The sequence below is a fragment of the Triticum aestivum genome, chromosome 7D, assembly GCF_018294505.1.
Source record: "Triticum aestivum cultivar Chinese Spring chromosome 7D, IWGSC CS RefSeq v2.1, whole genome shotgun sequence".
NCBI lineage: Eukaryota > Viridiplantae > Streptophyta > Magnoliopsida > Poales > Poaceae > Triticum > Triticum aestivum.
This window is the reverse complement of record NC_057814.1, coordinates 618,636,777-618,708,036: the sequence shown is the minus strand read 5'-3', so window position 1 is coordinate 618,708,036 and position 71,260 is coordinate 618,636,777. Positions and strand designations below refer to the sequence as shown.

At 45.4% G+C, this 71,260-nt stretch overlaps 4 protein-coding genes and 1 non-coding gene across 13 annotated transcripts; 3 read left to right on the top strand and 2 right to left on the bottom strand.

Moving 5' to 3' along the window:
- Positions 1-3,515: 3,515 nt before the first annotated feature.
- Positions 3,516-6,009, top strand: LOC123164363 (F-box/FBD/LRR-repeat protein At1g13570). Of its 7 annotated transcripts, none has more exons than XM_044581798.1 (5): positions 3,517-3,675; positions 3,788-3,889; positions 4,249-5,148; positions 5,242-5,403; positions 5,506-6,009. In XM_044581798.1, the coding sequence occupies exons 1-5, from the start codon at positions 3,619-3,621 to the stop codon at positions 5,800-5,802; spliced, it is 1,518 nt and encodes a 505-aa protein (XP_044437733.1). In that variant the 5' UTR covers positions 3,517-3,618; the 3' UTR covers positions 5,803-6,009. The 7 variants fall into 7 exon arrangements, with proteins under 7 accessions (XP_044437737.1, XP_044437735.1, XP_044437733.1 ...); XM_044581796.1 differs by having other exon boundaries at positions 5,494-6,009; XM_044581797.1 differs by having other exon boundaries at positions 3,518-3,675; positions 3,791-3,889; positions 5,494-6,009.
- Positions 6,010-8,242: 2,233 nt separating this feature from the next.
- LOC123168954 (thaumatin-like protein 1b) lies at positions 8,243-9,528 on the bottom strand. The gene is made up of 3 exons (XM_044586815.1): positions 9,471-9,528; positions 8,608-9,298; positions 8,243-8,303 (listed from the first exon to the last, which is right to left on the bottom strand). The coding sequence occupies exons 1-3, from the start codon at positions 9,526-9,528 to the stop codon at positions 8,243-8,245; spliced, it is 810 nt and encodes a 269-aa protein (XP_044442750.1).
- A 16,666-nt stretch (positions 9,529-26,194) lies between these two features.
- TRNAI-AAU (transfer RNA isoleucine (anticodon AAU)) lies at positions 26,195-26,272 on the top strand. Its single transcript has one exon. It is a non-coding gene; the product is annotated as a tRNA-Ile (tRNA).
- A 10,602-nt stretch (positions 26,273-36,874) lies between these two features.
- LOC123171441 (thaumatin-like protein 1b) lies at positions 36,875-39,499 on the top strand. The gene is made up of 4 exons (XM_044588944.1): positions 36,875-36,932; positions 37,254-38,080; positions 38,685-38,871; positions 39,471-39,499. The coding sequence occupies exons 1-4, from the start codon at positions 36,875-36,877 to the stop codon at positions 39,497-39,499; spliced, it is 1,101 nt and encodes a 366-aa protein (XP_044444879.1).
- LOC123166736 (F-box/FBD/LRR-repeat protein At2g04230) lies at positions 39,333-41,926 on the bottom strand. Of its 3 annotated transcripts, none has more exons than XM_044584532.1 (5): positions 41,752-41,926; positions 41,532-41,630; positions 40,220-41,137; positions 39,964-40,125; positions 39,333-39,873 (listed from the first exon to the last, which is right to left on the bottom strand). In XM_044584532.1, the coding sequence occupies exons 1-5, from the start codon at positions 41,806-41,808 to the stop codon at positions 39,517-39,519; spliced, it is 1,593 nt and encodes a 530-aa protein (XP_044440467.1). In that variant the 5' UTR covers positions 41,809-41,926; the 3' UTR covers positions 39,333-39,516. The 3 variants fall into 3 exon arrangements, with proteins under 3 accessions (XP_044440467.1, XP_044440469.1, XP_044440468.1); XM_044584534.1 differs by having other exon boundaries at positions 39,333-39,861; XM_044584533.1 differs by having other exon boundaries at positions 41,532-41,627; positions 41,752-41,904.
- Positions 41,927-71,260: the final 29,334 nt, after the last annotated feature.

Sequence of the window (71,260 nt, the reverse complement as noted above, 5' to 3'; positions counted from 1 at the left end):
GGGTTCCGTTGATGCAAGTATCGTATGAAGTGGAATCTGCATGCGGCTCCAACGCCGCCGAATTGGTAGCCCCCGTGATGGGGTTGAGTTTCCCATCTTCGGACGACTTGATCTGCTCCGGATCTAAGGCCAGAGTTGTTACAGGAGCTATCTCCTGGATGCGGCCCGATGACAGGTTTAAGCCATGTTCGTCAGGGCGAAGGGGAGCGGTTGCCGCGGTCTCGAATCCGTCGAAAATCAAGTCTCCACGGATGTCCGCGATGTAGTTCAGGCTTCCGAATCTGACCTGATGGCCAGGGGCGTAGCTATCGATCTGCTCCAGATGGCCGAGCGAGTTGGCCCGCAGTACGAAGCCGCCGAATACAAAGATCTGTCCGGGGAGGAAGGTTTCTCCCTAGACCACGTCATTGCTGACGATTGAAGGGGCCATCAAACCTTTCGTCGACAGCACAGTGGAACTCTCAATGAAAGTACCAATGTCGGTGTCAAAATCGGCGGATCTCGGGTAGGGGGTCCCGAACTGTGCGTCTAGAATCGATGGTAACAGGAGACGGGGGACACGATGTTTACCTAGGTTCGGGCCCTCTCTATGGAGGTAATACCCTACTTCCTGCATGATTGATCTTGATGAATATGGGTGTTACAAGAGTTGATCCACCACGAGATCGTAATGGCTAAACCCTAGAAGTCTAGGCTATGAGTATATGGTAATGAATCTGCCCTATCCGGACTATGCTCTCCGGTTTATATAGACACCGGAGAGATCTAGGGTTACATGGAGTCGGTTACATAAGAAGGAATCTTCATAATTGGTCGCCAAGCTTGCCTTCCACGCCAAGGAGAGTCCAATCCGGACACGGGTATAGTCTTCGGTCTTCGTGTCTTCACAGCCCATCAGTCCGGCCTAATGAGTAACAGGCCGGACGCCCGAGGACCCCTTAGTCCAGGACTCCCTCAACGTCCAAATTGATCATAGAATAGCGTATAGCAGGAGTGCCAAGCATGTGTCTGAAGTGGTCAAGAGCTATATAGGCCATGCCTTCATGATCAGAGACTATCAAAGAATCCAGAGTCGGCGTCTTCTTGGTTAATCCATGTGATCCTTGATTTGGGGCAGCCGGGGAATTATCGGATGGAGATTGCGATTTGGGGCAGAAACTATTTGTCGTGGGATAATAATGTATGTTACTCACGAACTTCATGACCACCTCGAACGAGGAGGACAAGTAGTATGGTTTTTAGTAGTTCGTATGTAAATCATGCCGTTTCATACTTTTGTATGTAAATGCAAATCGTGATATGACTACTATGGTTGTGGGAGCTGCATGACCGGTCATTGTCTGCGGACATATCCGGCCGTGTCCGTAGACGTTTGGTAACTCAAATCAGCTATGTGTGATTCTCTCTTAGAAAGCCTGATTGTAGATGCCCTTAGGCCAACTCTAAGTGATCCTCTATAAAATAGAGGAGGATCCGGCCGAGCAAAGCTTGGTGGAGAATTTTTACTCCACCAACTTTTGGTCAAACCTAGGCCGAACTCTTATATTTAAAAGAGTAAAAACCAAATTTGCATAAGTTCAACCTGCATTTGATTTAAACAACCGAAATTCGACACATAATCATCCGCCCTGTCTTGATATTCCACTGGACATGAGCTTTTAAACCTAAACATAAGCTTAAACTTAAAACTAAACATGAAATTAAACTAAACTAATCTTCATCATGACCCTTGTAGAGGGCGAGCCAATCCGCCTGTGGCATCTCACCGGACATGGGGTCCGACCTTGTGTCGTCGTCGCCGTAGTAGGGGAAGATGCGCTGCCATTCTTCCACGTCGAAGTCCTCCTCGTCGCCGCTGCCGCTGCCGCCGCTGTGCGCCTCGTCGTCAGAGAGGATCATGACCTCCCGTTCGACCGCATGCTCCGTGAAGATCTTTCATTCCACCTCCACGAGCTCAGGGTACTAGCGGCGGAGGTCTGCCATGTACTCCTCGTCGGCGCCCTCCGCCGCGATGCTTCCCCTCGCCTCCTGGTTTTCCTTGGCCGCCTTCGCACTCACCACCCCTAGCGGTAGCGGCTTGAGCTTGACGGGCGCCTTCCCCCAAGGGAAGTTGAGGCGCGTCGTGGAGCCGTGCAGCCAGACCTGCCACCGGTCGTACCCGAGGACGACGAGTTCGGTGGTGTGGAAGGATCCAAGCTAATGGCGCTTGTAGGTGTCGCGGTCCGTGATCTCCGCCGCCTACATCCCCAACCCCACTGTCGGACACCCAAGTACTTCCTCTACGGCTGCCGCGGTGCGGGGAGTTCGGGGAAGCCAGCGAGGCGGTCCGAGGAGGCTGCATACTCGTGGCGTCGGCGGCTTGAAGAAGCGTCGTTTGAGGATGCGCGACTCTCATGGCGGCGTGGATTCGCGCTGCGGATCGGCCGCGGGACTGCCGGCCACGGGGTCCGGCCATTGGGAGGAGGGGAGTGGCGGGGAATGGCAGGGGAGGGGCTGGGAGGAAGGGCCGCCTGCGGCGGGATGGGGGAGGAGGAGAGGCAGAGGAGGTGGAAAGAAGTGTGGAGATTTCTTTACTTCATTGCCGAGCGGTGGAGTAAATATTGGCTAGGCATAAGCGGGATAAATTATCCTCATCCGGGAATGACCGTCGGTGGATAAATTAGCGCCATCTACTAGAGATGCTCTAAAACAGATCCTATAAATCGCCTCGTCCCGCAAAATAACCATTGTTTTACATGACCAGGACAAAAATCGTCCTAACCAGGTCCTGTAAAACGGCTCGTCCCGTAAATATTTTTACGGGGACCTGTATATTTTCCCCCCATCCGCCATATTTCTAGGATTCCTCCATCTTTTTACAGGACCTGGTAGGAGTGAAATTTCAGCCCCAACCGCTTTCGTTCTGCACTTCCGCTGCCACTAAGCTCGCCGCCGCCTCAACGTTGCTCCTTCCTCAGCGTGCGTCGCCATGGAGCAGGCAGAGCCTCCCACATCCGACCCCGAGGTCGACCCATCAGAATCGTGGGCATCTCCAAGGCGGAGAGCGTTGTTTGGCACAACATTGACAACGTCATCAAGGATGTGGTAGCGTGGGGAGACGAGGTCGTCCGGAGGGTGGATGAGGCGGTCAGGTTCCTTGGCCGCACCACCACCAAAGCCGCCGCCCACGGCCGGTTGCGGCGGTTTCCCCGTTGTGCGCCGTGTACGAGATGGAGGCGGAGGCGATGCGCTTCGAGGGCCTGCTCGACGGGTCGCTGCTCAGCCTCCAGGATCTCTTCGAGGCGGTCCTGCCCAAGCACGCCACACCTGCGGACGATGCCAGCGCCATGGACAACACAGACGAGTATGAACCCAATTGTAATTTACATTTCGTTTTCAGGGTGTTTTGTGTTATCTTTTAGGTATCTGATTATAAATTTAACTACAAACAAATGGGCTCTACATCTGACATGAAAGATTTTTACGGAATCTATTCGACCGGAACAAACGTTATACTATAAAAATATGAAAAAAATGTTTTGCGGTATCATGTAAACCGATCTGCATTCCTCTTCTTCTTGTGTATAAAAGAAAAGTCGAAGTGAAGTGAGCTCCTCTGGTCGGAGAGGAGCAGCAGAGATGGCCGGAGCCGGGGAAGACGACGCAGCTCCTCCTCCCCCTTCTCCAGATCGACAGGTGATCATCCTCTCCCCAATCCTCTCTCCAAGGTTTTCCCGGTGGATGGATCGATCTGCGGAGTGCCCTCCCTTTCTCTATTAACCTAGGGTTCCTCCCTCCCTCCCTGCAGCAGCCCATGGAAGAGGCGGCGGCGGCGGCCAAGCGGAGCCGGTCGGAGAACCACCATGGCCTCGCCGACGGGCCGTCCTTCCGGATGGAGGACCTTCCGGCGGTAATTTCCATTCCATTATTACTTCCTCAATTCCCCCCCTTAGACGGACCACGGATCTGGAACTCTGGGACAAAAAAGACTCTTGTTTTGCGGGATTTGCTGCTGTGGGCTTCAACTCTTGTTCACTTCATGTTTTTTCTTGCGTAATTGGTGAAACTATAGTGAAAAAAACTGCAGCTTGCATCTGCTCAGATTTCTTGTTCAGATGTCTGAACCGTCATTTTTAGTTACAGTTAAACTAAACCCCTCTACAGCAAAAGGGTTGCACTCTGCATCTGCTCGTATTTCTCCTTCAAAATACAGGCAGTTATAAAATGCAACCCCTTTAAAAATTTGCGTCCTCTCGTGTCGTGTCACAGGAGGTTCAGCCGGTTATAATCTCACTGCTCCCACTGAAAGAGGCCGTGAGGACGAGCATTGTTTCAAGAAGTTGGACAACGCTCTGGAGATTCCACTGCGACCTATGTTTTGATGTGGATTCTAACACCGATGACAATTCCGCTCATCAGGTCAATGGCACTGGCACCAATGACCAATCCACTAATCGGTATAATACCAAAATAACACGGGCAAAGTTCATGGAGACTGTAAATTCCGTTATTCAACGGCATAGTGGGATAGGAATCAATAAGTTCAGTATCAGCTGTGACCTGCACAAAGAGGACTCTCATCATCTTGACAAGTGGATTCGGTTTGCCGCTTCATCAAAGGCAAAAATAATAGATTTTCATCGGAAGATATCTGATTACCGAGTTGAAGAAGCTCCCCACTTTCCTCTTGAGGCCTTAGATGCTCAAGGTAGCTCATTTGTGCAGTCCTTGTCTCTCGCCAGTGTTTCTATAAAGCCACGCTCAGGAATATGCCGCTTTACAATACTCAGAAGGCTTGTTTTGAGCTCTGTTCAGATATTTGGAGATTTTCCAGGCTTGCTTGCAAAATGTTCAAGACTTGAGGACTTAGAGATCAAATGGTGTTCTGGTGTGGATGACTTAATCGTACCACACACACTCGATAAACTTCAACATTTGCTGATTGCCGGAATGGACGTCCAGATGGTTGAGTTTCATGCTACTGATCTTGCTCACTTTGAGTACAAAGGCCGAGTAACCCCTATAGTGCTTCATGGTTGCTTAAAACTAGAGAAGGCAACAATTGCGTTTGAGGCCTCTAATGTACTGCCCCATGCATTCAATGTAATTCCAAGCATTTCCCCAGTGAAGATATTAATTGTGCGAGCTTTTATATCAAAATATGGACAGGTTACCTGCTGTTTTATCTTTTAGCTTACCTCATAATTCTTCAAACTTGGTGTTACTGTCTGTGTCATCTTATTTATTCATGTCATGTTTCAGTCCCTGGAGCTGCCATTAAGACCACAGGGCATGTTTATGCATCTGAGGCATATGACTTGTAAAATTATCGTCCTTGCTAGAGATGTAAATGACTATAATGGAGTTCTTCAACTGGCCCATTGGTTGGACAGTGCACCGCGACTGGAGACATTGGACTTGCATGTGAGTACCATTTTATTTGTTGCAAAGACTAAATATATGAACCTTCAAGAAAGAGCTGTATTTGGATTAATTTGACCAAATGATTGCAAGCTTCCAATGCAGATGTCCTATCTGAGGTCCGGTGCTTTCGTAAGTGCCGAGGTGGCGGGAGTGGAAGCTCCCTGTATGCGTCGCCATGATCATCTCAAGACGGTCTTCATGAGTGGGTTTCAGTGTTACAAGTCTCAGATTGAGCTGGCGTGCTGTATCCTGGGAAATGCTTCTGTTCTTGAGCAGCTGACAGTAGAAGCAATATGGGGTGATGATGATTACAGGCGGATCTGTGAATGGGCAGAGGTAACCTCGAAGCGCTTTGGTAAGGTGATCACTGTCTTAGATGCCCCCCTTAACAGTGAGTAAACCAATCCTTTTCGCATGTACACGCTGTCAATTAATCTCGTGTAGTCTGCAGTATGCAGCATTCAGTGTAGCTGGGAGAATGCCCCTCTAGACTGTACTGACTGTTTTGGTGTCTACAAATGGAATCTGTAGGGCTTTTGCCCCTCTTAATAAAAAACAAGTAATCTCTGGTTCATCGTAGCAAAAAAAATCTTGTTCTGCCTTTTATGTGTCTCGAGTGCATATGCTCTCCTTTTTTTGTTCGTCCTCATTATGCCTTGTTTCAACCTGTAAGAGGGTTATTTGTCCTGGTATTACTGCAGCTACTGAAAGAACTCTGAGTGGTGAAAACTGAAACAAACTTAATTGCATCTCTATTTGTTCATGTACACATTTGCCAGCTCCTGAAAGAGGAAGTAAGACTCTCTAGGTTTGCGCGCTTCGGTTGAAAAGTGTAATATCTCTTCAAAATACCGAGCGTCTAAACAAAATTTGCCATATGGCATATTACTGCTCGGGTGGCATCTGAGAGAACACACTACGAAACCATGCCACTGCCCGGTCGAGGAGGAACCTGAAGCGTTCTTCGCGGTGCGGGTTGGCATTGCAACGAATATGCGGTTTGTTTGGGCGAATGCCATCCGAGCCTGGGGCTGTCCTCCAGCAATTTTTGCTGAATGTTTGGGATCACCTGGTTCACCTCGTCGTCATCGCTTGAAAGATGGCCGTGAGGAGGGGAAGGAGGGTGACGGCATGCCTGGTTGTCGCTGGATCTGCGCCCCCAGACGAGAACACCATTGGTGGGTAGGCGGCACTGGTCGGTGGCGATGCCTCGTTCCCACTGGGTCTCGGGCTGCTGGTCACGACAAGACAACAGTATCTGTATTAGCTCATGAATGATGCACATGCGTGTATGTCGTAGTGAAATTGCTGTAGCTAAATGAACTGTTTTTGCAAGCCCAAGGGAAGCTACTGGCGCTATTATGTTCAGTTGAGGCACCAAAATCACAGTATCTATAACTTGTAAACTGACAACACGCATACACTGCGACCAATTTAAGCAGGGAGCATCTCAATGAGAGTACCTATCCCACCTCCAAAAAAAGAAAAACTGCCCAAAACTCAACTTTGCTGCTTGGGTTGCCTATCCCCGTATCAATCCCTATCTACAACAGTAAAACTGAACCACTTCCCAGCTCTCGCACGCCTGAAAACAGTTTGGTGCCCCAAATCACCCAAAGTCCCAAACATGTGAAACTATGCAAAATGACTGTTATGCACGGAATAGTTTAGTTGCTAAATAATTAAATGAAGTTTATCTACAAGAAGTTAATCACATCTGCATTGGGATTTTAGTTACTATACATCCTTTCATGAACCTAGCATTGTATTTAAGCATTTGTGCACTAAAAAATGCCTTGCATGGAGAGTTGGGACCCATAGGTTTGTCGCATAATACAATAGTTCATTTCAAAAAAAAATCTGAAAAAAAATACAGATATAGATGAAGGCATAATGCACATATAATTTCAGGACGAAATACGTTGAAACGAGGGCTGCGCAAAAAAAAAATCTAGAGCTTTTTAACACATGATACTATTCACCCTCTCAGATCATGAATTTGTCTTTTTTGTACATGTCGCATTTCAGCGTATTTCATCTTGAAATTTTACACACATACACCTTACATCCTTCTTTATTTGTATAATTTTTTCCAGAAAACGTACTTCATCCTGAAATTTAATACACATACACCTTACATCCTTCTTTATTTGTAGAATTTTTTCAGATTTTTTTGAAACCGGAAATTTTGAATTTTGATTTTTTCAAAAAATCTGCCTCCATGGAGGCCGAGATAAAAAACGCCTCTCCCATTTAAGGGAAATTGCTTTTGGAGGCCGAGCTCCATGGAGGCCACAAATGAAAAATTAAAAATTCATATTTTTACACATAAATTTTTTTCGAAAAAAATACAGATATAGATGAAGGCATAATGCACAAGTGTGTCAATTTTCAGGACGAAGCACGTTGAAATGAGGGTTGTGCAAAAAAAAATCTAGGGCTTTTAAACACATGATACTATTCACCCTCTCAGGCCATGAATTTTTCTTTTTTGTACAGGTCAACGTATTTCATCTTGAAAATTTACACACATACACCTCACATCCTTGTTTACTTGTATAATATTTTTCAATTTTTTTTGAATTTTTCAAAAATCCGGCCCCTATGGAGATAAAACGCCTGTCCCATTTAACAGAAATTTCTTTTGGAGGCCGAGCTCCATGGAAGACTCCAAATACAAAATTACAAAATCATGAAAATTCATATTTTTACATTTCAAAAAATTCCGAAAAATACAGATCTAGATGAAGGCATAATGCACAAGTGTCAATTTTCAGGACGAAATACATTTAAACGAGGGCCGCGCAAAAAAAAAAAGCTTTTTAACAAATGATACTATTCACCCTCCCAGACCATGAATTTGTCTTTTTTGTGCAGGTCGCATTTCAGCGTATTTCATCCTGAAATTTTACACACATACACCTCACATCCTTGTTTACTTATATAAAATTTTCACATTTTTTTCAAACTGAAAATTTCGAATTTCAAAATTTTCAAAAATTCGACCTCCATGTAGGCCAAGATCCAAAACGCCTCTCCCTTAATTTAAGCTTAATATAATATAATTCGTTCATATGCCGCAAGTCCACGACGACAAGCCGTGCATGATGCATGCTACGCTGTCCACATGCACACGTCCAGAAAAAGAAGCGATCGAAATGTGCCAAATGGCCACGACGTGCCGAGCACGTCCAACGAGCGTACCTCGACCCGCCGGCGGGGCAGAACACGACGCCGTAGCCGGCACTGCCGCCGGCGCACGTGAACGTGGACGTCGCGTCGTCGTAGGCGTAGCTGTAGGCGCGCGGGCACGCGGCCTTGAACAGCCGCGAGTAGCCCGTGGGCGCGCACGCCGCCGGCGTCCCGTGCGCGCCGTTGCAGCAGTACGCCTCCGTCCCGAACGCCTCGCACGCGCTCCGGCACGCCACCGTCGCGCCGGCCACGATGACGCGCAGCTCCGGCGGGCACTGCGCGTTCAGATCGGTGGGGCAGTCTGTGGTCGGGCAGCTCCCGTTTGCCGGCGCGACCAGCACCGGCAGGTTGAAGCCGTCGACGAGGCTCACGTCGTAGAAGTCGTCGCCTCCGATGGAAGCGAGCGTGAACTCGGCCAGCGTGGCCGGCGGAGCGGCGCCGCGGCCGGAGCACTCGACTGTGCCAGAGCCGCAGTCACCGGTAGCACAGGCGAAGCCGGCGCCAGAGGAGGAGCTCTGCACGCAGAGCGTGCGGCCCCACATGCGGCCGGACCAGCCATCGGCGACGGCCACGGCACGGGACTCGCCCGGGGAGAGCGCGAAGCCGGTGGTGGACGGCGGCGCCACGCCGGCGTTGGAGAGGATGCCCGGCCACACAGTATAGGCGCAGTTGTTCTTCACTGTGAACGTCGAAGGCCTTGCTCCTGCTGGCCATTAAGTACAAAATTCATACATTGGTGATTGGTCCATTGATCAGATACAAGCTTAACTAATGGTAACTGGAAATTTAACACAAAAATTAAGAAGTGCATTAACGAACTTATTAAGTGGCACAAGAACACAAATAAAGAGTGATTAATGTTAACTACAGTGTACCTTTGAGGAAGCCGAAGCAGAGCAGAGAGAGCAGAGGGAGAAGAAGTGCTCCTCCCATGGAGCCGGAGGAAGAGAGGGAGAGCAGAATGGATCAAAACTTGAGCGAGATGATGACACAAAAATTAATGATGACACAAAAATTAACAATTCTTAACATGTTCATGCATCATGCATGTGATGCGATCATCTAATTGCTGATTACCTGGCCTATTGCTGTCAGGAGCTACTAAACTAAGGGATGGAGGAAGCTAAGAAACATGCAAGAAAGGTTCATTCGATCTCCAAAGTTGATTTTCTGTATAAACTATTAAGAGACGCGACATAAAATGTGGTTTGCATATTGCAAGTTAGGTGAGCCCACTAGTAGAAAAAGGGCCTATTGTCCCGGTTCGTGAGGGCCTTCTGTCCCGGTTTATGAACCGGGACTAAAAGGTCGTTACTAATGCCTTTGGCCTTTAGTTCCGGTTCTTACACGACCCGGGACAGAAGGTCCTCCACGTGGCCGCTGCGGCCAGCCCAGGACGGGGGGCATCCACGCGTCAGCATCTGGCTGGAGCTGAGGTTTTTTTTTGAAAGGGGCTGATTTAGGGGTTTTGGGGGTTAATTTAGGTTGTTATTAGGTAGCTATTAGAGAGAAGTGTCCTCTCTTATATCTCCGTGCTTGGTTTACCAAGGCTACGTACTGCTATGCCTAAACATGGCTTAGATTGAAGTGAAGGCAACATGTGGTGCATGTCGAAAGTAATACTAATCCTAACTTGATCAAGTTTGGATTGTACTACTTTCGACATGCACCACATGCATGTTGCCTTCACTTCACTTCAATCCATGTTCATTTCACCCGCTGATATATAATAACTCTTCATGCGCGCATCATGCATCATCATATATAATAACAAGTCCTACTAATCATCATCATACAACTTCTACTCGTTATTAATAACAAGTCATACGATCATCATCCTCATAGTCATCGAACCAACCCTACTTAATTGTTCTTAGCACATGATCATCAGTATTAGGTAGGACCGAAATACCCTCTTTAAGGTAAAATAGCATAAAACAATATAGACCCTGACTCTCCATTATGGAGAATGGAGATCATCATGTCTCCAATTCTTGCGCTTCGCTTCCTTCTGCTTCCAAGAACCTCCTTGCGACTGTCCATACATTTTTTTCCATTCTTTGATTTGCATGTCTTCACTTCTTTTAGAAATCCGGTATGGACAGTTGAGATTCGTAGGATGACCTGGTTGTATGTTCAAAACATCAAGCCTACCATTCTGATACATCAAATGAGGCACACAATCCTCTGGGATTATCTGTTGAAAAACATAGTAATAACTTCATAGTTAGCAATGATGTACTAGTTTTAGAAGTATGCAAAATATGCACGGATGTCATAATAGTAAGAAATCTTACCAGGGTATCTCCATAGTAGTTACCGTAGTTCAACACGTGCACTAGTGGCACGTATTGACCATAATGTGGAGGAGTTTTACAATAGATATTGTAATTTTCAAGATCAGTACAAAATCCGACCAGATGAGTTTTCTCCTTATAAGTTAACTCAGAGACATCGGTGTAGTAGGTTCTGTCTACCATGTTCCGCACATTGTTTGAACAATCAAAATAAGATGTCAATGAAAATAAGCTGTCAACTATTTTGAAATGAACAATATAAATTAGCTATTAACTATTGAGAAACTCACATAGCGGTAGAATTGGAGGCGTATCAACAAGGAACCAAATGTCCATATTGTCTTGCTCGATGTCAGGATCACTAAGATCCATGGTGACAAGCATACCCTCATCAAAACCATACATCTTGCAAAATGCTTTTCAATTTTTGCAACCAAAATGGGTTACCCTCTCAGAGTTATACAGATTTACTTCAAAATCTATATCATGATGGGTCCTTAGGTGAATTTTCTTTGTTTCCATACTTTCATGGTCTTCAAAACTCATCCTCTCCAAGACGTAGCGTCTTGCATGGCATGGGATAAGCTAGCCGAATTGTAAAAGATGAAAAATACACGTTGAAATAGTTGAAGTCGTGCTTAATTACGAAAAAATAACACTTGTCGTCGTTGCGTACCGTCTCAACATCGAAGGTCTCCTCCAGCTTAATACTGAAGCGCCGATCTTCGTCCAGGTGAGGCCTGTCGCACTGACCTCGGTCGTCGTGGCACTAGTCGCACTCCCCCAGGAGACTTTCGTCGTCCGAGTACGACATTTCCTATGTTCATAATTCAAATATTAAACGTCTACAATTAAATATATGTACTAAAAAACCTAAGTTAGATCATTATTATTCATCACGGGTTGACTATCGGTTTGTCAAGTCTTTTCTTGAAAACTCTCAGCTCACGTGGTGTATACATTCGACCGTTGGTGATGGTCGCTCCTCCATTTGTCCCCGAGTGCATTACACCAAAATGTCTAGCACACGGGAACAAAGGAGAAGCGACCCCCACGACAACAGTCGGGATTCTTCGTCCTCTCATATATATATGGTGGAACTCTCCCTCACTGATTCCTCTCTGAAATTTGCGACCGTCGGTGATGGTAGCTCCTCCTTTCGTTCTCGAGTGCATTACACCAAATTGTCTAGCACACGGGAACGAAGGAGAAGCTACCCCCACGACAACAGTCGGGATTCTTCGTCCTCTCATATATGGTGGAGACTCGACAGACTTACAGTCAACCCGAAATATCCTTTAATTATCTTTCTAAAAGAGGATTTGGCTGGTCTCACCTCGATGTCGGAGGGGGCGGTGACGGGGACGACGGCGGGGATGATGGAGGGGCCGGGGGCTCCTAGATTTCTGTGAAAACAAAAACCCTATAAGCTATCAACTAATCATAGTGCTCTCCAATTTTAGCATTCAAAGTAGGAGTAGTTTTCCACTTTGAGCATTCAATAAGCAAAATCAAATCACAAAATAAAGTAGTATTCAAATTAGGATGCATTCAATTATAAGCAAAACTACATCATCTCCATGTGTTCGTACATCGTCGAATATTATCACTAATACACCTCGAATACTATCATACATATAGCATCGCTAGTACAGCTAGAACAGTAGCGCCCGACGGGTATCGGCGCGGGCGGTGGACATCCGAAGGGACGGAACCATCACAGGATCATAGCTCCATGAGATCCCTGAAGAACCTGCCAGGTATTGTCGAACCTGCCCTCCAACGCAACCATGTAGCGACGGACGTGCTGGTCCTCCTCGCTGACACGGTGACGTACCACCTCCGTGGTGTCCGGAAGCCTCGGCACCGTCACTGGCCCACGCGACCGCCACAAAATAAGGATCGGGTCAACGATGGGCTGGCTCCTCACCAACCTACGCCCACCGGAAGGTAGCACCTCCCAAAACCAGCCCGGCGGAGCCCAGTGCCGGACATGGCCCCTCTGATCAAGCCGGCCTCCTCCGCCGAGTGGACGACAAGGATGCGGGATAGGCATCGTCGACGTCGATGCGGGAATAATTGCTTTAACTAAAAAAACAAACTAGTTCTATTAATTTCCTTGCTAAAAATAAACTAGTTTTGTTAAATCAACTAGTTGAACTACTAATTAAGCACTTACTATAAATAAAATAAAGTAGTTTTATTAATTAATCAACTAGTTCAACTACTAAGCACTTACTATAAATAAATAAAATAAAGTAGTTCTTACTAAAAATAAACTACTTCTATATATAGTAAAATTTAATAAAATAGTTTTATTAATTAATCAACTAGTTCAACTACTAAGCACTTACTATAAATATATAAAATAAAGTAGTTCTTACTAAAAAATAAACTACTTCTATATATAGTAAAATTTAATAAAATAGTTTTATTAAATCAACTAGTTCAACTACTAAGCAGTAACCTAAAATCGTTATCTACTAATAATTAACCTCAATAAAAAATTAATACATATATGAAAAAAACGTATATAAACAAAAAAATTCTATGAACATTATATTCATACATACATAGCCACATCCATTCATCATATAGCTACCACATATATATATATATATATATATGCATTATATATATGAAAAAATACAATGAACAAAAAAATAATACAAATTATATAAAAAAAATAAACAGAGCCGTGGCGACGGCGTAGGCGGCGGAGGGCGACGGCGTGGGTGGCGGAGGGCGACGGCGACCGCGGCGGGCCGGGGACGGAGGGCGACGGCGATGGTGACGTACGGGCGACACGGCTCGGGGGCGCGCGGCGGAGGGCGACGGCGACAGCGGCAGGGGGCGGAGGACGACGGCGACGGCGGCAGGGGGCGGAGGACGACGGCGACGGGCGACGGCGTGGGCTCGGGGGCACGGGCGACGGCGGCGGGGCAGCCTTGTTGGAAATATGCCCTAGAGGCAATAATAAATGGTTATTATTATATTTCTTTGTTCATGATAATAGTCTATTATTCATGCTATAATTGTATTGTCCGGAAATCGTAATACATGTGTGAATACATAGACCACAACCTGTCCCTAGTAAGCCTCTAGTTGACTAGCTCGTTGATCAACAGATAGTCATGGTTTCCTGACTATGGACATTGGATGTCATTGATAACGGGATCACATCATTAGGAGAATGATGTGATGGACAAGACCCAACTTAAGCATAGCATAAAAGATCGTGTAGTTTCGTTTGCTAGAGCTTTTCCAATGTCAAGTATCTTTTCCTTAGACCATGAGATCGTGCAACTCCCGGATACCGTAGGAGTGCTTTGGGTGTGCCAAACGTCACAACGTAACTGGGTGACTATAAAGGTGCATTACGGGTATCTCCGAAAGTGTCTGTTGGGTTGGCACGGATCGAGACTGGGATTTGTCACTCCGTGTGACGGAGAGGTATCTCTGGGCCCACTCGGTAATGCATCATCATAATGAGCTCAATGTGACTAAGGCGTTAGTCACGGGATCATGCATTGCGGTACGAGTAAAGAGACTTGCCGGTAACGATATTGAACAAGGTATTGGGATACCGACGATCGAATCTTGGGCAAGTAACATACCGATTGACAAAGGGAATTGCATACGGATTGATTGAATCCTCGACACCGTGGTTCATCCGATGAGATCATCGTGGAGCATGTGGGAGCCAACATGGGTATCCAGATCCCGCTGTTGGTTATTGACCGGAGAGGCGTCTCGGTCATGTCTGCATGTCTCCCGAACCCGTAGGGTCTACACACTTAAGGTCCGGTGACGCTAGGGTTGTAGAGATATATGTATGCGGAAACCCGAAAGTTGTTCGGAGTCCCGGATGAGATCCCGGACGTCACGATAGGTTCCGGAATGGTCCGGAGGTGAAGAATTATATATAGGAAGTCAAGTTTCGGCCACCGGGAAAGTTTCGGGGGTTACCGGTATTGTACCGGGACCACCGGAAGGGTCCCGGGGGTCCACCGGGTGGGGCCACCTGTCCCGGAGGGCCCCGTGGGCTGAAGTGGGAAGGGAACCAGCCCCTAGTGGGCTGGGGCGCCCCCCTTGGGCCTCCCCCCATGCGCCTAGGGTTGGGAACCCTAAGGGGGGGGAGTTCCCCCTTGCCTTGGGGGGCAAGGCAACCCCTTCCCCCCTTGTGGCCGTCGCCCCCCCTTGAGATCCCATCTCTTGGGGCTGGCGCACCCCCCCAGGGGCCTATATAAAGGGGGGGAGGGAGGGCAGCAACCTACAGCCTTCGGCGCCTCCCTCCTCCCCTGCAACACCTCTCTCTCTCTCGCAGAAGCTCGGTGAAGCCCTGCCGGAGACCCGCTACATCCACCACCACGCCGTCGTGCTGCTGGATCTCCATCAACCTCTCCTTCCCCCTTGCTGGATCAAGAAGGAGGAGACGTCGCTGCACCGTACGTGTGTTGAACGCGGAGGTGCCGTCCGTTCGGCACTCGGTCATCGGTGATTTGGATCACGGCGAGTACGACTCCGTCATCCACGTTCATTGGAACGCTTCCGCTCGCGATCTACAAGGGTATGTAGATCCACTCCTTTCCCCTCGTTCCTAGTAGACTCCATAGATGCATCTTGGTGAGAGTAGGAAAATTTTAAATTATGCTACGATTCCCAACAGTGGCATCATGAGCCAGGTCTATGCGTAGTTACTATGCACGAGTAGAACACAAAGAAGTTGTGGGCGTTGAGTTTGCCAATTCTTCTTGCCGCTACTAGTCTTTTCTTGTTTCGGCGGCATTGTAGGATGAAGCGGCCCGGACCGACCTTACACGTACTCTTACGTGAGACAGGTTCCACCGACTGACATGCACTAGATGCATAAGGTGGCTAGCGGGTGTCTGTCTCTCCTACTTTAGTCGGAACGGATTCGATGAAAAGGGTCCTTATGAAGGGTAAATAGAAATTGGCAAATCACGTTGTGGTCATACGTAGGTAAGAAACGTTCTTGCTAGAAACCTACAAACCACGTAAAAACTTGCAACAACAATTAGAGGACGTCTAACTTGTTTTTGCAGCAAGTGCTATGTGATGTGATATGGCCAGAAGATGTGATGAATGATATATGTGATGTATGAGATTGATCATATTCTTGTAATAGGAATCACGACTTGCATGTCGATGATTATGACAACCGGCAGGAGCCATAGGAGTTGTCTTTATTATTTTGTATGACCTGCGTGTCATTGAATAACGCCATGTAAATTACTTTACTTTGTTGCTAAACGCGTTAGCCATAGAAGTAGAAGTAATCGTTGGCGTGACGACTTCATGAAGACACAATGATGGAGATCATGATGATGGAGATCATGGTGTCATGCCGGTGACGAAGATGATCATGGTGCCCCGAAGATGGAGATCAAAGGAGCATGATGATATTGGCCATATCATGTCACTATTTGATTGCATGTGATGTTTATCATGTTTTTGCATCTTATTTGCTTAGAACGACGGTAGCAAGTAGGATGATCCCTTATAATAATTTCAAGAAAGTGTTCACCCTAACTGTGCACCGTTGCGAAGGTTCGTCGTTTCGAAGCACCACGTGATGATCGGGTGTGATAGATTCTTACGTTCGAATACAACGGGTGTTGACGAGCCTAGCATGTACAGACATGGCCTCGGAACACACGCAATACACTTAGGTTGACTTGACGAGCCTAGCATGTACAGACATGGCCTCGGAACACGGAGGACCGAAAGGTCGAGCATGAGTCGTATAGAAGATACGATCAACATGGAGATGTTCACCGATCTTGACTAGTCCGTCTCACGTGATGATCGGACACGGCCTAGTTGAACTCGGATCATGTTTCACTTAGATGACTAGAGGGATGTCTATCTGAGTGGGAGTTCATTAAATAATTTGATTAGATGAACTCAATTATCATGAACTTAGTCTAAAATCTTTACACTATGTCTTGTAGATCAAATGGCCAACGTTGTCCTCAATTTCAACGCGTTCCTAGAGAAAACCAAGCTGAAAGATGATGGCAGCAATTATACGGACTGGGTCCGGAACCTGAGGCTCATCCTCATAGTAGCCAAGAAAGATTATGTCTTAGAAGCACCGCTAGGTGATGCACCAATCCCACAGAACCAAGACGTTATGAACGCTTGGCAATCACGTGCTGATGATTACTCCCTCGTTCAGTGCGGCATGCTTTACAGCTTAGAACCGGGTCTCCAAAAGCGTTTTGAGAAACATGGAGCATATGAGATGTTCGAGGAGCTGAAACTGGTTTTTCAAGCTCATGCCCGGGTCGAGAGATATGATGTCTCCGACAAGTTCTTCAGCTGTAAAATGGAGGAGAACAGTTCTGTTAGTGAGCACATACTCAGAATGTCTGGGTTGCACAACCGCTTGTCTCAGCTGGGAGTTAATCTCCCGGATGACGCGGTCATTGACAGAATCCTCCAGTCGCTTCCACCAAGCTACAAGAGCTTTGTGATGAACTACAATATGCAGGGGATGGAAAAGACCATTCCCGAGGTATATTCAATGCTGAAATCAGCGGAAGGGGAGATCAGAAAAGAACATCAAGTGTTGATGGTGAATAAAACCACTAAGTTCAAGAAGGGCAAGGGTAAGAAGAACTTCAAGAAGGACGGCAAGGGAGTTGCCGCGCCCGGTAAACCAGTTACTGGGAAGAAGTCAAAGAATGGACCCAAGCCCGGGACTGAGTGCTTTTATTGCAAGGGAAGTGGTCACTGGAAGCGGAACTGCCCCAAATATTTAGCGGACAAGAAGAAGGCCGGCAACACCCAAGGTATATGTGATATACAAGTAATTGATGTGTACCTTACCAGTACTCGTAGTAGCTCCTGGGTATTTGATACCGGTGCGGTTGCTCATATTTGTAACTCAAAACAGGAACTACGGAATAAACGGAGACTGGCAAAGGACGAGGTGACGATGCGCGTCGGGAATGGTTCCAAGGTCGATGTGATCGCCGTCGGCACGCTACCTCTGCATCTACCCACGGGATTAGTTTTAAACCTCAATAATTGTTATTTAGTGCCAGCTTTGAGCATGAACATTGTGTCTGGATCTCGTTTAATTCGAGATGGCTACTCATTTAAATCCGAGAATAATGGTTGTTCTATTTATTTGAGAGAGATGTTTTATGGTCATGCCCCGCTGGTCAATGGTTTATTTTTGATGAATCTCGAACGTGATGTTACACATGTTCATAGTGTGAATACCAAAAGATGTAAAGTTGATAACGATAGTCCCACATACTTGTGGCACTGCCGCCTTGGTCACATTGGTGTCAAGCGCATGAAGAAGCTCCATGCAGATGGACTTTTGGAGTCTCTTGATTACGAATCATTTGACACGTGCGAACCATGCCTCATGGGTAAGATGACCAAGACTCCGTTCTCCGGAACAATGGAGCGAGCAACCAACTTATTGGAAATCATACATACCGATGTGTGTGGTCCAATGAGTGTTGAGGCTCGCGGAGGATATCGTTATGTTCTCACTCTCACTGATGATTTAAGTAGATATGGATATGTCTACCTAATGAAACACAAGTCTGAAACCTTTGAAAAGTTCAAGGAATTTCAGAGTGAGGTTGAGAATCAACGTGACAGGAGAATAAAATTCCTACGATCAGATCGTGGTGGAGAATATTTAAGTCACGAGTTTGGTGCACACTTAAGGAAATGTGGAATAGTTTCACAACTCACGCCGCCTGGAACACCTCAGAGAAATGGTGTGTCCGAACGTCGTAATCGCACTCTATTGGATATGGTGCGATCTATGATGTCTCTTACCGATTTACCGCTCTCATTTTGGGGCTATGCTTTAGAGACTGCCGCATTCACTTTAAATAGGGCTCCGTCGAAATCCGTTGAGACGACACCGTATGAATTATGGTTTGGGAAGAAACCTAAGCTGTCGTTTCTAAAAGTTTGGGGATGCGATGCTTATGTCAAGAAACTTCAACCTGAAAAGCTCGAACCCAAATCGGAAAAATGCGTCTTCATAGGATACCCTAAGGAAACTATTGGGTATACCTTCTACCTCAGATCCGAAGGCAAGATCTTCGTTGCCAAGAACGGGTCCTTTCTGGAGAAGGAGTTTCTCTCGAAAGAATTGAGTGGGAGGAAAGTGGAACTTGATGAGGTGATAGTCACCCCTTCCGAACCGGAAAGTAGCGCAGCGCGGGAAAATGTTCCTGTGGTGCCTACACCGACTGGGGAGGAAGTTAATGATGATGATCATGAAGCTTCGGATCAAGTTACTGAACTTCGTAGGTCCACAAGGACACGTTCCGCACCAGAGTGGTACGGCAACCCTGTCCTGGAAATCATGTTGTTAGACAACGGTGAACCTTCGAACTATGAAGAAGCGATGGCGGGCCCGGATTCCGACAAATGGCTAGAAGCCATGAAATCCGAGATAGAATCCATGTATGAAAACAAAGTATGGACTTTGACTGACTTGCCCGATGAGCGGCGAGCCATAGAAAACAAATGGATCTTTAAGAAGAAGACGGACGCGGATGGTAATGTGACCATCTACAAAGCTCGACTTGTCGCTAAGGGTTATCGACAAGTTCAAGGGGTTGACTACGATGAGACTTTCTCACCCGTAGCGAAGCTGAAGTCCGTCCGAATCATGTTAGCAATTGCCGCATACTATGATTATGAGATATGGCAGATGGACGTCAAAACGGCATTCCTTAACGGCTTCCTTAAGGAAGAGTTGTATATGATGCAGCCGGAAGGTTTTGTCGATCCTAAGAATGCTAACAAAGTATGCAAGCTCCAGCGCTCAATCTATGGGCTGGTGCAAGCATCTCGGAGTTGGAACATTCGCTTTGATGAGATGATCAAAGCGTTTGGGTTTACACAGACTTATGGAGAAGCCTGTGTTTACAAGAAAGTGAGTGGGAGCTCTGTAGCATTTCTCATATTATATGTGGATGACATACTATTGATGGGAAATGATATAGAATTCTTGGAAAGTATAAAGGCCTATTTGAATAAGTGTTTTTCAATGAAGGACCTTGGAGAAGCTGCTTATATATTAGGCATCAAGATCTATAGAGATAGATCAAGACGCCTCATTGGTCTTTCACAGAGTACATACCTTGACAAGATATTGAAGAAGTTCAGTATGGATCAGTCCAAGAAGGGGTTCTTGCCTGTATTGCAAGGTGTGCAATTGAGCACGGCTCAATGCCCGACCACGGCAGAAGATATAGAAGAGATGAGTGTCATCCCCTATGCCTCGGCCATAGGGTCTATTATGTATGCCATGCTGTGTACCAGACCTGATGTAAACCTTGCCGTAAGTTTGGTAGGAAGGTACCAAAGTAATCCCGGCAAGGAACACTGGACAGCGGTCAAGAATATCCTGAAGTACCTGAAGAGGACTAAGGATATGTTTCTCGTTTATGGAGGTGACGAAGAGCTCGTCGTAAAGGGTTACGTCGACGCTAGCTTCGACACAGATCTGGATGACTCGAAGTCACAGACCGGATACGTGTATATTTTGAATGGAGGAGCAGTAAGCTGGTGCAGTTGCAAGCAAAGCGTCGTGGCGGGATCTACATGTGAAGCGGAGTACATGGCAGCCTCGGAGGCAGCACAGGAAGCAGTCTGGATGAAGGAGTTCATTACCGACCTAGGGGTGATTCCCAATGCGTCGGGCCCAATGACTCTCTTCTGTGACAACACTGGAGCTATTGCCCTTGCGAAGGAGCCCAGGTTTCACAGGAAGACCAGGCATATCAAGCGTCGCTTCAACTCCATTCGTGAAAGTGTTCAAAATGGAGACATAGATATTTGTAAAGTACATACGGACCTGAATGTAGCAGATCCGTTGACTAAACCTCTCCCTAGGGCAAAACATGATCAACACCAGGACGCAATGGGTGTTCGATTCATCACAATGTAACTAGATTATTGACTCTAGTGCAAGTGGGAGACTGTTGGAAATATGCCCTAGAGGCAATAATAAATGGTTATTATTATATTTCTTTGTTCATGATAATAGTCTATTATTCATGCTATAATTGTATTGTCCGGAAATCGTAATACATGTGTGAATACATAGACCACAACCTGTCCCTAGTAAGCCTCTAGTTGACTAGCTCGTTGATCAACAGATAGTCATGGTTTCCTGACTATGGACATTGGATGTCATTGATAACGGGATCACATCATTAGGAGAATGATGTGATGGACAAGACCCAATCCTAAGCATAGCATAAAAGATCGTGTAGTTTCGTTTGCTAGAGCTTTTCCAATGTCAAGTATCTTTTCCTTAGACCATGAGATCGTGCAACTCCCGGATACCGTAGGAGTGCTTTGGGTGTGCCAAACGTCACAACGTAACTGGGTGACTATAAAGGTGCATTACGGGTATCTCCGAAAGTGTCTGTTGGGTTGGCACGGATCGAGACTGGGATTTGTCACTCCGTGTGACGGAGAGGTATCTCTGGGCCCACTCGGTAATGCATCATCATAATGAGCTCAATGTGACTAAGGCGTTAGTCACGGGATCATGCATTGCGGTACGAGTAAAGAGACTTGCCGGTAACGAGATTGAACAAGGTATTGGGATACCGACGATCGAATCTCGGGCAAGTAACATACCGATTGACAAAGGGAATTGCATACGGATTGATTGAATCCTCGACACCGTGGTTCATCCGATGAGATCATCGTGGAACATGTGGGAGCCAACATGGGTATCCAGATCCCGCTGTTGGTTATTGACCGGAGAGGCGTCTCGGTCATGTCTGCATGTCTCCCGAACCCGTAGGGTCTACACACTTAAGGTCCGGTGACGCTAGGGTTGTAGAGATATATGTATGCGGAAACCCGAAAGTTGTTCGGAGTCCCGGATGAGATCCCGGACGTCACGAGAGGTTCCGGAATGGTCCGGAGGTGAAGAATTATATATAGGAAGTCAAGTTTCGGCCACCGGGAAAGTTTCGGGGGTTACCGGTATTGTACCGGGACCACCGGAAGGGTCCCGGGGGTCCACCGGGTGGGGCCACCTGTCCCGGAGGGCCCCGTGGGCTGAAAGTGGAAGGGAACCAGCCCCTAGTGGGCTGGGGCGCCCCCCTTGGGCCTCCCCCCATGCGCCTAGGGTTGGGAACCCTAGGGGGGGAGTTCCCCCTTGCCTTGGGGGGCAAGGCAACCCCTTCCCCCCTTGGCCGCCGCCCCCCCTTGAGATCCCATCTCTTGGGGCTGGCGCACCCCCCAGGGGCCTATATAAAGGGGGGGAGGGAGGGCAGCAACCTACAGCCTTGGGCGCCTCCCTCCTCCCCTGCAACACCTCTCTCTCTCTCGCAGAAGCTCGGCGAAGCCCTGCCGGAGACCCGCTACATCCACCACCACGCCGTCGTGCTGTTGGATCTCCATCAACCTCTCCTTCCCCCTTGCTGGATCAAGAAGGAGGAGACGTCGCTGCACCGTACGTGTGTTGAACGCGGAGGTGCCGTCCGTTCGGCACTCGGTCATCGGTGATTTGGATCACGGCGAGTACGACTCCGTCATCCACGTTCATTGGAACGCTTCCGCTCGCGATCTACAAGGGTATGTAGATCCACTCCTTTCCCCTCGTTGCTAGTAGACTCCATAGATGCATCTTGGTGAGCGTAGGAAAATTTTAAATTATGCTACGATTCCCAACAAGCCTGGCGGTGTAGATCGAGCTCGCGGCGTCGTCGGGCGGGGGGAAACTGGCGATGGAAATCTGAAAATTTCCTAAGTGCTGGCTTATATAGCAAAAGCTTTGGTCCTGGTTCGACGCACAAACCGGGACCAATGCCACCTTTAGTCCCGGTTGGTGGCACCAACCGGGACCAAAGGCCTCTTTTCACCAGCCCAAAGGGCGGGAAGCAGAGGGCTTTGGTCCCGGTTGGTGGCACCAACCGGGACTAAAGGGTGGGCATTGGTTCCGGTTGGTGCCACCAACCGGGACCAAAGGGGAGCATTGGTTCCGGTTGGAGCCACCAACCGGGACTAATGTGCTGGCGCGGTGCGGTGGGAAGTTTAGTCCCACCTCGCTAGCTGAGAGAGCTCAGCACCTGTTTATAAGCTGCGTTGCAGCTCAGGTGCTGAGCTCCTGTCTAATATGCAGGCATTACATGCCTACCCTTGTCACTGCCATGTTGGGCCTATTGGGCCTGCGGGCCTGCATCCTGGCCCATGCGCAGATGGGTTTCTAGTCGTATGCAGGCTGTGTGGCCCATTAGGCGGCATTTTTTTATTTTTTCTAGTATTTTTTTGTTTTTTGAATTATTTATTTTCTTTTGATTTTGCTTTATTTTTTTTATTCTTTTTTGCTTTTAGCTCAGAATAATTATAAACTTTCTGTTACTCCATTAGTTTCCAAATTTGAATAGTTTAAATTTTAATTCTTTACGAAAATACTAGAGGTTTATAAAAGCTTTTTAGTTGATTCCTTTTGCTATTAGAGTTTATAAAAGCATTTCAAATTAACTCTGAAAAGGTTGAAAGTTTGCATGGTATCATCATTTCATCCACATAGCATGTTCAAGAAAGTTGAAAGGGTTACGGTAAAAACTGGATGCACTTCGTGTACAAAACTGACAATCTCTTTCAAAGTATCAGGATTTCATACGGAAACTCGTCTGTTACAAAGGGATTTCTTTTTTAAAACTTATTTGAACTCCTGACTTTTTGTGTGTTCAAAATGCACCATTCAAAGCCACATCATCATTTTTTAATCCTTTCTGACTTCATTTGTTATTTTTCATGCATTACTAATTATTTTGAGCTATAAGACCCTAAAATTGAAAAGCATTTCAAATGCTCTGAAAAGGTTGAAAGTTGGCATGATATCATCATTTCATCCACATAGCATGTGCAAGAAAGTTGAGAGGGTTACGGCAAAAACTGGATGCACTTCGTGTACAAAACTCACAATCTCTTTCAAAGTATCAGGATTTCATACGGAAACTCGTCTGTTACAAAGGGATTTCATTTTTTAAAACTTATTTGAACTCCTGACTTTTTGTGTGTTCAAAATGCACCATTCAAAGCCACATCATCATTTTTCAATCCTTTTTGACTTCATTTGTTATTTTTCCTGGATTTATTAATTATTTTGAGCTATAAGACCCTAAAATTGAAAAGCATTTCAAATGAACTCTGAAAAGGTTGAAAGTTGGCATGGTATCATCATTTCATCCACATAGCATGTTCAAAAAAGTTGAGAGGGTTACGCCAAAAACTGGATGCACTTCGTGTACAAAACGGATAATCTCGTTCAAAGTATCAGGATTTCATACGGAAACTCGTCTGTTACAAAGGGATTTCATTTTTTTAAACTTATTTGAACTCCTGACTTTTTGTGTGTTTAAAATGCACCATTCAAAGCCACATCATCATTTTTCAATCATTTCTGACTTCATTTGTTATTTTTCATGCATTTACTAATTATTTTGAGCTATAAGACCCTAAAATTGAAAAGCATTTCAAATGAACTCTGAAAAGGTTGAAAGTTGGCATGGTATCATCATTTCATCCACATAGCATGTGCAAGAAAGTTGAGAGGGTTACGGCAAAAACTGGACGAACTTCGTGTACAAAACGGACAATCTCTTTCAAAGTATCAGGATTTCATACGGAAACTCGTCTGTTACAAAGGGATTTCATTTTTTAAAATTTATTTGAACTCCTGACTTTTTGTGTGTTCAAAATGCACCATTCAAAGCAGAGACTGATTTTGGATGGTGCATATTCAACACACAAAAAGTCTGTAAAGATCGCCAACCCCAACATAAAAAATGAGTATATATGCGCTTATAGAGAAAATTTAACCTAAATTCATAATAAATTTCTATGAATGTCAGAGAACTCATTCTGAATTTAGGGCCTGCGATGATGGTGGCGATGACGATGTCGTCCGCTAGCTCATAAGCAATTTGGCCCTTTGCGGCGATGTGCTCCGCCAGTGCCGCCGTCATTTGAAAGCCGCCACCGGCTCCACCTCCGCCACAACCTCCATTCCCTCCTCCTCCTCCTCCTCCCGTGATGATGATGATGCTGATGAATCTAACTTTGAAGAGGAGCTCGGGTAATGTTGAATTATGTAAATAGAAAAAACAAGAATAGAAACAAAAAAGGAAAAAGAAAAAGAATGGAAATTAAAAAATTGGAGGGCTTGCACATAGGCTGGCCCAAATGTTGAATAAGTATTAAAAATGTTGAGCAAGTATTTGAACAATGTTGAATAAGTTTCAAAAATGTTGAACGATTATTTAAATTTTTTGAACAAGTATTTAAAAATGTTGAACAAGTATTTGGAAAAATGTTGAACAATTATTTAAATTTTTTTGAATAAGTATTTGAAAAAAATGTTGAACAATTAATTGAAAAGTGTTGAGTAAGTATTTAAAAAATGTTGATCATGTATATAAGAATGTAGAATGGAAAATAAAAAGAAACAAAGAAAAAAATAAAAAGTGAAAACCGAAATAGAAATGAAATAAACCAAACAAAGCATAAAATTTAGAAAAGAAAGAAACAAATGCAAAAGAAAAAAAAGAAAAGGCAAAAAACAAAACAAAACAAAATAGGAAAAAGGAAAAAACTGAGATTTCCCGCACAACTTACTTGAAGTAGGTCGCGCCCTTGTACATATCATGAACTGTGGGTGGGCGAGGTGACTAGTCGTGCTTGCTACGTTCGAAACGACCATGGATCGATCCCTCATGCTCGCCTTTTCCCTTCTAATTTTTCTTAACCTGAGCGCGAAAATGGCTCGGCCTAGTAACGACAAGGATACAAAAACTTTGACGCGAGACTTTCTTACGGGCTTGTTTAAGGCGAGATATAGTTGACGAGTAGCGCCATGCAATAGGGCATGAAATTAACACCGGCGGCCCCGCGCACGTTGCGGCATTCACCGGGCGTACGGCCGTGATCGGACAGGGTATGATCTGCCACGCACGAATAGTTGTGCGTGCAGCCAGCACACTGTTCCCAGAAGCGAACGGACGGACCGACGGGAATACGAAGGGAACAAGCTAGTGACCCGCTCGAGGTCGAGGGTCTGCGGTACGTGCCGAGCTCCTAGGTTAATGCAGAATGTGTGTCGTCGAACAGTGCCCATCAATCCATCATCATTTTCAAATATCGCTCTGACGCTGCGCAGCGTGGTTATTTGCCCTTTGGTAGAATTACCAAAGCTACTACCTACGGGTTTTGATTTTATTTAATTATTATTATTAAGTGTCATTTTATAATGATATTGAATTGGCCTATTAGCTCAGCTGGTTAGAGCGTGGGCCTAATAAGGCCAAGGTCGCAGGTTCCAGACCTGCATGGGCGATCCATTTATATTTTGTTTTTTTTTCCTCGGAACGGAATTTCACGTGATGAAATGTGGAAAAAAAATTCCCAGGGAAAAGGGTAATACTAACAAATAACTGCATAAAAAAACACTCGGTACACAAATGAGAAAAAAACAGATATAAAAACCAATAACTGCATTTTGTTTGGTTGTTTCCATTGGAGGATAGGTTTGGCAAACCCTAAACGGTGCCCTCTGCGCCCATAAATTTGGTGTACGCAAATGGGCGCACACTCGGTACGCCAAGATGAGCCGGCCCATATTGCCTCCCATTTCCGTTTTAAAGTGGTGTAAAAAAAGAACGAGCACCAGGTTTAGACCCTACGACCTCGTCGTGCAATTGAACTACGATAGCCCCACCGATGTGGTTATGAACAAGAACAACCTTCCTATCCCTTTATTATTCCTTCATTTCCTTTTCCTTTTCCTTTTTTATTTTTATTTTTACTTTTCCTATTTATTTTTCATTTTTCTAATTAGATGAGAAAAGTTCAATGAATTTTATGAACGTTTTTTGAAATTCTCCGGCGACGTCAGCCCCAACCCGCATCCGCACCCGAACCAGTCAACCATCGTTCTCCTCTCCGCTTGCGACTACACTGCCACATCTTCCATGGCTCCTGTTCGTTCCCGTCTGAGGCCTCGCCGTTGTCCTCCGCCTTGGTTCGCTCGTTGTGCGCGGTGCGCCGCTGTATGGCATTGTCAACATGGTCAATAATCGAGAGGAATCAGTAGATGACTATACATGAAGAGGATGACAGTAGGGACCCACCAAGTCATGGCAATACGCAAGCAAGTGCCTCGTAATTACAAGCCAAAAAATGCTTCCTCCTAATGGTTTGACATCTGGGTCCCAAGCCATTATCAATGGGTATCAATGGGGCTGTGCGGGGCTGTGGCCCATATAGCCTAGGCTTTTTATGTTTACCACACGACGAGCCCAATTGTTTTTTTTCTTTCTAAAAATGGCATGCTCCGTTCTATTTTTTTTACAGAATACCAAACCAAGACCTACTTGCTTTCCTCAGCCCTGCTGGGCAGGAAATCTTTCAAGCCGACGAGGGATGTATTTGCTTGCCCAGAAAATGGGCTATAAGTAATAAGAAATGGGCTGTAAATTTTAAAAACACAACAAACGGACAATTAGTTTTAATTTTTTTAGGATTTCAAGATTTTAAATTTCCTGATTTTTTCTGGTGAAAATTATGTTGGATTTTATATTAATATAAATTTATTTTTTCAAATTAGTTTGAATGTGACTCGAAATTTCGGAATTAAAAACAGTTCGGACCGCACCGAAATATGCAAAGTTTCGTTGACTTTATTGACCATGGCCAGAATATGGGATGTAGTGCTAACACAAAGAATATGAGCTTAAAAAATCCTTAAGAATTAGCAAATGGGATGTGAATCATTAGGAATAATGGCAGATGAGTTATATGTTGTTTTGCACATATTTGGGGTTGACTTGTAGGCCTACTTAGTTCACGTGTATGCCTTCCTAAAAAATAGGCTGGCGCGTACGCAAGACTCAATCAACTTAGTCGACACACGAGAGCATTGACTGTTGGATGTCCATCTAACGACCGCCATGCTTCTTCAATCTCTGATCTTCCTGCTCTAGTCGTTCAAATCAGTGATGTCTACTACGCAACTTTATTCTTGTAGACTTGTGTTGGGCCTCCAAGCACAGAGTTTTGTAGGACAGTAGCAATTTTCCATTAAGTGGATGACCTAAGATTTATCAATTCGTGGGAGGCAAAAAATGAAGATGGTCTCTCTCAAACAACACTGCAACCAAATAATAAAAGTCTTTTGTGTCACCAACATACCAAATACAATGGTAAATTGTATAGGTGTACTAGTTCGGTGAAAAGATGGTGATACAAGTGTACTAATGACAGTAGATGTTGACATTTGTAAAGTAACAATAAAAAATCCGCAGACCACATCTGAACAAAAATCGGACTGGAGTCCTATACCGGTTAGCATGGATGGTAATTAAAGAGCACACTAAGTACTCTAGTAATATAAGGTCGGTCGTAATGGTAGTATCATAACTAGTATCATGCATGTCAACTAGACAATTTTGATGAGATGTCATAGAATTAAATGAAGAAAGAGAGAGTTGAGTATCATATCATGTACCGTATCATAATAAATGCTATGTTACTATGTGTCATATATGGCAATAAATAAAGTATTATATGATACTCCTGCCGTGTCGATGCATAAGTCATCTTACGAATAATCAAATAATCTCAAAACACTTAGGGGCTAGGGCGGTGCATTAAGTCCCACCTCGTTTCTTGTTTCTTGACATTAATAAAGGAATCAACCAATACGAGACGTGGGGCGTGTATGTTTTTAATGAGCTGAGACTACCTTGCACGTCATGCAGTGGTTAGTTCATTGCATGCAATCTAGCCATCTAGAGGTAATATCACCGGAAGTCATAGAACTTGCACTCGATGTTCAGTTTGGTGCTAGAACTTTGAAAATACGGAATTGCAGTTACTTAACTTGATTCAAGCGTGCACATACGGTTACAAAAATACATAGGTGATTTGTGCAAAAATGCTTCGGCCTAGAGCCCTCACTCACTGACATGTAGGGCCGTACACACTGATATGTCTGCATATGTATTTTGTGACCGTATGTGCACGCTTGAGTCAAGTTGAGTGACTACAATTCCGTATTTTCAAAGTTCTAGCACCAAATTGAACATCGAGCGCAAGTTCTGTGACTCCCGGTGATATTAACTCATCCATCTATACCTATACTAATTCTAGACTCCCTAGAAATTCTCACGTTAATTAGATTTTACGAGTCATTAATATGGTGGGACCGAATTATTACAGTGGAGATTGACTCATAAAATCCTACATAAAAATATATGTTTTTGCTAGCTCAACCTCTCACGCATCTTTCTTTCTTTGCCACGCACCTCTCTCTCATGTGCCCCTTTTAAACTTCCAGGTCTGTCTCTCTTTTATTAATCTATCTAGCTGTCATCTATTAATTAATCTATATCTATATCTATATTAATTAGAGACTCTCGTGAAATTCCCATGTTAATTAGTAATCAGGAGCCGTTTATCTGGTGGGACCGAATTATTATAGTTTAGATCTTACGTTGACTCCATAGAAGTTACTACCACGTTAATTTCAAATTTCCTAGAAATTATGAGAGTCCTCGGATGAAAAGAGACCTAAAGATCAGAACATATGCTCTGTCTATCTAACAAAATCTGTCACGACTCCCTCCTTCCTATACATCCCATCATCTCACGACTCTACCCCTCAAAATAAAAATCTCACGATCCTAAAAAATATTTCGCACGACTCTCTCCTTCCAATATCTCACGAATCTCCTTCCTTCCTCTAGGTCCGCCAAAAAGGAAAATAACTCCCGATCTCACGAGAGTCGAGCCATCTCCGGTGGCGACCATGATCTTGGAAGTCCAACCCTCCCAGGCAGCGACCGTGAGCTCGCATCAAGCCTTCACTTCCCCCTTCATCCCATCGGACTCCTCCCCACGGTTAATCTTGCGCAATTCGATCGGTACATGATCCGTATGTGCCCTTCAGATTCCTCCTCGCAGTTAATATTGTGCAATTCAATCTGTACATGATCAGTATGTTTGTGATGCTGCAACTATGTTTGTGCATTCTGGATGACAACACAACCAATAACTCTCTTAGTCTTACACTATCTTTGTACTATCATGTTGTATCATGCGTGAAATAGGCTATGGGTATTGAAGTTTGTACCATATGTATGGCTATATTTGTTTGCTCAATCCCACCGGAGACGCTGCATGAGGCGCCAACCGTGGACGGGGCATCGTTGTGGCCTTCATCTTCTTTGTGGCCTCCTTGGCGAGGGCCGTCGTCGTCGCCATCGGTTTTCTAGCTCTTTTGGCTCCGGCGGGATGGCGGCGGGTCGTCGCCATCGGTTTTCTAGCTCTTTTGGCTCCGGCGGGATGGCGGCGGGTCGTCGCCGAAGAGGCGGTCGCCACCCCGACAGCCATTGTAGCGATTGGAGCCGGAGCTTGAACCTGGTGGCCTTTTTTGTGCGGCGTAAGGGAGGAAAACCGAATTTATCCTCCCTTGCGTCGGGATAGGGGATCGGTTAGAGCTGGCCTAAGACAAAATTTACGACGGCATAAAATTCAACGTGAACTGATTGTCAATTTGTCATACGGGTGTGATGATAAGGAAGCAAGTGAAACCAGTTAAGCGAACACGGCTGCAAGTTTTGCATGATTTCTCCCGATACCATACTCTACTGGTAGACTGGTGTTGTTTAGGCATAGTATATCTTTATCTTTATCTTTACCTAATAATAAAGGATGGAGGTTTTCATAGTTCTCCATACATCGTTCCTTTATATCCGTTGATTTTGCATTAATTATGAAGATTGACTGCTTAGATTTAAAATAAACGAGAAGAGCACAATCTTTTCCTAAACAAACCGTATCTGTTGCTGTTGGTCCGTTGTCTTCCATCTGTTAAATTGGCCTCTGGCCTGACCCAACTGGGCCTTCCTTCTCTATTAAAATTGGGCTTCACATATCACGTATATGCCCAATTAATCACAGAGAATACGTAGGTATCGGTACCATGCATGCCGGGGTCTACCCGATTTTCTCCAACGCTGCCTTGCTGATTCCGTTCTTCCTTCTCCCTTGCCGATCTCCTTCCTCTTCCTATTTGATCCTACGCGGTCTCCTTTCCTTTCTTTGATCCAATCCTTACCCTCTTTTAATGAGGACGGCACGGTAAAGCCAATCCCCTTGATTTCCTTCTCACAAAAATCTTCCTGCTCGCATGCAACCACGAGAACAGAAACCAATCGGATCGAAGTCCTTAAAATCGGCAAGGTGCAGCCAGCTGTTGGAGGGCAAGCGTAAGCTCCACCTTGCGGGCGCGGGACGAGGCGGTCGACCTGAGGCTTGGCACCGGCGAGTTCAATGAGGAGGACGTAGAGTGGCTCCTGCTGCTAGGCCTCGCATGCCACGGCGCCCGCAGGGGCCGCATCCTTGAGGCCGTCGACCCGAGTCTCGACGTTGGCGATTTGAGGAGGGCGACGCTGCTGCTGTGAGTCCAACGCCAGGGTTGTTTCTTGGCATGAGGCAGACCCATGACGGGAAGCGACCAATGGAAGAAGAAGCCTCCAAGTGTCTGTGCGTGCTACCGGCAATAGGTACTTGAGCTTTGGCCTGAACTGCTTTTGGTATGCCACCCTGATGTCCAGGGCCTCCTTGTGGCGGTGGCCTAATTAAGTTGAGTTATATCATTATTGATCTCAGTACTTGCAAGTGCTACAGAATTCCTGCTATGAGAGGGGTCAACTAAAGTCCCTAAGAAACAGGCACACGTGCCGCATCTAACTTTAAGATCCTAAAGTATACAACGTACGTTAAGAGTCTGCACCCTCCCTCAGGGCCGCTTCCATCGCCTGCTGGTTCTGATGTGTGCTGCAGAATTTGAGCTCAAGATGTCTGGGTTCGACTTGAGGAACGCACGTCGGCGTGGAGGTGCGAGGAAGCAGGTGGTGCCAATGATGGCCGCTCTAAATTTGTAGTGCACTAGGTTGAAACGGCAGGGGTTGGAGGACGGTGCGTTGCCACAGCTCCAAATCGGACTGCAAGCGCCGCATGGAGCACTTGTCCTCTCCCCTGACGTGGTGCCAAGACTAGGTTGAAACGGCCGGGGTTGGAGGACGGCGTGTTGCCACAGCTCCAAATCAAACGCAAGAGCCACATGGAGCCCCTGTTCTCTCCTCTGACGTATGAATAGCTTGTTTTTACTCACCCTGGATCTTTCGTACACATACACTACATGCACGTGTATCGTCCCAATGGTTTTAGTATATTTTTCAGATTGAATCTGCATTCTGTGCAATGTCATCAGTTCATGACGTACAGTGACAATATCTCTTGAATCGATTTAGAGGGTATTTTAATTTTGGAGTAGCAGGCATTTTAGTTCAAAGGAATGAAATTGATGGTACTCATCTAACAAATCCTCTTTTGATATGTCTGGAATAACTTTTAATCTTTTTACAGATAGATTGGCGCAGGACCTCGTGACCAACCAGGAAGCACTGCCAACCTTACACAAGTGCACGTCCCGTTAGTTCAATGTTGATTAATTTTTTTAGATGGAGCGGTACAAATAGTTATATTTTGAGAATTCATTTGCGCATTTTGGGTTCCCTGCGACTCCAGCACCTTTACATCCTTTCATGTACTCTGAAGAGATTCAGCGAGGTCTGTCATGTAAAATGTTATCTAATTAAGCTTACAGAAATTCATATCATTGGCAAGTATTGAATTGTTACTGTAAGAGGAAGTTGTGCAGCTATTATATACTCACAAAGTTAACAGCATGACATAATGTTCTTTGCTATTAGTTGTGTTTGATTTCTTCCAAGATTTGCAACATCTAGACATTAGAATTATGCTATGAAAATGGATGACCCAAATTTGGTTTTAATACATAAGGACAGGTTTGCACAATTGGTCAGCACGTGAAATTTCTGCCTCTGAGTTAGCTAAACCGAACACATATAGAGATCAGGGATGCCATGTGTTCTTGCTGTTGTTTGGTGAACAGGAAAAAAAACCGCAGCTAAACAATACTACTTATTGTTTATTCGAGCTCGGGCCTAATATTGACCAAACTATTACGCTTTGGGCCTGACCCGGGCTTCAAAGTTGAAGATTGAGCATTTTATTCTGGTTGGCCCGAGTAATGCCCAAGTTTAACTTGAACGCACGACATCACCAAAAAGAGGGTGAGGGCCCCTCAGGGGATATGGCGTTGAAGGGCTGCTTAGTTGTGCCCACGTTGCCGTCTAACGGTATGAAAATATGCGGCACTGACGCACATGCTGTTGTGCATTTAGACCATGGAGACATCGTGTTGCCATCAGTGTCCTAATATTTCACGCTGAAAAACCGCGGTTGCCTTAGGGTGTACGTGCATGAAACACAGGTGGATGAGGTACATTTGTGGGTGGGGCTGTGGGGAGCAAGCCATGGCGCCTTCTGTGGATGGGGTTTTGGCGACATGCTGATTATGCTAGGGGCATATGATAATTTTTCTTCCGTTGCAACGCACGGGCATGTGTGCTAGTCTTGGATCATATGGATACAGAAGAAAAATCAGGTGGGTTATATTAATTAGAATCTTGCTGAAGATATGGCGCAGAAAAATCAGAGGTTTGCTTTCAGAGAAGTACTAGCGATCATCACCAAATTTATAATGCATACCGTAGAAAAATAAGTAAAAGTCTTTTTTGTTTTGTTTTTGCGAATGAATTGAAAACGTTAAAGTCAGAGGTGTATTCGTCCTAGAATTGTAGATGCAGAACAAAAACAGGTCCTTGGCCGTGACAAGCAAGTGCAGGGCAGAAAAACGTACGCAGCTTTCACTTGCAGACGACGGGCACCGGGTTCAGATAACCACAAGCACAAAAACAACAAGTTGTTGAAAGTCTACACGGTAATAGAATAGAATGTGTCACATCCAGCATCGGTCGACAATCGTCGCATGGAGGAGCAAGCTTAGCTCAGCTGGGACTTTGGACAAGAATGGAAAATGTATCCTACGTCCAAGTGGGGCCGGCCATCTCCAGCCTCTCCGTCGCCTCTACTAGGTTTGGGCTGCATTCGTGGGCCAAATATGTATATTATACCCTAGTAGTAGTTTTAGGTGAAAATCTTGGGTATTCTAGGGAAGTCCCATGAAGGGCCCCAGAGCCGCCGCTGACCATCGATGTCTACTTTCGCCGCCGCAACTGTGGCTCTTCCAGGCAGTGGCGAAGCCAGGAATATAGTATGAGGAGGGCCAAGTGTAGTAAATCCTTGCTAGGGAGGGCCAGCTTATGTTGCAACCATTGTACATCTATTAGCATGCATATTAGACTTAATACATTAATGTTAGGGGGGGCTAGGGCCCCTGCTGGTCCCCCTGTCTCCGCCACTGCTTCTAGGGCACGTCGCCGGAACCCGGCGGTGTGGGGTGGCGCGGGCGTCTGCGACGATGGCGGCGGGGAGGACGCACTACCAAGTGCTCGGGGTGGGGCCGTGGGGGCGGCGGCCAGCAGGTGGGAGATCAAGGCAGCGTACCGGCTTCTGGCCAGGGAGATGCACCCGGATGCTGCTGGGGACGGCACGGCGGCAACGAAGGCTTCATCCGGCTGCACGCTCGCCGACCCCGACGAGCGCTCGCGCTAGGACCGGGACGTGGTCTGCCGCGCCGCCGCGATGATGATGCGGCCGGCTGGGTCGGCGGGGCGGGCGTTCCGTAGGCGGACCTGGGAGACGGACCAGTGTTGGTAGGACGGCCGGACACACGCGGCAGCTCTGCTCTTTCGGTCCCGGTGTGTGGTCGTCTTGTTCAGAGACACGGTGCGGTGTCGCGGTCGTGCTCGCTCGGAGAAAAACCGCGTCAGCTCCCGCGCGCCGTTCGTTCCGTCTTGGACGGCCCATATCGGGTGACGGGTGTAAACCGCGCACGGCGAGAGACGTTTTTAGAAGATCTCTTGTGCGTCCGATCATAATTACTCAGCAAAATTTCTTTTTTCCTTTTCGAAAAAATATTTTGTTTTTCTGGTTACCCATTACCTTCATTACCAAGATTGAAATATGTAAATCAATTCATTAGTACTCCCAACGTTTCATAATTATTGTCATGATTTTAGTAATTTAAACTAAAACCACCACGACAGTAAACAGAAGAGTAAATTGTACTTATATGCACATTAATGGCCTACATACCAACTCTTTTGGTTCGAGAAGGAATTATTGAGTACTTACTACAATCATCCATGTCGATCATTTTTGAGAGATTGTCACAAGGATAGTTTTGGCAGCGTGAAAAAGGAATATTGCAATTATTATTTTTTGCGATATACTTATAACAAAGAAAGAGTAAGAGGCAACAAAATGTTTAGGAATAAATACTTTGAGAACTTATCATACATACAAGAATTGTGTACGTGCTGAAACCTTTTTTTTTAAAATGTTGTTTTTAGGCTAAACAAGCTTCACTTTATTAATTGATAACAAGGTTTATAGGGATACAATGGGTATCAGGTGCAGTAGCCAAGTATGGTGTCCTTGAGAGAAACCTAGAGCGTATTTAGTGAGGTTCTTTCCTTTGAAGATAAGGGAGCATGGATTCAATTCGGCAGCAGATATGATAATTTCTCGGACGATGCTTGCAGCTTCCCACCAGAAAATCCTCGATGACCTCCTTACAATAAAATGCAACCATAATATGGTTCAGAAATCAATACTTTTCAGAATGATTCGTCATCTTGATCATGTTCAACAATAATATTATCATTCCACCACCTAAGGCCCGCTCAGGTCCATGGAAAGGAAGGAGAGAGCATTGGGCTATTTCTCGCCGTAACTAGTCTCACCTCTGGGCGCGAGGGAGTGGGCCGGTCAGTACAATAGCGCCACTAGCCCAAGTGTCTTTTTCACTTTGCTTTTCTTATCGAGTTTCACTGTTTTTCCGGATTTCTTCACGTTTTTTATTTTCCTTGTTTATTTCTTCAAATTTTTCTTTCTTTATTTTTATTTTTATTTTTATTTTTATTTTTTATTTTTTTCCATATATTTTAAATATACATTTTAAATGTTTTAAATACATATTTCACATTTTTTACTACATGATTAAGATTTTTAAAAATATATGTTTTGATCTCTACCTTTTTTCATATACATCATACCTTTTTGTATGTATTCAAAATATTTTTTAATAAATGTTTAACATTTGTGAAATACATGTTTTTTGTTTTTTCAAATACACATTGAAACATTTTTGTTATGATACGAAACATTTTTTCTTAAAGTTTGTGAACATTCTTTATTTACACAGATAATAAAATTAAATGTCATGATCCTTTTTTAAAGTGAGTGTTTTTTTAAAATGTGAAGTACACTTCTTTGAATGGGGAGAAATATTATTTTGAATTGCACAAGCAATGGTGATATTGTATAAACATTTTTTTTAAATGTCACATACATTGTTTTCAAATGTGAACATTTTTTTACGCTAGGACCTAGGTAACATTGCATTCCACTAGTTCGAGGACCATCGTGAGAGTACAAGGACCGTGACTATAATTATCTCTGCCCCCCTGATTGTTGTTTGGGCCATTTCACTGCAAGAAACAAAATTCTTAGTTGATCCAATCATAGTTTGGGATTGAAAAAACATACTCTGCTTAAATATGAGTCAACTCACCGGCCGAGGCAAAAGATAGAGAGGACTTAATCTAACGAAGAATGGCTCACCTACTTGCAATTTTCAAACCACATTTGATGTCGCATCTCTTAATAGTTTATACCGAAGATCAAGTTTGGAGATCGAATGAACCTTTCTTGAATGTTTCTTAGCTTCCTCCATCCCTTAGTTTAGTAGCTCCTGACAGCAATAGGTCAGCTAATTAGATGATGATCGCATCACATGCATGGACATGTTAAGAATTGTTAATTTTTGTGTCATCGTCTCTCTCAAGTTTTGATCTCTTCTCCTCTCCCTCTCTTCCTCCGGCTCCATGGGACGATCACTTCTTCTCCCTCTGCTCTCTCTGCTCTGCCTCTCCTTCCTCAAAGGTACACTGTAGTTAACATTAATCACTCTTTATCTGTGTTTTGTACAACACTGATAATAAGTTCGTTAGTGTCGTTTTTCTTTCTATTTTTGTGAAATTTTCAGTTTTTTTTAATCAAATAAGGGTTTTCCCCTTCTGATTTTCATTACTGAAAACCAACTGCAAACCAAAAGTATTCAGCCTCACACTACCAAGGTCCCACGCAACGCAGCATAAACCACCTAAACCAAAAGCCAACATGAAATTTTCAGTTACTTCACTAAGCTTGTATCTAATCAATGGGCAATATATATGGATTGTAATGGTAATTAATGGCGAACAGGAGCACGGCCTGCCACGTTCATGGTGACGAACAGCTGCGGCTACACTGTGTGGCCCGGCATCCTCTCCAACGCCGGCGTGGCACCGCCGTCCACCACTGGATTCATGCTCTCCCCGGGCGAGTCCCGCGCCGTGGCCGTAGCCGATGGCTGGTCCGGCCGCATGTGGGGCCGCACACTCTGCGAACAGGGCTCCTCTGGCGCCGGCTTCGCCTGCACTACCGGTGACTGCGGCACGGGCACAGTCGAGTGCTCCGGCCGCGGTGCTGCCCCGCCGGCCACGCTGGCCGAGTTCACGCTCGCTTCCGTCGGAGGCGACGACTTCTACGACGTGAGCCTCGTCGACGGCTTCAACGTGCCGGTGCTGGTCGCGCCGGCGAACGGGAGCTGCCCGACCACAGACTGCCCCGCCGACATGAACGCGCAGTGCCCGCCGGAGCTGCGTGTCGTCGTGGCCGGCGCGGCGGTGGCGTGCCGGAGCGCGTGCGAGGCGTTCGGGACGGAGGCGTACTGCTGCAGCGGCGCGCACGGGACCCCGGCGACGTGCGCGCCCACGGCCTACTCAAGGCTGTTTAAGGCCGCGTGCCCGCGCGCCTACAGCTACGCCTACGACGACGCGACGTCCACGTTCACCTGTGCCGGCGGCAGTGCCGGCTACGGCGTCGTGTTCTGCCCCGCCGGCGGGTCGAGGTACGCTCGTTGGATCATTGTTGTTGGACGTGCTCGGCACGTCGTGGCTATTTGGCATTTCGATCGCTTCTTTTTGTGGACGTGCGCATGTGGACAGCGTAGAATGCATCATGCACAACTTGACACGAATTATATTACGGTTAAATTAACTAGTACTCTATATTATGTCTATACAAATTATATCTGGATGTACTTTAACAAAATTGTATTATATTATGTGATAAACCTCTTTTTTAAGTTATTATGTGATTGTCTAAACCTACGGGCCCCAACTCTCCATGGAAAGCATCTTTATACTTAAATGAGATGCTAAGTGCATGAAAGGAAGTACTCCCTCAGTAAAGAAATATAAGAGCGTTTAAATTGTTATTTTAGCAATTTAAGCTATTATATTTCTTTACGAAGGGAGTAGTAACTAAACTCTCCATGCATAGGTGATTAACTTCTTTTAGCTAAACTTCATTAATTATTTAACAACTAAACTCTCCATGCATAATAGACATTTTGTATAGTTTCACATGTTTGGGTGATTGGGTCACCAAACTGTTTTCGGGCATGGCAGAGCTGGGAAGTGGTTCAGTTTTACTGTCCTAAATAAATAGGGATTCATACTGGACAGGCAATCTATTCGAGCAGCAAAGTTGAGTTTTGGGCAGTTTTCTAAATTTTGGAGGTAGGATAGGGGTACTCTCCTTGAGATGCTCTCTGCTCAAACTGATACTTTTCTCTTGTCCTGGACCCAGTGGGAACCAGGCGTCGCCACCGACAAGTGCCGCCTACCCACCAATGGTGTTCTCGTCTGGGGGCGCAGATCCGGCGACAATCACCCTCCTTCCTCTCCTCATGGCCATCTTTCAAGTGATGTCGATGCAGTGAACAGGGTGATCCCAAACATTCAGCAAAATTTGCTGGAGGACGGGCCCGGGCTCGGTTGGCATTCACCCAAACAAACGGCAGATTCGTCGCGATACCAACCTGCACCGCAAAGAACACTTCAGGTTCCTCCTCGACCGGGCAGTTCCTCCTCGACTGGGCAGTGGCATGGTTTCGGAGTGTGTTCTCTCGGATCCCACCCGAGCAGTATTAGGCCATGTGGCAAATTTTGTTTAGATGCTCTGTATTTTGAAGAGATATTACATTTTTCATCCCGAGGCGCGAACCTAGAGAGAGTCTTACTTCTTCTTTCAGGAGCTGGCAAATGTGTACATGAACAGATAGAGATGCAATTAAGTTTGTTTGAGTTTTCACCATTCAGAGTTCTTTCAGTAGCTCCAATATACCAGGACAAATAACCCTCTTACAGGTTGAAACAAGGCAAAATGAGGAAGAAAAAAAAGAGAGCAGATGCACTGGAGACACATAAAAGGGAGAACCAAGATTTTGCTACGATGAACCAGAGATTACTTGTTTTTTATTAAGAGGGGCAAAGCAGGTAGACACATAAAAGGGATTCCATTTGTAGACACCAAAACAGTCACTACAGTCTACAGGGGCATTCTCCCAGCTACACTGAATGCTGCATACTGCAGACTACACAAGATTAATTGACAGCGGGTAGATGCGAAAAGGATTGGTTTACTCACTGTTAAGGGGGGCATCTAAGACAGTGATCACCTTACCAAAGCGCTTCGAGGTTCGCTGTGCCCATTCACAGACCCCCGGTAAAATTCTGCTTTCAATGTCTCTATTCTGCCCGTAATCATCCTCACCCCAAGGTGCTTCTGTGAGCCTTGGTTCTATTGTCAGCTGCTCAAGAACAGAAGCATTTCCCAAGATAGAGCACGCCAGCTCAATCTGAGACTTGTAACACTGAAACCCACCCATGAAGACCGTCTTAAGATGATCATGGCGACACATACAGGGACCTTCCGCCCCCGCCACCTCGGCACTGAAGAAAGCACCGGAACTCAGATAGAGCATCTGCATTGGAAGCTTGCAATCATTCGGTCAAACTAATCCAAGTACAGTTCTTTCTTGAAGGTTCATATATTTAGTCTTTGCAACAAATAAAATGGTACTCACATGCAAGTCCAATGTCTCCAGTTGGGGTGCAGTGTCCAACCAATGGGCCAGTTGAAGAAGTCCATTATCTTCATTTAACTCTCGACAATAGACAACAATTTGACAAGTCATATGCCTCAGATGCATAAACATGCCCTGTGGTCTTAATGGCAGCTCCAGGGACTGAAACATGACAGGAACAAATAAGATGACACTGACAGTAACACCAAGTTTCAAGAATTATGAGGTAAGCTAAAAGAAAAAAAAATAAGGTAACCTGTGCATATGTTGATATAATAGCTCGCACAATTAATATCTTCACTGGGGAAATGCTTGGAATTACATTGAATGCATGGGCCAGTGCAGAAGGATTAGTGGTATCAAACGCAATTGTCGCCTTCTCTAATTTTGAGCAACCATGAAGCACTATAGGGATTAGTCGTCCTTCGTACTCAAAATGAGCAAGATCAGCTGCATGAATCACAACCATCTGGACGTCTGTTCTAGCAATCAGCAATTTTTGAAGTTTATCGAGTTTGTGTGGTACGATTAAGTCATCCACACCAGAACACCTGATGATCTCTAAGTCCTCAAGTCTTGAACATTTTGCAAGCAAGCCTGGAAAATCTCCAAATATCTGAACAGAGTTTAAAACAAGCCTTCTGAGTACTGTAAAGCGGCATATTCCTGAGCTTGGCTTTATAGAAGCACCGGCGAGAGACAAGGACTGCACAAATGAGCTACCTTGAGCATCTAAGGCCTCAAGAGGAAAGTGGGGAGCTTCTTCAACTGGGTAATCAAATAGCTTAAGATCAAAATCTATTATTTTTGCCTTTGATGAAGCGGCAAACCGAATCCACCTGTCAAGATGATGAGAGTCCTCTTTGTGCAGGTCACAGCTGATACTGAACTTATTGATTCCTATCCCACTATGCTGTTGAATAACCGAATTTACAGTCTCAATGAACTTTGCTCGTGTTATTTTGGTACCACACTGATTAGTGGATTGGTCATTGGTGCCAGTGCCATTAACCTGATCAGCGGGATTGTCATCGGTGTTAGAATCCACATCAACGGGTTCATTGAAACATAGGTCGCCGTGGAATCTCCAGAGCGTTGTCCAACTTCTTGAAACCATGCTTGTCCTCACGGCCTCTTTCAGTGGCAGCAGTGAGATTATAACCGGCTGAACCTCCTGCGACATGAGAGGACCTGAATTTTTAGAGGGGTTGAATTTTATGTAAAAGTAACTGGCTAACACAATGAGCTCAAAGTGCATGTATTTTGAAGGAGAAATAGGAGCAGATGCAGACTGCAACCTTTTGCTGTAGAGGGGTTTAACTGTAACTAAAAATGAAGGTTCAGATATCTGAACGAGAAATCTGAGCAGATGCAAGCTGCAGTTTTTTCACTGTAGTTTCACCAATTAAGCAAGATAGCCAATTCAAGAGAAAAAACATGAGGTGAACAAGAGTTGAAGCCCACAGCAGCAAATCCCACAAAACAGCAGTCTTTTTTGTCCCAGAGTTCCAGATCCGTGGTCCGTATAAGGGGGGAAATTGAGGAAGTAATTATGGAATGGAAGTTACCGCCGGAAGGTCCTCCATCCGGAAGGACGGACCGTCGGCGAGGCCGTGGTGGTTCTTCGACCTGCTCCGCTTGGCCGCCGCCGCCTCTTCCATGGGCTGCTGCAGGGAGTGAGGGACGAACCCTAGGTTAATAGAGAAACGGAGGGCACTCCGCAGATCCATCCATCCACCGGGAAAACCTAGGAGAGAGGATTGGGGAGAGGAAGATAATGCTGCTCACCTGTCGATCTGGAGAAGGGGAAGGAGGAGCTGCTTCGTCTTCCCCGGCTCCGGCCATCTCTGCTCTGCTGCTCCTCTCCGACCAGAGGAGCTCAGTTCACTTCCACTTCTTTTTTTACACAAGAGGAATGCAAATGGGAAGTGGAGGTGCGGTAACTCTGTGCCTTCAGTTCCTTTCAAAAAAAAAAAACTCTGTGCCTTCAGTTTAGAGCATCTAGCAGATCCTTAAAATCTCGTACCGGCATACCCTAAAATATATTTTTCACATTTTTATAGTATGACATTTGTTTTGATAGAATAGATTCCGCAAAAAACTTTCATGATAGATGTAGAGCCCACTTGTCATTAGTTAAATTTACAACCAGGTCCCTGAAAAGCAACACAAAACACCCTGAAAACAAAAATGTAAATTACAACTGGGTTCATACTCCTCTATGTCGCCCATGGCGCCAGCATCGTCCGCAGGCGTGGCGTGCTTGAGCAGGACCGCCTCGAAGAGATCCTGGAGGCCGAGCAACGACCTGTCGAGTGGGCCCTCGAAGCGTATCGCCTTGACCTTCATCTCGTAGACGGCGCGCAACGCGGAAGCCGCCGCCCCCGGCCGTGGCCGGCGGCTTTGTTGGTGGTGTGGCCAAGGAACCCGACTGCCTTGTCCACCCTCCGGATGACCTCGTCTCCCCACGCCCCCATGTCCTGATGGCGTCGTCAGTGTTGTGCCAAACGACGCTCTTCGCCTTGGAGATGCCCTCGATTCTGACGGGGCGACCTCGGGATCGGATGCGGGAGGCTCTGGCTGCTCCATGGCGACGCGCGGCCGTCCGAGGGAGGAGCAACGGTGAGATGGCAACGAGCTTAGTGGCAGCGGAGGCATATAATAGAAGCAGTTGGTGCTGAAATTTCACTCCCAACAAGAATAGAGGACATTGTAAAAAGAGGGAGAAATCCTAAAAATATGGTGGATGGGGGACGAAATATACAGGTCCCCGTAAAAATATTTATGGGACGAGCCATTTTACAAGACCTTGTCGGGACAATTTTTTCTCATAATCTTGTAAAACAACGGTTATTTTGCGGGACAAGGCGATCTACAGGATCTGCTAGACATGATCTTAGTCGGTTTAGAGCATCTCTAGCAGATGACTCTAATTTATCTGCTGACTGTCATTCTCACACGAGGATAATTTATCCTCCGTCGCTTATGCCTAGCCAATATTTACTCCACCGCTCGGCGGTGGACTAAAAGATCTCCACTCTGCTTTCTGCCTCCTCTGCCTCTTCTCCTCCCCCATACCCGCCGCCGGCGACCCTTCCTCTCCCCCGTTATTCCCCTCCTCCCAATGGCCGAACCACGTTGCCGGCAGTTCCCGCCGCCGATCCGCAGCACAGATTCACGCCGCCACGAGAGTCACACTCCTCAAACGGCGTCTCCTCAAGTCGCCGACGCCGCGAGATTGCACATCAGACCGCCTCGCCGACTTCCCCGAACTCCCCGCACCGCGGCAGCCGCAGAGGAAGTACTTGGGCGTCTGATGGCGGGGGTTGGGGATGTGGGTGGCGGGTATCACTGACCGCGACACCCACAAGCGCCATTGGCTCGGATCCTTCCACATCACCAAACTCGCCGCCCTCGAGTACGACTGGTGGCAGGTCCAGCAGCACGGCTTCATGGCGCGCCTCAACTTCCCTTGGGGGACGGCGCTCGTCGAGCTCGAGCCGCCGCCACCGGGGGTGGTGAGTGCGGCGGTGGCCAGGAAAAACTGAGAGGCAAGGGAAAGCATCGCGGTGGAGGGCGCCGACGAGTAGTACATCGCAGACCTCCGCCGCCAGTACCCCGAGCTCGTGGAGGCGGAACGAAAGATCCTCGCGGAGCGCGCGGTCGGCGGGGAGGTCATGATCCTCTCCGACAACGAGGCGCACGGCGGGGGCGATGTTACGTCTCCAACGTATCTATAATTTTTTATTGTTCCATGCTATTATAGTATCAATCTTGCATGTTTTATATGCAATACTATATCTTTTATGGGACTAGCCTATTAACTTAGTGCCAAGAGCCTGCTGTTTTTGGTTTTCCAGGAAAACAGTACCAAACGTGTCCAAATGCCACGAAACTTTTTGACAATTTTTTGTTGTACATAAAGATACCCTAGAAGCTTCGGGAGGAGGCCAGAAGATTAAGGAGTAGGCCACAAGCCACATGGGCGCGCCCAAGGGGGTAGGCGCGCCCATGTGTCTTGTGGGCCCCTCGTTCCTCTGTTTGACCTAATTCCAGCTCTATAAATTCTCTAAAATCGGAAAACCAACAAAGAGCCATCTGAAACACTTTTTCTACTGCCGCAAGTTTCTGTTCTCGCGAGATCACTATACATAAGACATAGAGTTACACCATAGTGCCTCGGTGACAGCAGTGGACGGTGGTCGTGGCACCGCGTCCGACACAACGAGCACGAAGTCGCGGGCGAGTGATCCCATCGGCGGCGCGCCGAACTAGTTCATAGCATTGTCGCCGCAGAGAAAGTCCGTGTGAAGTAACAAATAGAAGGGCGCTGAGGCAAAGGATAATGGACAAAAAATGCAGTGTGCGCACCATGTCGGCGTCAGTGTAGTAGGACGTGAAGGAGGAAGCCGAAAAGAACGACGATGGCGATAGCGCCTGTGTAGTAGGACGCAAGCGAGGAGGCTGAGAGGAACGATGCCAGCGATGGCTTCCTTGTAGCAGGACATGGGAGAGAAAGCAGATAGGAACGGTGATTGCACGAGTGTAGTAGGGTAGAGGAGGTTGAGAGGAACGACGCCGGCGGTGGCGCTAGTGCAACAACACGCGGGAGAGGAGGCCGAGAAGAGCGACCCCGACGGTGATGCCAGTGTAGCAAGACACTAGAGAGGAGACTGAGATTAAGAAGTGTCATTAACACAAGTCACAATATGCATTTATACGTTTCACGAGTAAGATGTTAGATCTAATCGTCTACGATCATCGAAATAGAAAATGTGCAACACGAATGTCATGTGAAACTATAAGATGAAGCTACCGGTCAAATGAAAGTTCGAACGGTCTACCCTGTGCAACGAATTTGACAATTTTGTTCAAAATAGCTCCAAACATGAACACAAAATTGAACATTTACGATCGATGAAACTACAAACCGGTCGCAAAAATGGAACCATAACATCAATGTGCATCTTTCATGTAGAGCTTATATCGAATCAAAGCACCACGGTGTAGATTAGAAAGAGCTTACTGGAGTTAGCAGAGAAACCATGTACATGGTGTATATTAGCTCGCGTCCTCTCCTGCAAGAGGGTCCATCATGTGTGCTCGATCACTCGATCATGGCTCGACTCAGCCAAGAGGTGTTTAAATTTCATGCGGTTCAACTTTTAAATACGATCTGAATAACAAAACAGACAAAAAACATCTTGCACAGGACTGGCTAGATCTAATGCATAGTACCAAACGCATCCTAAGAGAAGTGGTATCTCCGTGCATTGTTGTGGTGATGGCCAGAGTAGGGACGGAAATAAGCATCATGGGCAGCCCAACCGCACATATGTTTACTGCACTGCTCCTTGGACTGTTAGGGTATCTTCAACGCCGAACCATACACCTTCTGTATGCGTTCGCACCGTGCTGTTTAGACTGTAGAAGCCATCCAACAGTGACCTATATCGATCCGTAGAGCGGTTCAGACGTGATTTCACCCGCAAAACCTGAGACAAACATGGGGTGCTTTACAAGAGTCCGGACTGATCCCACGCCCGCTTGTGACTACCCTGGCCCACCCAAAGGCCTTCTCTCGCGTCCGCGTGTGTTCTCGCCCCGCGCCAGCTGCCCACATTCATGCCGCTATAGAGCGACCGCTCCCAATTGAAGAGAGGGCGCGACCTATCACTGGCGCCGGCATTGAAGCGGCTCGCCGACTGAGGGCGCCGCCCACGACGCGCCTCCGATGTCCGCGCCTATTCAATGCCGGAGAAGCGTGAATGGACAGGACGGATATCTACCATGCCCATTCAATGCCCCGTCTATCCGTATGCCGCCATTAAGCAGGCTCGTTGGTCGAGAAACCCACTCCGGCACCGCGCATTAACGCACTTGGACGCGTGGCCTCACTGGAATCTTCTATTTAAGGGCGGCCACACCCGGCTATCTTCACAACACAACACATCCGCTCCACATCCTCCTCCTTTCCTCCACATCCGCCATGACCGCAAGCTGAAAAAACACTTTGGGACAGCCTGTCACTCGAAATGAAGTACGCGGTGGCTGCCCATGCTGCCGCCTGGCAGAGCTACCGTGCCAGGCGGATCGAGGTCGGCTTGCTGGCCAGCTCGCTCGAGGTCTCCGACGACGAGGACGACACAACGATGGAGACGGGCTCCGACGACTCCGCCCCAGCTCCCGCGCCTCCTGTGCACGCCAGCTTCACCATGGAGTAGGCGCAGGCGCACTTGAACGCCGCCATGGCATAGGTGCAGCATGCGGCGGCGCCTTTGTCGGTGTTCTAGCAGGCGCAAGAGGAACAACGGTACAACCAGACCTTCCTGGAGCAGCACTGGCTGGCGAAGGGCCAGATCTACGGCGAATGCGCGAGCGAGGAGGCTCTGGCGGCCATGGCCGCGGCGAACCCAAACTTCGTCCCGGAGCAGTGTGCCATCTACGATGCTGTCCGCGCTCAAGCCACCGCTTGCCAGGAAGCGGCAGCCGCGGAGGCGCGGCTGCAGGAGATCGCGGAGGAGAACAACGCCAGCCGTGCCTCCTATGCGCCGCCGACGAACCATCAGCTGAGCCGGTGGGATGACGACAACGCCGGCGCCAGCATTTCCATCAGGGACCTCACGTCCACCGGCGACGGACAAGGCGCGGACTCCTCCGAGGATGAGTAGGCCACGGGAGGCGGCGGGACCTTGTGTCTCATGTCGGCCGGTCCGTCTCCCGTGTTCTACTCTTCCTCTTCGGAGACCGCAGCTTTACTTCACGGGTTTTGTTGCTGGAGAAGGTGGATGAAGGACGAGAAAGGCTTGTACGCTGGTCGGGTAATTTTTTTTGTTCTAAATGTACGTGATGTAATGAAGATCCGGCGTGTTTGCATGAGTTTCATCCGGTTTATACGAAAATCTGTCGTGTTTGCATGAACTTTGTCCCGTCTGTTGAAAAAGAGTTTGAAATGAATGCGACTACGGTTGAATGACGGCCTCTCACACCTGTGTCCGCGGACTGGTCCTTTTATCTGCAGATGGATGCGGAAGAAATTTGTGGGTTGCAGGAGATGCCCTTGAGAGCAAGTACAATAGGGTGACATAAGCAGGCTATAAGAAATAGAATAATATATCTGTGCTTAGTTGGAGGAAAGAGAAGAGAAGAGAGAAGAGAAACGGGCTCTTGGTTAGTAGCCAGCTGCAACACGAGACCCAAGACACTTTGTGAGGATGTAAAGTGGGCCAACTATTGATAAACTAGTACATATTTAAAACTTACTATTGTACATGCCGGCTAAGAGGTTGGCTGTAGATGTCATCCACCACGCTGCACTTGTCCTCTCCGACGGCACCACCCTGATTCGATCCCATGCTCGCCGTGCTTCCAACCCACCACGCCAACAAGCACACCATTCAAGGCACCGCCCAGATCCGATCTCCTGCACCGCCCCACTCCTCAATGCGACCCTCGGATGATCTCGCCGGCGTGCCATCCCTGCTTCATGCAGCTGTGTCCGTCTCCCCACCGAGTTTCTTGCATTATCAGCTTTACTGGAAGATCAACCGGGTGCGTGAGTACCTCAGTTTTGGGTCCTCTCATCTTGGTAACTTTTAATTTCTACAATCCTAGTTTTGTTTTGAGGAATCAGAATCTTCTTTTTGATGAATAAACGACTGATAATATTTAACATCATGGTTTATTCCCTGTGGATGGTGTGAATTTGTACCATCCATCGTGTATTGGATTTGGTGTTTAGATCACCCAGACTTACATATCAAGATGTGTGCTTCTAGTTTAGATGAATAATGATGAGATAGCAATATTGTGATGCTTCTTACATACACAGATTCCAAAGTATACTACATATGCTTCTACTATGAATAAGTGTAGTAGATGGCAAAAACGTGCATCTCCATGTTTTTGGGTATCTAGTTAACTCCAATTTTATTTTTTAATGCTTCCAATTAAGATGAATCATACTAGAATGGGCCTCCATACCATCCTCATCCAACCGTACCTGACTCTACTCATAGTATAGGAAGTATGTTGAGATTACATCCATGTCATGCTTTCAGATCTCCATGCTTCATACATACAGTACTTATGCATACACAGTTTGCTTCATATTTATAATGTCAACGCTTCTACACCGAGTCCAGTTTGCTTCATACATGTCCAACTTGTGCTTCTACATTGTGTTTAGTTTTGCTTCGTCTCCATGCCCCATACGTGCTTGTAGTCGCATCTACATTTATCTACTTAATTGATGATTAAATCACGCTTCCTAAATTTCATGACTATGCGGAAATGTTTTCTAGCACCATGTAAAAGAATGTGTTTCTGCTATGTAGAAATTATGTTGAGACTACATGAATACGATGCATCCAACTTTCATGATTCATTTGTATCATACATGTGGTTCTTCACGGTGCATAATTTGCGTCATACACACCACAATTATGCTTCTCCATTGCCTAAGATTTGCTTCACACTTGTGCTTTCTACGTTGTGTTCAGTTTGCTTCAATTCCATTCTTTTTACTGGTTCTTAGGCGTCATGTTTGTATCCAAATCAAACTACTCATGCTTCCTTTTTGTGGGACAAATACTCATGCTTCCTAAATCTCTGCAGGGCTAACAGGAGCGAAAGATCATTCTTTGTTGACGGTGAGCATGTCAAGCTTATCGTTGGTAGCTATGGCGTGCAAAGTGAGATCGATGATGTCGGTTGCCCAATGTTTTGTCATCGTTTTGGAAGCAAGCTAGCAAGACACACACTCGGTTGTCAAAGGTCGAGTGTTATTCCCTCGATGATGCCAGCCTCGCTGCTCCTCACCGGACTTGTGGCTCGTGATGTCGACACCGGCAGACTTGACAGACAAAATGAAGTCATAGATGCTAGGTTGGACACGATGGAGGGAGCAGAGTAGAGGGACCGTAGAGGCAGTGCGACATAGTAGTCATGAAGTGTACATACTATGTACAAAGCGATTAAATTGCTAGTGAACCCAAAACCTACAACCATGATACATGGAATCATTTCTGATAAATAAAGAAAGAACACCACATAACACTTCATGGAGAGAAAAATGACTGGATTATGAAGCATGGTTTGTGGTGTTGGAAGCATGATTTTTATATGTTGAAAGCAAATTGAGAACATTTGTATTTCTTGGAATCCCAACCCTAATATGCGTGAAGCATGTGTTCCTGTACTCATGATAATAGTCATTTTGTATAGAAATGTCTTATTTGGTTGTATTAGTCTTCTAGTCGATTGTACTGTTTTTTCCCTTAGGTAGAAAAAAAATTATATTGATCGTACGCCGTGGAAGCAAATTTGTTGATAAACAGAAGCAGGTTGAATTCTGCAGTACACAGGAAGAAAATCTCTTTGATGTTGAGGCAAAGTCACATGAAACTCATGGAAGCAAATTGAAATAATTTTGGATGCAGCATCTGCTTCCTATTCTTAAGGAAGCAACTAGCCTGACGTGAAAACCAACAACCGAGAGTCACGTGATCTCCGGAAGTAGTAGTTAGGGCATGTACATCAGTTCAGACACCGGGTGTCTATACCATCTGTCCACGTCACCTATAGACACCACTAGAAACAATGCGTACAACAGCATGCCTATTTGTTTGGCTATAAGTGCAGGGCAGGTTTCGCTTGAAAATAGGAGAGTCCGCTTATTTTGAGTACGTGCTCAACCTATCATATAGACGGCTCCGCGTACAACGGTAGATATGCCGTCGGTCAGCTGCGATTTGTATGGGATTAGACTGTCGATAAGTTAACAGACAGACTATGTCGTTTTTAATTCTCTCTCTTCCCCACGTCATCTCAAATCCTACGTAACCCTTGTTACAGACAGCTGACTGGATATCGTTGTACATGCCCTTATGGAGCGAAAGAACCATGCAAACAAAGAGAGACGAGAGTTACGGACGCAGTTAGGAAGCACCAATAAATCAGCAATGGAAAGTGACTACTGTCTTGCGTGGCTTAATTACAGGATCGGACGTACGTCCTGCTTCCAATCCAACGGACTCCGACTGGTTTGATAGATGCAAATTACCAGTAGTCTGATGCCTAGTGATGCCCATTAAGAATATACAAACATGTTCATGTATTCTATAATGTCAAATTCATACAATTATAGTATTTTTTGTTAAAAAAATTGTAGTGCTAAGTAACTAGCAGCATTTGGGTAAACAAATATTATTTTGTATGGATATTTGCTAAATTATTTTCTTAAAATGGACTTTAGCAAGGATCTTAGAAAAATAATATTACCACAAGATACACAAATCAATTTACACTACTGTATTTGTAGATTTATCTTTTTCCCATGCATCATTAAATATCTCCATAATTTGGGGAGCTTGTTTATAGTGTATGAATCAATCAACTTGGTAGATATTCTTGATGTCAAGACTATCAAGTTTCGATGTGACTAAAAAGATGATTCTAGGGCTTACAAAATGTCTAACATGCATGAGTTACCGTGTGCTAGCTCCTGTTCTGCATGGCGACACATTCTATTATCGCGTGGACTTACAAACCTGTCGCCCACTAACTAGTCTGTCTGTAAGTGAAAGCTACGTACGATTTATGTAGTGATCCATCGTCACTTCTGATTTTTCTGTCCTGCGCTAGTCACGACCAAGGGCCTGTTTTTGTTCTGTATACAGTTCTAGGCGGAATATACATCTGATTTTTTTACTTATTTTTCTACAATGGGTTTGCTAAAGCACATCTAGATGTGCTTTATTATTGCATATCTAAGTCCTATGTCAATGATTTCATGTGAACATTCGTGCGGGTAATTTTTTTTTGGTTTGTCTACGGCACATCTAGATGTGCTCTAGTTATTGCACATCTAAGTGACTCAATCAAAGTAGAAAGAAAAAGAAAATAGACTAATGAAAATGCTTACACGAATCTTCACGTAAAATCAGTGGTATAGGACTTAGATGTGCAATACTTATGGCACATCTATATGTGCTTTAGGAAAAAAAAATTAATTGAGTCATTTAGATGTGCAATACTTAAAACACATCTAGATGTGCCCTAAAAAGACTACAATATATACATTATAGAATTGCCGATGATCGCTATTTCTGTGTAAGCAAATCTCTAAAGTTCCTGGACCGTATCTTCCGCTAGATCTTAATATAACCCTACTGACTTTTTTGCCGTTTGATCGGGATAATCAAGTACCCGTTTTCTTCTGCATCTAGAGGATCCAAGATACTAGGCGTGCACATGATTTGTCCTGTACTCCGATCCCGGGGCTCCGTATTTAGTTTGGATATTTGCTAAAGTATTGTTAAAATGGATTTGACCAGGGATCTTACCAAACTAATATCATCACAACGCTTCACAAATAAATTTACGCTAGTGTATTGTAATATATCTTTTTCCCATGCATCCTTAAATAACTACATAATTTGGTAGATTATTTATGAGTTTTGCTTTGGTACACCCCCAAAAAAGTTTACAGATTTCGATGCATATTCAAGATAGAGATTACCCAAAAATAGATAAAGATTAGCAGTTATCCCTTCATTCAAAAAGACACTTCTATTTCGGTACAACCCCTCTCTTAATAATACGTCGCCCGCCCTTTAAAAAATAGAGATGACGCCGGGGAAGTCCGCCATGGGCCGGCCCATAGTGAGTGCACCGGATAGAAAATCCAAGCGTACTACTCCTTCCGTTCCTAAATATTTGTCTTTTTAGTGATTTCAAATGGACTACCACATGCAGATGTATATAGACATATTTTAGAGTGTAGATTCACCCATTTTACTATGTATGTAGTCACTTGTTAAAATCTCTAGAAAAACAAATATTTAAGAACGGAGGGAGTAGGTATAAACCCGGGACCTCTAGCAATCGCGAGCATGAAGATAGCCACTAGAAGTGTTCAGAAAAAAAAAGGTAGCCACTGGAACAAACCAGCTTCGGTGACGTACCATAGATAGCTGAAGAAATTAAGAAGCATGCAGTGTGTCCGACCGGCCGCAAAACGCCGAACTGTTGCAGGCGCACTCCCCAACGCCAATTGGACTCATGATCTACCTGGAACCGTTTCTGTCCCTATCATTGCAGAATTTCTGTAGATTTGTTTTTTTAAGAAAAAGGGTATTAAAAAGACGTTCTCAATTGATTTGATTTAAAAGGGCAATACTCTGCGCCGGCGCACCGGCGCAGCGATTCGACCGGTCGAACCAGGACCGTACGATCCCGAGGATTCTAGCTGTCGGATGTGCCTTTTCCCTTCGTCCTTCTTCTCCATGGCCTTCCTGAAAAAATTGCAGCACCGCGTAGACGAAGAGACAGGAGGCTGCGGCCAGCGCCGTCGACCCCCGCCGTAATTCGCCGCCTTGCCGCCGGTCGCCGCAGCTTCGCCGCCGGTCGTCGCCCTCGCCGGTGGTCGCCGCCCTCGCCGGCGGTCGGCGCCTCCCATGTGTCTCTCGTCGGGCGCCACAACCCCCACCCTCCCACGCGCTGTAAAACCACCGTCGCGCCGCCGGTGCTTCCCGGCCATGGATTTTTCTCGAACCGTCGATGTGGATGCTGGAAACATATTTGAAAAATGCTGAAACCGGCTATTAGAGATGTTTCATCCGATGATGTTTTTTGTTGGAACCAGAGCTGTGGCCAGAAACGCGGTCGTCGTCGTTTGTTACAACCGTACCAGATAAAGGCTACATCCACGTTCGTACAGGGCTGCAACATTTTCACACCAAAGCTACACCCATCGACGACATATGTTGACGAATGTTACAACTGTACATTGAAAATGCTTCGTCCATGTTCGCGAAAGCTGCAACCGGCGAGCGTGGTTACCGCGCACGGTGATTTAGTTTTTGCTACAACCGACTTCGTTTTCTTTGCTACTACCGGCTTCGTTTTTTGATACAGCCATGGCTGGTGAGCGTGGTTTTTTGATACAGCCATGGCTGGTGAGCGTGGTGACCGCGGGCGGCGAGGACGGGCAGTGCTGCTCCAAGCAACATTCGTGCGAGGACGGCCTCGTGGATTTGTGCTACATGCTACAACCGGCATTGAAAATTGCTACCACCATGTGCCGTATAGCTACAACCGCAATCGTAATTTGCTGCATCGCACGACAATACTTTTTTGCTGGAACGGGGCGAGCGAGATGTTGCAACGGCGAGGGATTTGTGCAACGAGCTGCGACTCACGAACATGAGCGGCGGCGAGCCCGCCGGTGAGCTGCAGCCATCTTCACCGGAGCTACAACCGTCGCGTCGAGAGCTGCAAAACAGCAGGTTGTGTGGATGCGCGAACGACGACGAGGACAGCCAGCGAGGGCCGCGAACAGCGACAAGGACGCCCGGCATGGGCGGGGACCGGCGACTTGAACGGCCAGCGTGGGTGAGGCCTGGCGATGCGGCCCGCCGGCCCGCGAGATGAGAGCAAGTATAATAGTGCCTAGTCAGCTGGCTACAAGCCGTTCCACCTCAGACAAAGTCCAGCTGGAGGGAAGAGAAGACATGAGAGAGAAGGGAGCGGGCGCTCCCTGAGTCGCCGGCTGTAGCGCAAGGCTCGAGACAAATAAACTGCATGCAAGGGCTTAAAGCTAGCGCAGCTTCCTCCGCTCCAATCAATTGCATTTTTCTCTCTGCCATGCATGTAGACATTAATTATTATAACTAATGCCTACATCCAGCTTTGTTATACGAGAGTTCTTTCTTGGTGGCTACAAGTGACCTGGCATTTATATAGAGCCCGTTGCCGGCTCTTCTATTAACCATGCTCTGAGAGAGAAGGAGCAGCGCAGCCGCATAGGATGTTGATGGCGAGCAGTTGATGGACCCGGTCAACTACGCATCCCACCACGCGAGAGTGCTGCCGTACGATAAAAGTAGATCGCACGGGTCGGCCGGCGTGCCGACCTTAAAACAACCGGATGTAGACGCTCCGCTCGCCATCCGCCTCCGCTCACTGCCACGCGTCCCATGTGACCACCCAATGCAGTCGGATGGCGCCTAGAGAGAGGGGGGCACCGATCAGTCCAGAAACGCATCTCCGAACAATCCCCAAGGGGCCAACGTGGGCCAGCCGAAAACATGCCTTGAGCCTCGTCAGATAGCTCAAGATCAAGTTCATCCCACGGTTTGCCGTCACCAGCCTTCTCAAGCCGTCGCCATTTGAGCATCAGGGCTTGATTCAGCAAAAAAAAAAAAGGTTATGAACGGCCAATCCACCGTATTACTTCGGTGGGCAGACTACCTGCCAACTAACCAGGCAAGCGTGGCGTAGGCCGCGTGCACTCGAATGAATCCATTGTCACTGCCGCCAGCAGCAGCGTCCGGGTGCACCTCCCTGGCTAGGCACCGGATGCTTGTGCCACCACGCATTGTCGGACTCCGGCGACGCACCCTAGAAGAGGCACGGCTGCAACAGCAAACGTAACCATCCATTTTCGCTTTATCGATCTATGTTCTTGACGCGGATTCTAGATGGAATCTGAAATGTGTACTGTGTACGTCCTCGTCGGGGAGAGCAGAGACGCTGATGCATTTATAGGGGTTCTATATAGGGGTGGGGAGCTTGTCGGACACTTGTACACCAAACTCTCGATCTTATCTTGACAAAGTTTTTTATTATCATCCATTGAAGAATAAGAATCCATTGAAGAATAAGAATAAGATTATAACAAGATTATGTGTGAGCTTCAAGCTGAGTCAGCTACCACTGGCTTTATCCGATGCAAAAAACACCACAGGCTTCTGCTAGTGCCATCTGAACTTCATGCACTTCAGAACAATATGCTATTTTCCAGACCAGAGTACATATGGGGCACGCAAAATTAAATGTAACACAACAAGTAGTGGACAAGATCCGACTTACTTTGCATGCTAGTTCTACACCCGTGCTTTTCCTGCATTATGAGAAAATTGGGAGGATATGTATGTATGTGGGATCGTGTTTCACACCATTTAACACTGTGCCATTAGAAATGATATCGTTCTATAAAGAGCTACAAACATGAGGACTGTAAGTGACATCCCTTCCAATAGCTTTGGTGAATGATTCTTAGATCCAGATGAAATCCTACAGCTAGCAATGCAGCCAAGAAGGGACAATACATCTATTCTTAGAAGATTTCAGAGGTTGTTCAGAGAAGGAGGACTCAAAAATGAGGCAAAATGAAAGATTGGGAATATGGATGCAGGTTCAACACATTAAGGACATTGTACAACTGGGGATCAGTTACAGATTCGGGGCTACAGAGAGACCAACATTTTGCAAAGCATGAATCAACAACTCGGCGGCTGAGAGGGCCGGATTCGTCTCGAACAGGAGCGTGCGGGCGGCGCACTTCCAGGTCCGTTCGAATCTGGCTCCAGGGGTTTGTTCGCAACGCGGGTGGTGGAGGAAGGCCGTCTGGGCCTCTGCAGGGTGCTGGGGCGTCGCTGGTGGCTGGGATCTGACCTCGGTACTGTGGCGGCAGCATGGTGGGTCTGGTCTCCGGTCAGATCTGGATCTGACCGGTGCGGCCTCCATGCGCAGCGGCGGTGATCAGTGGCGGTCCCGTGCACACGATGCTGGATGGTGGGTCCTCGAGCGTATCCGGGTGAAAATCCTACTCTTGCACGTAGCTAAGCTCGGCGCCGGCGGCATTTTTCTGCGTTGTCCCCTTCTTGAAGGCATCGTTGTGGAGAAGCTCTAGACCCCTATCCGTTGCCTCCGAGGGAAACCCTAGATCAATCGATCGGATGACGGCGACGCTCATGTGTCGTACCCCTCTTGAAGGCGTCATTCTTGGAGGTGTGCCTAGGCTTGAGGGACTAGTGGACGGCATCTACGGTGGAGCGGCGTTCCCTGTGACGCATCAACGTCGTGGAGTCTCGGCGGCGAGGCGCAACAAAGTCTTGGTGACAGATGCGTGATGATGAACGTGCGTAGGGAGGATGCGCTGTCTGGCACCGTGGGGGCGTCGATTACAGGCCTGATAAGGTTGATGCGTCAGTACCTGCTCTGAAGATGGATTGATGGAAGACGGCGGCGACGACCTATGAGAGTGCGTCGGACCGGTTTGTGCTCCAGACCCGGTATATATGTGGCTTGTCGGGCCCGCCGGCATTAGATGTTAGACTAGGTGAGAGGTTTGGGTATTGGGCTCACACTTTCTGCATCCCTTCATCAATGGATAGAAGTGGCGACATATGCTACCAACATGGCGGCTTCAGAGATATTGATGTATTATTTTATAAGGTCTTTGTGAATAATCAATAAAGTGGCTGCATGCATCTCCTAATGCAGAAGCCGGGCGTCATCCTCCTTTTCAAAACAACAACTCTTGTTTATAGGAAAAAAAAACTCTTCATTAATGGAAATATTTAAACTGAAAACACATACATGAGCACTCTTTAATGCGAATATATTTATTAGTAAAACTACATATAAGATTTTATATTTAAAAGAGTTCAACATATAACTAGGGTTTCGACAATGAATTATGTAATATATGTATGTCAAAAAGAAAAAGAAAATGTGCTTTAGTGATTAAATCTCGACTAATTTTGCTTTGAGCACCCCCCTCCTGAAACTCGTATTTTTCCAAGAGGCACATCTGGAAGTTCACTTGAATGCGGTTTCATGTCCTGCCTTGGGTGCGAAGGTTCTCGCCTCCAATGCAGCAACACATACCCTTTTTTGAGCTGGGTGGAGAGGCAAGATAGCAAGACAACTATGGTGATGCTGATTGTGGAATTAAAGGTCGAGACAAGGTGGGGTGGCTGCCACAGGAGAGAAGAGTGGACTCGCAAATTGCTACTAGGTAAGGAGTCGCTGCCGCAACCAAAAGTGCGGCTGCTTCCGCCAGCACGGATACCGCCCAAAGCTCTCATCAAGCAGATCAACGTTGTCCACAAGTGGGTAATCCTATTTCTACCACATGCATTCACAATTTATATTGAACTTCTTTAACTATATTTTTGTTAAACTATATTAATATTATTGTTAAGTATATCTAGCAACATTGTGAAAATAAACATGCTCGTGTATTATATTATTATTAGAAGTCATACAATTATAATACTCCCTCTGATCCACGACAATTGTTATGAATTGAAGGGAGCATTAATTATTATAAATACATTTCTAGTGCTAAATCTTACAGTTTTTGGCAAAAACATATTTTTTACTTGGTTTGGATATTTAATAAAGTATTTGGTCACAAATTAATTTCACCAAAGATCTAAGCAAACTAATATGATTACAACAATTCCTAAATTAATTTCCAATATCATGTATTTATATGCATGTTTTTTCAGTGCATGCATAAATCTCTATCTATCTATCTATCTATACCTACACTAAATAGGGACTGTAGAAAATCCCACGTTAATTGGAATTAGGAGCTGTTAATCTGGTGGGACCGGAAAATCCCACATTAATTAGAAATTAGCAGCCGTTAATCTGGTGGGACCGAGTTATAATGGTGTAGATCAATCCCATGTAAATTGGATGTTTATGATGAAAAGCTAGAATTGGAGGTTTATATACCAAGGAAATTGCTTGATAAATAAGAACCTACTATTAAAAAGTTAAAGGTTATGAATGTAATGCTTGGTATGATCTAGGAGCTAGCGTCTCCACTATACCAAAATCTTTATGTGACATGCCAGGTCTCACCGATATGGATGAATGTTCCGTTAACTTGCATTTAGCGGGTTCAACTATTAAGAAACCACTGGATAGAATAAATGATGATCTCATACTTGCTAATAGAAATTATGTGCCCGTGGATTTAATTGTGCTTGGTATTGAATGCAATCTTTCTTGTCCTATAATATTTGGTAGGCCTTTCCTACTCACCATAGGAGCTATTATTGATATGAAACAAGAAAATATAAGGTTCCAACTTTAATTAAAGAAATGGATTGAACACTTCCCAAGGGAAAGAATTAAACCATGATATGAATCTATTACGAGAGTTATCTATGGGCCTAATAAGGACAAAAGGTGGAGAAGGAATTGGGCCACAAGAGCCCAAGTAGGAAGACACCCCCCTTTCCTTGTGGTGGTGGTGGTGGTGGTGGGGGGGGGGGGTATTGGACAAGGGGAGGGAGTCCAACTCCCTCTCCCTATGCCGGCGCCCCATGGGGACTTTCCCCTTTGGTGGCTGCCGCCTCCTCTCCCCTAAATCTATATATACTAGAGGATTTCCACCATATGGAGAGATAGGTTTTGGAGCCTCCTCTAGTTGATTTAGTTCTAGTTCTAGTTATTCCTAGCTGACTAATTCGAGCTAGCCCCAGCCACCACTAGTAGAAAAAGGGCCTATTGTCCCGGTTCGTGAGGGCCTTCTGTCCCGGTTTGTGAACCGGGACTAAAAGGTCGTTACTAATGCCCGTGGCCTTTAGTTCCGGTTCTTACATGAACCGGGACAGAAGGTCCTCCACGTGGCCGCCGCGGCCAGCCCAGGACAGGGGGCCTTTGGTCCCGGTTGGTGACACCAACCGGGACCAATAGGCATCCACGCGTCAACATCTGGCTGGAGCTGAGGTTTTTGTTTTTTTGAAAGGGGCTCATTTAGGGGTTTTGGGGGTTAATTTAGGTTGTTATTAGGTAGCTACTAGAGAGAAGTGTCCTCTCTTATATCTCTGTGCTTGGTTTACCAACGCTACGTACTGCTATGCCTAAACATGGCTGAGATTGAAGTGAAGGCAACATGTGGTGCATGTCAAAAGTAATACTAATCCTAACTTGATCAAGTTTGGATTGTACTACTTTCGACATGCACCACATGCATGTTGCCTTCACTTCAATCCAATCCATGTTCATTTCACCCGCTGATATATAATAACTCTTCATGCGTGCATCATGCATCATCATATATAATAACAAGTCCTACTAATCATCATCATACAACTTCTACTCGTTATTAATAACAAGTCATACGATCATCATCCTCACAGTCATCGAACCAACCCTACTTAATTGTTCTTAGCACATGATCATCAGTATTAGGTAGGACCGAAATACCCTCTTTAAGGTAAAATAGCATAAAACAATATAGACCCTGACTCTCCATTATGGAGAATGGAGATCATCCTGTCTCCAATTCTTGCGCTTCGCTTCCTTTTGCTTCCAAGAACCTCCTTGCGACTGTCCATACATTTTTTCGATTCTTTGATTTGCATGTCTCCAATTCTTTTAGAAATCCGGTATGGACAGTTGAGATTCGTAGGATGACCTGGTTGTATGTTCAAAACATCAAGCCTACCATTCTGATACATCAAGTGAGGCACACAATCCTCTGGGATTATCTGTTGAAAAACATAGTAATAACTTCATAGTTAGCAATGATGTACTAGTTTTAGAAGTATGCAAAATATGCACGAATGTCATAATAGTAAAAAATCTTACCAGGGTATCTCCATAGTAGTTACTGTAGTTCAACACGTGCACTAGTGGCACGTATTGACCATAATGTTGAGGAGTTTGATTGTAGATATTGTAATTCTCAATATCAGTACAAAATCCGATCAGATGAGTTTTCTCCTTATAAGTTAACTCTTAGCCATCGGTGTAGTAGGTTCTGTCTACCATGTTCCGCACATTGTTTGAACAATCAAAATAAGCTGTCAATGAAAATAAGCTGTCAACTATTTTGAAATGAACAATATAAATTAGCTAATAACTATGTTTGAGAAACTCACATAGCGGTAGAATTGGAGGCGTATCAACAAGGACCCAAATGTCCATATTGTCTTGCTCGATGTCAGGATCACCAAGATCCATGGTGACAAGCATACCCTCATCAAAACCATACATCTTGCAAAATGCTTCCCAATTTTTGCAACCAAAATGGGTTACGCTCTTAGCATTATACAGATTTACTTCAAAATCTATATCATGATGGGTCCTTAGGTGAATTTTCTTTGTTTCCATACTTTCATGGTCTTCAAACCCATCCTCTCCAAGACGTAGCGTCTTGCATGGCATGGGATAAGCTAGCCGAATTGTAAAATATGAAAAGTACACGTTGAAATAGTTGAAGTCGTGCTTAATTACGAAAAAATAACACTTGTCGTCGTTGCGTACCGTTTCAACATCGAACGTCTCCTCCAGCTTAATACTGAAGCGCCGATCTTCGTCCAGGTGAGGCCTGTCGCACTGACCTCGGCTGTCGTGGCACCAGTCGCACTCCCCCGGGAGACTTTCGTCGTCCGAGTACGACATTTCCTATGTTCATAATTCAAATATTAAACATCTACAATTAAATATATGTACTAAAAAACCTAAGTTAGATCATTATTATTCATCACGGGTTGACTATCGGTTTGTCGAGTCTTTTCTTGAAAACTCTCAGTTCACGTGGTGTATACATTCGACCGTTGGTGATGGTCGCTCCTCCCTTTGTCCCCGTGTGCATTACACCAAAATGTCTAGCTAGCACACGGGAACAAAGGAGAAGCGACCCCCACGACAACAGTCGGGATTCTTCGTCCTCTCATATATATATGGTGGAACTCTCCCTCACTGATTCCTCTCTGACATTTGCGACTGTCGGTGATGGTAGCTCCTCCTTTCGTTCTCGAGTGCATTACACCAAATTGTCTAGCACACGGGAACGAAGGAGAAGCTACCCCCACGACAACAGTCAGGATTCTTCGTCCTCTCATATATGGTGGAGACTTGACAGACTAACAGTCAACCCGAAATATCGTTTAATTATCTTTCTAAAAGATGATTTGGCTGGTCTCACCTCGATGTCGGAGGGGGCGGTGACGGGGACGACGGCGGGGATGATGGAGGGGCCGGGGGCTCCTAGATTTCTGCGAAAACAAAAACCCTATAAGCTATCAACTAATCATAGTGCTCTCCAATTTTAGCATTCAAAGTAGGATCGGAGTAGTTTTCCACTTTGAGCATTCAATAAGCAAAATCTAATCACAAAATAAAGTAGTATTCAAATTAGGATGCATTCAATTATAAGCAAAACTACATCATCTCCATGCGTCCGTACATCGTCGAATATTATCACTAATACACCTCGAATACTATCATACATATAGCATCGCTAGTACAGCTAGAACAGTAGCGCCCGACGGGTATCGGCGCGGGCGGTGGACACCCAAAGGGACGGAACCATCACAGGATCATAGCTCCAGTGAGATCCCTGAAGAACCTGCCAGGTATTGTCGAACCTGCCCTCCAACGCAACCATGTAGCGACGGACGTGCTGGTTCTCCTCGCTGACACGGTGATGTACCACCTCCGCGGTGTCCGGAAGCCTCGGCACCGTCACTGGCCCAGGCGAGCGCCACCAAACAAGGATCGGGTCAACGACGGGCTGGTTCCTCACCAACCTACGCCCACCGGAAGGTAGCACCTCCCAAAACCAGCCCGGCGGAGCCCAGTCCCGGACATGGCCCCTCTGATCAAGCCGGCCTCCTCCGCCGAGTCGACGACGAGGATGCGGGATAGGCATCGCCGACGTCGATGCGGGAATAATTGCTTTAACTAAAAAAACAAACTAGTTCTATTAATTTCCTTACTATAAATAGAATAAAGTAGTACTTACTAAAAATAAACTAGCTAGTTTAACTAGTTCTATTATTTTTCTAACTAATTCTATTAAACACTTTCTAAGTAGTACTTACTAAAAGTTATCGGGGAGGGGGGTATATATATCATCGACAACGACATACCCGATAAAAAATAAGAAGAGAAAGAAGACGAAAAAAAAGAGGAGAAGAAGAAAGGAATAGAGGAGGAGATCGAAGAAAAAAAAGAAAAAAAGAGGAGAAGAAGAAGGAATATAGGAGAAGAAGAAAAAATAGAATAATATATTATTCTATTTCTTCTTCTTCTCCTCTTTTTCTTCTTCTTCTACTCTTTTTTTTCTTCTTTTTCATCTTCTTATTTATTTCTCCTCTACTTCCTCTCCTCTTCTTCTTATTCTTCTTCTTCTCCTTCTTCCTCTTCTTATTTTCCTTTGTTCTCTCCTTCTTTTTCTTCTAAATATGAACATACATAAATGACTTTGATCATACACAATTTCTATGAACAAAAAAATCATAAAAATTCTATGAACAAAATTACAACAGAAAAAATCATAAAAATTCTATGAAAAAATTGATATATTCTTTGCATATGAACATACAAACATTTGCATATTCAATAATAATATCACCAAAAAAATCTAAACTACACATCTAAATTACAACAACTAAATTAACTACACATCTAACTACACATCCAAATTAATACAACATCCGGAAACTCGTCTGTTACAAAGGATTTCATTTTTTAAAACTTATTTGAACTCCTGACTTTTTATGTGTTCAAAATACACCATTCAAAGCCACATCATCATTTTTCAATCCTTTCTGACTTCATTTGTTATTTTTCATGCATTTACTAATTATTTTGAGCTATAAGACCCTAAAATTGAAAAGCATTTCAAATGAACTCTGAAAAGGTTGAAAGTTGGCATGATATCATCATTTCATCCACATAGCGTGTGCAAGAAAGTTGAGAGGGTTACGGCAAAAACTGGATGCACTTCGTGTACAAAACGGACAATCTCTTTCAAAGTATCAGGATTTCATCCAGAAACTCGTCTGTTACAAAGGGATTTCATTTTTTAAAACTTATTCGAACTCCTGACATTTTGTGTGTTCAAAATGCACCATTCAAAGCCACATCATCATTTTTCAATCCTTTCTGACTTCATTTGTTATTTTTCATGCATTTACTAATTATTTTGAGCTATAAGACCCTAAAATTGAAAAGCATTTCAAATGAACTCTGAAAAGGTTGAAAGTTGGCATGATATCATCATTTCATCCACATAGCATGTGCAAGAAAGTTGAGAGGGTTACGGGAAAAACTGGATGCACTTCGTGTACAAAACGGACAATCTCTTTCAAAGTATCAGGATTTCATCCGGAAACTCGTCTGTTACAAAGGGATTTCATTTTTTAAAACTTATTTGAACTCCTGACTTTTTGTGTATTGAAAATGCACCATTCAAAGCCACATCATCATTTTTCAATCCTTTCTGACTTCATTTGTTATTTTTCATGCATTTACTAATTATTTTGGGCTATAAGACCCTAAAATTGAAAAGCATTTCAAATAAACTCTGAAAAGGTTGAAAGTTGGCATGATATCATCATTTCATCCACATAGCATGTGCAAGAAAGTTGAGATGGTTACGGCAAAAACTGGATGCACTTCGTGTACAAAACGGACAATCTCTTTCAAAGTATCAGGATTTCATCCGGAAACTCGTCTGTTACAAAGGGATTTCATTTTTTAAAACTTATTTGAACTCCTGACTTTTTGTATTCAAAATGCACCATTCAAAGCCACATCATCATTTTTCAATCCTTTCTGACTTCATTTGTTATTTTTCATGCATTTACTAATTATTTTGAGCTATAAGACCCTAAAATTGAAAAGCATTTCAAATTAACTCTGAAAAGGTTTTGTTTCTACTTACAACAAAAAACTTATTTATTTTATTTCTAATTACTTATGTATTTTACTTTAATTATTCTATTTTTATTTATTTTACTGCTGCTATTTTTACTTAATTTATTAAGGTTTATTTATTGTAGTTACTATAGTTTATTTTATTTTATTTTATTAAGGTTTATTTAGTTTTATTTATTTTATTAAGGTTTATTTATTTTATAAATATAAAAAAATGAACATAGATGCGCTTATAGAGAAAATTAAACCTAAATTCACAGTAAATTTCAATTTACTGTGAATTTAGGTGAAATTTCCTGTATAAAGGCATCTATTTTCACTTTAAGAGAAGCTCAACAAGGCATAGAGGGACGGGCTTATAAACTGGTGTGAGCCCCCTTCGGTTGGCGAGGTGGGACTAAACACTGGCCGCAACTAGGACCAGCCCTTTAGTCCCGGTTTGTGGTATGAACCGGGATTAAAGGGTGGTGGGCCAGGAGCGTGGCCCATTGGTCACGGTTTGTACCACCAACCGGGACCAAAGGGTCCATACGAACCGGGACCAATGCCCACGAGGCCCCGGCCGGCCCCCTGGGCTCACGAACCGGGACCAATGCTCACATTAGTCCCGGTTCGTGACTGAACCGGGGCTAATGTGAAAACTGCCCTGTGACCTAAGCCCTGTTTTCTACTAGTGCCTGTATAAGGGCATCTATTTTCATTTTGAGAGGAGCTCAACAAGGCAGAGAGGGACGGGCTTATAAACCGGTGTGAGCGCCCTTCGGTTGGCGAGGTGGGACTAAACTCTGGCCGCAACAAGGACCAACCCTTTAGTCCCGGTTTGTGGCACAAACCGGGACTAATGGTCATGGGCCAGGGGCAAGGCGCATTGGTCCCGGTTCGTGCCTTGAACCGGGACCAAAAGGTCCAGACGAACCGGGACCAGTGGCCCATGTGGCCCGGCCGGCCCCCTGGGCTCACGAACCGGGACTAATGCACCCCATGGGTCCCGGTTCCTGCGGAACCGGGACTAATGGGCTGGCCAGGACCGAACGAAACCCCTGTTTTCTACTAGTGCACCTCTAATCCTCATAATTAGAAGCCCCATGTGGATCTAATCTCCTCCCTCTAATTCTCCGGCGACGATTACCTCTAGACGGCGAAGCGTTGCCGGATCATGAAGACCATACGCTTGAAACCAAGTAGAGAGGTCATGTTTTCGGTCTTCGTCCGAGGGATCGTTCGAGGGCGGTTCGCGAGATCGTCATCGACGTTTCAGGGACTCCAAGTACGATCTACACCGACTCGTCTACTTCGGCTGCACTCTGGAGTTGGTAACGATCGTTGATCCAAACTCGATATGCATCTTCATATTGTTCCTGGGTGTTCGTAGGCCGATTTTTTTGTTTTCTACTATGTTTCCCAATAGTGGCGTCATGAGTTGTTCTATGAGTAGATGTAGGTTTCGATCTATATCACATGTGATTGTGAGGGTGATTTTCTTGCTATACTTCCCTCGAGTGTTGCTTCGGTTCAGTTTATTGACAGCATGGTGTCGCTTTTCACAAGGTTCTGACAATCTCTCGGCTTTGGCTGTCAATGATGTGCTAACAGTTCCTTGGGCTTCACCATATAGTGAATAATAGTGAACCGCCGCGTACGCAAAAGGGCGATGAAGATGGATGATCTTCTAGGGGGTCACGCGTGTTAGACGAAGTTTAGTGTGGGGGAACGAGATTTTTAATTAAGTCTCTTCTTTCAAACACCCCAAAAGTTAATCTAGCAATAAGGATTATCACTTTATGGTGTGCACGTATGATTACAACCAGGGGACGGGGAAGTACCTTTTGATGTCACGTTTCTTCATGCATCCAGTGGCCGTCTACTCCACCCGTGTAAGCTTCCGGTATTGATTGTGCACGACAGGTCCATTGGGCTCACGCATCACATTCTCATGTATAGGGGGACCCAATAGGCGACTCAATAGTGTACACACTGTGGACCTCTCCACCTTTCACTGATCCCTCCTTGAGTTCAACAACCCGAGGTAGAGCAGGCCACGCGACATAATCTAACAAACGAGGCAGGTTACCCACACATGATTTTTCATGATAGCACAAAAAAGCAGGCGAAGGAGGAATGGGTGTTATAGCCCAAGCACCTGATTTAATTTTATGTTCTGGAATCGGGGAGGCACGCAAGGAGACATTATTCAACATGTTTAACATGTTTCATATATTGGGGGTTTGGTGGGAGTTTTTTTTGCGAGGGGAAAAAAACTTTCATTACTCAAGGAGGCCTCTCGGCCATAACCAAGTTTACAAGAAAGTCCGGTCCTCCTGCGAACCAGACTGCCGTACGTAGGGTGCTACGGCCATATGCGGCCAACTCATGACTCGCGGTATTCTGCCAACGGCTACACTGCATGAATACAAGCTCTCTAGCGTGACGGCGTGCTAAGCTGCTAATCTCTTCGACGAGAGAGCGGTGTTGTGACCTGTCTGTCGTTGGTGCTTTGAGCATCGCCACCGCCTCCGCGCTATCCAACTCCATGATGATAGGCATCATGGTCTTGTGTAGAGCAAGGTCTATGCCTTCTCTACAAGCTGAGAGCTCCGCCTCCAGCGCACTATCACATGTGCGTATTTCTCTGCAGGCGCTGAAGATGATATCCCCTCTGTCATCTCGAAGGATCATACCTCCGCCCGCTGCTCCTGTGGCTGCAACAAAACTGCCATCCGTGTTAAGCTTGGCCCATCCCGCGCTAGGGGGGATCCAGCGTGCCCACACCCTATCCATATTGCTGGGTTCCACGCGCTGCGGGGTGGCACATACAACCATCTTCCCCTTCTCCATGTTAGCCGTCGGGTGTTGCTGAATACATAGCAGGGAATTGATGTACCCCTGTAAGAACCGACGAGAGGCCTCGGCAGGGGGTGGTGGTTTGTCATGGGTAATCTCATTGCGTACATGCCACACTCTCCACATGATCATGAGTACCACCAGCCTCGCCGTCTCATCCAGGGGTTCCAACAGAGCGAAAAGCCACTCTGGCCCCGTGTCACGGATAGTCTCCACCCTGGGGATGTTCCAGTCCAACGCCATGATTCTCCAAAGCTCCCTTGCCAGTGGGCACCTGCATAGCGCGTGGAATCCATCCTCGCGTTCAACACCACACAGGGGGCACACGTCAGTAACCTCGAGGTGTCGTGAGGCTTTGTTAGCCCAGGTAGCAAGGGAATTTGTGATGACCCTCCATGCAAACACGCGTACCTTTGGGGGAGCAGGGCACCCCCATATGATCTTCCAGATGGCGCGACGACCATCCGGTGCCATGCTCGTGGCGGTGGCCAATGGACGCTCGCGCTCGTCCATTGCCAGGCGATACGCGGATCGAACGGTGAAGATACCGTTTTTCTCCGGTGCCCAGGCGATGATATCGTCAGTGACACGTGGGGAAGTCTCGATGGTGGTGATGATGGCGACATCCGCCGGCAGGAAGTATCGCTGTAGTAGATCGATGCGCTAAGACCCCCCTCCATCGAGGAGCTCAGCCACCCTCCTCAGGCGGCAAGTGCCCTGCTGAGTGATCGGCTGGCGCGAGGGCTCCCGTGGCAGCCATCGGTTCCGCCATATGCCAATGTCCTGCCCGTTCCCAACATGCCAAATGATGCCCTTTTCAGGAGCTCAAGGCCATGTTGGATAGCCTGCCAAGTCGGGGATGCGTTCCCCGAGAACACCGTGTCCTCCAGGCGACCATCATGATAGTATCGGGCCTTTAAAACCTGCGCACATAAACTGGTGGGTTTAGTAAGCAACCGCCAGGCCTGTCTCGCTAGGAGAGCCTGGTTAAAAAGACGGAAATCTTTGAAGCCCAGACCGCCCTTGCTTTTCTGAGCCTGGATCTTTGGCCAGGCCAACCAGTGCGTCTTCCTCTTTCCCTTAGAGGCGCCCCACCAGAAATTGCGAACCATTCTATTCAGGTCATCACACACTGACATTGGGAGCTTAAAAATACCCATAATATAAGTGGGAATAGCTTGAGCAACTACTTTAATCATGGTTTCCTTACCCGCCAGAGAGAGGGTGTCACCCCATGCAATAATCCTCTTCAATAACCGAGATTGTAAATTCTGAAATTTACCTCGTGACATGCGACCTTCGGGCGTTGGAAGTCCCAAATATTTCTCCTCAAATGTAACAGTGCCTATGTTGAGGGTTCTTCTCACCGCTTCCTGTTTATCCAAGGCACACGCAGCACCAAACATGGCACTACATTTGGCCGGATTAATAAATTGTCCAGTGGCATTAGCATATGTGTTTAGTACTTCCTGAACCTTTTGGGCCTCTTCCTCCACTCCTTTAAAAAACAGTAAAGTATCATCTGCAAACAAAAGATGAGAAATACCCGGAGCTCTGCGGCACACTCTAAGCGGGGTGAAGTCGCCTTTTTCCTCTCCTTCTTTCAAGAGAGCAGATAGACCGTCAGCCACAAACAGAAATAAGAATGGGGACAAAGGATCACCTTGCCGCAGCCCATGCGACGGTGCGAACGATTCCAGAAGGTTTCCATTAAATTTAACTGTATATCTCACCGAGGTGACGCAAGCCATAATCCAGTCCACCCACCGGCGAGCGAAACCCATCTTAATCATCATTCGCTCCAAGAAGATCCAGTCCACCCTATCATAAGCTTTGGAGAGGTCCAGCTTATATGCACAAAAACTTTTACTTGGGTCTTTCTCCTGCTGAATAGAATGAAAGCACTCAAACGCAATCAAAGCATTATCAATGATCATACGTCCAGGAACGAAGGCACTCTGCTCAGGAGAGATAATATCATCCAGAATAGGCCTCAACTGGTTTACCAGACATTTTGCCACCACTTTGTAGATGACATTACATAAGCTGATTGGGCGAAACTCCGTAAGCCTCTCAGGGTTATCCACCTTCGGGATGAGAACAATAGAAGTGTTGTTCACCCCCTCAGGCATAATCCCTGTCCGAAAAAACTCCTTGACCCCCGCAATTACCTGCTCTCTCATCACATCCCAATTGCGCTGGAAAAAACGGGCGGGGAAGCCATCCGGACCCGGCGCCTTGAGCGGACCAATCTGAAACAGAGCATCGGCAATTTCCTTGTTTGAAAAATCTGCACACAATCAATCATTTATGCGGTCACACACACGAGGTTTAATTAGATCAATTACTGGGTCCGCACAAAGAGAGGGGTCAACAGTAAAAAGTTTGGCAAAATAAGCTGTTGCCATGGCCGCCATGGACCCGTGGTCCTCATGCGTGACACCGTCATCATCAATGAGAATTTTAATGCGATTTTTGCGTGCACGCCAAACAGCCTTCCGATGAAAGAACTGGGAGTTACCTTGAAAACTGATCCGGCTACGCTACATAAACCTGAATATGCCTGCATTCTCCTCGGATGCAGGGAGGTGGCCAGGATTCCTCCGTCTGCTGAAGGAATATTGAGGGAGCAGTTTTATGAATTTTTTATGAGGTCGAGAGAATTGTGGTAGGGGCTTCTGGAGCAAGTCAGTCCTCCATTCCAGTGGACAGCAGCTCCTCACCTTCTATCTAGAAGAAGGACAGATTTGACTTCCAATCCGAGGCGACCAATGAACAGGGGGGTGGTAATTCTGTTGTGGGCAATTCTTACTGCCAGAACTACACAGTCAGTTCTCGCTTGTCTACGGTGTATGAAACTGAAGAGGAGGAAGATAGTGACGATGGGGATCATAGTGAACTGTTCATTCATTCCATGGCTAAAGAGCATGGGGGTATGAACTCTCCTGATAAATGTGATCTAACTGTTGATGTGAGTTCCGAGGGTGATTGTGGAGAGATGAATAATGTCTTTTCCCCCTGAATTACCTGAATTTTGTTGATGTGTGGACCCGATATATATATATATATATATATATATATATATATATATATATATATATATATATATATATATATATATATATATATAGGACGCCAATTTGGGACACCTAGGTGCCTGGGCATCGCTTAAAAACCATTGGATGACACTAAGATCTGTGCGCGTGTAATTAGTATTAGCATTGATGGGTAAATCTTATTAGGAAAGAATTATTGCTTGATATGGACACTTAATACCTTCCCAGATTAGATAGGATAGAGAAAATCAGTAATAAATAGCCCATGTTTTAAGTCCATGCATGTCTCATCGCACGTGCATCCTTTTGCATATAACGGAGGTCATACGTTGAATAAATCACTAGGTATATACGTACATAACCCAAAATATCTTAGGTATGTTTTGTATTCAAAATATGTTGGTTATATATTAGATACCCATATGTCACGTAGCCGGATATATACATAGCCATGTTTTACTTTAGATATATGTCACGTAGACTGGGTATGTACAATATTTTCCAAGATGTTTTTTACACAACCGGGTATATAAGTGTGCAGATACATTGGGTATTTCCACTTGAGGTATATACGTCGACCGGGTATTACAATATTTTCTTCAGTAGGTATTGGATAGTTAGGAAACAAAAATAAAATGCAATTAGTCAAATAACAAATTCTTGGGTATATACATACCCGCGTATGTACATACTTTTGTTAGTAAGTATAAGATACCCATTTTAGATAATTAGGAAACAAATAAATGTAATAGTTTAAAAAATAAATTATTGAATATATACATACCTATGTATGTCCATAATTTCATTGGTAGGTATTAGATACCTGTATTAGATAGTTGGGGAACAAAAATACGCGTATTAGATACCTGTATCAATTCTAACAAAATCAATATTATGACGTTTTATTGTATGGGAAGTCTTGCATGCCTAATAATTAGAAAAAACAAATAAAACATAAGCAGAGAAAGTCTTGCATGAAAAATAGTTAGGAAACAAATTAAATATAGGACGGTTTCCGAAACAATCAAGGTGCCCCATATATATATATATATATATATATATATATATATATATATATATATATATATATATATATATATATATATATAGTGTTACTATTCATCACCCAGGATGCAGAATAAGTTATTCTTCACCCGAGGTAATTTTACGATCGCTTTCTAAATAAATTACGTTTAAAATATAAATAGTTACATGCATATTAATTCAATATGTAAAATTTGGTCTAAAAAAAGTTATAAGATCAGAAAAATCACATTTTATGTATGTTTTACAATATGTTTTTACATTTGTAATTTTATGTAACATAAAATATTTTTTACGGCGAGTACATATTTTCTTACGTTCTTTTTTTATGTATGAAATAAGACAAAATTTACAAAACGTAAAAATACGGTGCATTGATGTCAAAATAAAGAGGGGGTGAAGAATAACTATTCCTCACCCAGGGTGACGAATAGCGCGACCCTATATATAGTGTTATGGGACACCTAGGTGCCCAGGCTCCTTGCCTAGATGCCGTTGGATCATACTAGATTTTGTTGATAAGATGTGTTTAAATTTTGCATGCATACCTGCATTACTACTTTCCTATTTGTTTGCATGGCGTTATTGTTATGGGAAGTAATAATGGTTGTCTAATTAATACGTGTCATTATTTGTCCCTTCTTGATTGGAAATTGTAATTATTTATTTATCATAATTTTTCGCATGAATGGTAGATGCAAGATAAATTTATTAGAAAAATAATACCCAACATTTTTAGCACGTACACCAACGCGTACACATTTTGATCGAGTATAACACCAACACGTATATATATTCTTATTGGGTATAACACCAACACGTACATATTTTCATTGGGTACAACACCAACATGTGCATATTTTTATTAGGTATAA

Coding starts and splice junctions, on each gene's coding strand:
- LOC123168954 (XM_044586815.1), bottom strand. CDS start 9,528: ATGGGAGGAGCACTTCTTCTCCCTCTGCTCTCTCTGCTCTGCTTCGGC. Junction 9,299..9,470: donor CTGCTTCGGCTTCCTCAAAG/GTACACTGTAGT, acceptor AATGGCCAGCAG/GAGCAAGGCCTTCGACGTTC. Junction 8,304..8,607: donor TGCCCCGCCGGCGGGTCGAG/GTACGCTCGTTG, acceptor GTAAAATTTCAG/GATGAAATACGCTGAAATGC.
- LOC123166736 (XM_044584532.1), bottom strand. CDS start 41,808: ATGGCCGGAGCCGGGGAAGACGAAGCAGCTCCTCCTTCCCCTTCTCCA. Junction 40,126..40,219: donor TTATATCAACATATGCACAG/GTTACCTTATTT, acceptor GTCATGTTTCAG/TCCCTGGAGCTGCCATTAAG. Junction 39,874..39,963: donor TGGAGACATTGGACTTGCAT/GTGAGTACCATT, acceptor AATGATTGCAAG/CTTCCAATGCAGATGCTCTA.
- LOC123171441 (XM_044588944.1), top strand. CDS start 36,875: ATGGGACGATCACTTCTTCTCCCTCTGCTCTCTCTGCTCTGCCTCTCC. Junction 36,933..37,253: donor CTGCCTCTCCTTCCTCAAAG/GTACACTGTAGT, acceptor AATGGCGAACAG/GAGCACGGCCTGCCACGTTC. Junction 38,081..38,684: donor TTGACACGAATTATATTACG/GTTAAATTAACT, acceptor TCCTGGACCCAG/TGGGAACCAGGCGTCGCCAC.
- LOC123164363 (XM_044581796.1), top strand. CDS start 3,619: ATGGCCGGAGCCGGGGAAGACGACGCAGCTCCTCCTCCCCCTTCTCCA. Junction 3,676..3,787: donor CCCCTTCTCCAGATCGACAG/GTGATCATCCTC, acceptor CCCTCCCTGCAG/CAGCCCATGGAAGAGGCGGC. Junction 5,404..5,493: donor TGGAGACATTGGACTTGCAT/GTGAGTACCATT, acceptor AATGATTGCAAG/CTTCCAATGCAGATGTCCTA.